The sequence below is a fragment of the Limanda limanda genome, chromosome 1, assembly GCF_963576545.1.
Source record: "Limanda limanda chromosome 1, fLimLim1.1, whole genome shotgun sequence".
NCBI lineage: Eukaryota > Metazoa > Chordata > Actinopteri > Pleuronectiformes > Pleuronectidae > Limanda > Limanda limanda.
Genome location: NC_083636.1, coordinates 41,706,050 through 41,778,138, shown reverse-complemented (window position 1 = coordinate 41,778,138; position 72,089 = coordinate 41,706,050). Strand labels below are relative to the sequence as shown.

The following is a 72,089-nucleotide window of genomic DNA, read 5'->3' as shown; positions in this document are numbered from 1 at the left end:
ACCAATCGATCCGCAGGACCCAAATTAGTCCAGACGCAACCACTTTCCAAGTCTCTCCGACCTTCACAAAAAAAGTTATTCAAGAATATCTCCTCAGATTTGGGGGAATTTCGTCGGTCGACCCCTTCCGAAGGTCGTACAAGCTCGGGGATGGTACCAATCGATCCGCAGGACCCAAATTAGTCCAGACGCAACCACTTTCCAAGTCTCTCCGACCTTCACAGAAAAAGTTATTCAAGAATATCTCCTCAGATTTGGGGGAATTTCGTCGGTCGACCCCTTCCGAAGGTCGTACAAGCTCAGGGATGGTACCAATCGGTCCGCAGGACCCAAATTAGTCCAGACGCAACCACTTTCCAAGTCTCTCCGACCTTCACAAAAAAAGTTATTCAAGAATATCTCCTCAGATTTGGGGGAATTTCGTCGGTCGACCCCTTCCGAAGGTCGTACAAGCTCGGGGATGGTACCAATCGATCCGCAGGACCCAAATTAGTCCAGACGCAACCACTTTCCAAGTCTCTCCGACCTTCACAAAAAAAGTTATTCAAGAATATCTCCTTCTCCTATGTGCTTTTATCCCTAACCCCTAACCCTTCCGAAAGTCGGAGAAGCTCAAGGATGGTACTGATCGATGCGCATTACCCCATTTAGTGGGGGTAGAGCCTACTTGCAAGTCTCTCCGACCTTCACAAAAAAAGTTATTCAAGAATATCTCCTCAGATTTAGGGGAATTTCGTCGGTCGACCTCTTCCGAAGGTCGTACAAGCTCGGGGATGGTACCAATCGATCCGCAGGACCCAAATTAGTCCAGACGCAACCACTTTCCAAGTCTCTCCGACCTTCACAAAAAAAGTTATTCAAGAATATCTCCTTCTCCTATGTGCTTTTATCCCTAACCCTAACCCTTCCGAAAGTCGGAGAAGCTCAAGGATGGTACCGATCGATGCGCATTACCCCATTTAGTGGGGGTAGAGCCTACTTGCAAGTCTCTCCGACCTTCACAAAAAAAGTTATTCAAGAATATCTCCTCAGATTTGGGGGAATTTCGTCGGTCGACCCCTTCCGAAGGTCGTACAAGCTCGGGGATGGTACCAATCGATCCGCAGGACCCAAATTAGTCCAGACGCAACCACTTTTCAAGTCTCTCCGATCTTCACAAAAAAAGTTATTCAAGAATATCTCCTCAGATTTGGGAGAATTTCGTCGGTCGACCCCTTCCGAAGGTCGTACAAGCTCGGTGATGGTACCAATCGGTCCGCAGGACCCAAATTAGTCCAGACGCAACCACTTTCCAAGTCTCTCCGACCTTCACAAAAAAAGTTATTCAAGAATATCTCCTTCTCCTATGTGCTTTTATCCCTAACCCTAACCCTTCCGAAAGTCGGAGAAGCTCAAGGATGGTACCGATCGATGCGCATTACCCCATTTAGTGGGGGTAGAGCCTACTTGCAAGTCTCTCCGACCTTCACAAAAAAAGTTATTCAAGAATATCTCCTCAGATTTGGGGGAATTTCGTCGGTCGACCCCTTCCGAAGGTCGTACAAGCTCGGGGATGGTACCAATCGATCCGCAGGACCCAAATTAGTCCAGACGCAACCACTTTTCAAGTCTCTCCGATCTTCACAAAAAAAGTTATTCAAGAATATCTCCTCAGATTTGGGAGAATTTCGTCGGTCGACCCCTTCCGAAGGTCGTACAAGCTCGGTGATGGTACCAATCGGTCCGCAGGACCCAAATTAGTCCAGACGCAACCACTTTCCAAGTCTCTCCGACCTTCACAAAAAAAGTAATTCAAGAATATCTCCTTCTCCTATGTGCTTTTATCCCTAACCCTAACCCTAACCCTTCCGAAAGTCGGAGAAGCTCAAGGATGGTACCGATCGATGCGCATTACCCCATTTAGTGGGGGTAGAGCCTACTTGCAAGTCTCTCCGACCTTCACAAAAAAAGTTATTCAAGAATATCTCCTCAGATTTGGGGGAATTTCGTCGGTCGACCCCTTCCGAAGGTCGTACAAGCTCGGGGATGGTACCAATCGATCCGCAGGACCCAAATTAGTCCAGACGCAACCACTTTTCAAGTCTCTCCGATCTTCACAAAAAAAGTTATTGAAGAATATCTCCTCAGATTTGGGAGAATTTCGTCGGTCGACCCCTTCCGAAGGTCGTACAAGCTCGGGGATGGTACCAATCGGTCCGCAGGACCCAAATTAGTCCAGACGCAACCACTTTCCAAGTCTCTCCGACCTTCACAAAAAAAGTTATTCAAGAATATCTCCTTCTCCTATGTGCTTTTATCCCTAACCCTAACCCTAACCCTTCCGAAAGTCGGAGAAGCTCAAGGATGGTACCGATCGATGGGCATTACCCCATTTAGTGGGGGTAGAGCCTACTTGCAAGTCTCTCCGACCTTCACAAAAAAAGTTATTCAAGAATATCTCCTCAGATTTGGGGGAATTTCGTCGGTCGACCCCTTCCGAAGGTCGTACAAGCTCGGGGATGGTACCAATCGATCCGCAGGACCCAAATTAGTCCAGACGCAACCACTTTTCAAGTCTCTCCAATCTTCACAAAAAAAGTTATTCAAGAATATCTCCTCAGATTTGGGGGAATTTCGTCGGTCGACCCCTTCCGAAGGTCGTACAAGCTCGGGGATGGTACCAATCGATCCGCAGGACCCAAATTAGTCCAGACGCAACCACTTTTCAAGTCTCTCCGATCTTCACAAAAAAAGTTATTCAAGAATATCTCCTCAGATTTGGGAGAATTTCGTCGGTCGACCCCTTCCGAAGGTCGTACAAGCTCGGTGATGGTACCAATCGGTCCGCAGGACCCAAATTAGTCCAGACGCAACCACTTTCCAAGTCTCTCCGACCTTCACAAAAAAAGTAATTCAAGAATATCTCCTTCTCCTATGTGCTTTTATCCCTAACCCTAACCCTAACCCTTCCGAAAGTCGGAGAAGCTCAAGGATGGTACCGATCGATGCGCATTACCCCATTTAGTGGGGGTAGAGCCTACTTGCAAGTCTCTCCGACCTTCACAAAAAAAGTTATTCAAGAATATCTCCTCAGATTTGGGGGAATTTCGTCGGTCGACCCCTTCCGAAGGTCGTACAAGCTCGGGGATGGCACCAATCGATCCGCAGGACCCAAATTAGTCCAGACGCAACCACTTTTCAAGTCTCTCCGATCTTCACAAAAAAAGTTATTCAAGAATATCTCCTCAGATTTGGGAGAATTTCGTCGGTCGACCCCTTCCGAAGGTCGTACAAGCTCGGTGATGGTACCAATCGGTCCGCAGGACCCAAATTAGTCCAGACGCAACCACTTTCCAAGTCTCTCCGACCTTCACAAAAAAAGTAATTCAAGAATATCTCCTTCTCCTATGTGCTTTTATCCCTAACCCTAACCCTAACCCTTCCGAAAGTCGGAGAAGCTCAAGGATGGTACCGATCGATGCGCATTACCCCATTTAGTGGGGGTAGAGCCTACTTGCAAGTCTCTCCGACCTTCACAAAAAAAGTTATTCAAGAATATCTCCTCAGATTTGGGGGAATTTCGTCGGTCGACCCCTTCCGAAGGTCGTACAAGCTCGGGGATGGTACCAATCGATCCGCAGGACCCAAATTAGTCCAGACGCAACCACTTTTCAAGTCTCTCCGATCTTCACAAAAAAAGTTATTGAAGAATATCTCCTCAGATTTGGGAGAATTTCGTCGGTCGACCCCTTCCGAAGGTCGTACAAGCTCGGGGATGGTACCAATCGGTCCGCAGGACCCAAATTAGTCCAGACGCAACCACTTTCCAAGTCTCTCCGACCTTCACAAAAAAAGTTATTCAAGAATATCTCCTTCTCCTATGTGCTTTTATCCCTAACCCTAACCCTAACCCTTCCGAAAGTCGGAGAAGCTCAAGGATGGTACCGATCGATGGGCATTACCCCATTTAGTGGGGGTAGAGCCTACTTGCAAGTCTCTCCGACCTTCACAAAAAAAGTTATTCAAGAATATCTCCTCAGATTTAGGGGAATTTCGTCGGTCGACCTCTTCCGAAGGTCGTACAAGCTCGGGGATGGTACCAATCGATCCGCAGGACCCAAATTAGTCCAGACGCAACCACTTTCCAAGTCTCTCCGACCTTCACAAAAAAAGTTATTCAAGAATATCTCCTTCTCCTATGTGCTTTTATCCCTAACCCTAACTCTTCCGAAAGTTGGAGAAGCTCAAGGATGGTACCGATCGATGCGCATTACCCCATTTAGTGGGGGTAGAGCCTACTTGCAAGTCTCTCCGACCTTCACAAAAAAAGTTATTCAAGAATATCTCCTCAGATTTGGGGGAATTTCGTCGGTCGACCCCTTCCGAAGGTCGTACAAGCTCGGGGATGGTACCAATCGATCCGCAGGACCCAAATTAGTCCAGACGCAACCACTTTTCAAGTCTCTCCGATCTTCACAAAAAAAGTTATTCAAGAATATCTCCTCAGATTTGGGAGAATTTCGTCGGTCGACCCCTTCCGAAGGTCGTACAAGCTCGGGGATGGTACCAATCGGTCCGCAGGACCCAAATTAGTCCAGACGCAACCACTTTCCAAGTCGCTCCGACCTTCACAAAAAAAGTTATTCAAGATTATCTCCTTCTCCTATGTGCTTTTATCCCTAACCCTAACCCTAACCCTTCCGAAAGTCGGAGAAGCTCAAGGATGGTACCGATCGATGCGCATTACCCCATTTAGTGGGGGTAGAGCCTACTTGCAAGTCTCTCCGACCTTCACAAAAAAAGTTATTCAAGAATATCTCCTCAGATTTGGGGGAATTTCGTCGGTCGACCCCTTCCGAAGGTCGTACAAGCTCGGGGATGGTACCAATCGATCCGCAGGACCCAAATTAGTCCAGACGCAACCACTTTCCAAGTCTCTCCGACCTTCACAAAAAAAGTTATTCAAGAATATCTCCTCAGATTTGGGGGAATTTCGTCGGTCGACCCCTTCCGAAGGTCGTACAAGCTCGGGGATGGTACCAATCGATCCGCAGGACCCAAATTAGTCCAGACGCAACCACTTTTCAAGTCTCTCCAATCTTCACAAAAAAAGTTATTCAAGAATATCTCCTCAGATTTGGGGGAATTTCGTCGGTCGACCCCTTCCGAAGGTCGTACAAGCTCGGGGATGGTACCAATCGATCCGCAGGACCCAAATTAGTCCAGACGCAACCACTTTCCAAGTCTCTCCGACCTTCACAAAAAAAGTTATTCAAGAATATCTCCTTCTCCTATGTGCTTTTATCCCTAACCCCTAACCCTTCCGAAAGTCGGAGAAGCTCAAGGATGGTACCGATCGATGCGCATTACCCCATTTAGTGGGGGTAGAGCCTACTTGCAAGTCTATCCGACCTTCACAAAAAAAGTTATTCAAGAATATCTCCTCAGATTTAGGGGAATTTCGTCGGTCGACCTCTTCCGAAGGTCGTACAAGCTCGGGGATGGTACCAATCGATCCGCAGGACCCAAACTAGTCCAGACGCAACCACTTTTCAAGTCTCTCCGATCTTCACAAAAAAAGTTATTCAAGAATATCTCCTCAGATTTGGGAGAATTTCGTCGGTCGACCCCTTCCGAAGGTCGTACAAGCTCGGGGATGGTACCAATCGGTCCGCAGGACCCAAATTAGTCCAGACGCAACCACTTTCCAAGTCTCTCCGACCTTCACAAAAAAAGTTATTCAAGAATATCTCCTTCTCCTATGTGCTTTTATCCCTAACCCTAACCCTAACCCTTCCGAAAGTCGGAGAAGCTCAAGGATGGTACCGATCGATGGGCATTACCCCATTTAGTGGGGGTAGAGCCTACTTGCAAGTCTCTCCGACCTTCACAAAAAAAGTTATTCAAGAATATCTCCTCAGATTTGGGGGAATTTCGTCGGTCGACCCCTTCCGAAGGTCGTACAAGCTCGGGGATGGTACCAATCGATCCGCAGGACCCAAATTAGTCCAGACGCAACCACTTTTCAAGTCTCTCCGATCTTCACAAAAAAAGTTATTCAAGAATATCTCCTCAGATTTGGGAGAATTTCGTCGGTCGACCCCTTCCGAAGGTCGTACAAGCTCGGTGATGGTACCAATCGGTCCGCAGGACCCAAATTAGTCCAGACGCAACCACTTTCCAAGTCTCTCCGACCTTCACAAAAAAAGTAATTCAAGAATATCTCCTTCTCCTATGTGCTTTTATCCCTAACCCTAACCCTAACCCTTCCGAAAGTCATAGAAGCTCAAGGATGGTACCGATCGATGCGCATTACCTTATTTAGTGGGGGTAGAGCCTACTTGCAAGTCTCTCCGACCTTCACAAAAAAAGTTATTCAAGAATATCTCCTCAGATTTGGGGGAATTTCGTCGTTCGACCCCTTCCGAAGGTCGTACAAGCTCGGGGATGGTACCAATCGATCCGCAGGACCCAAATTAGTCCAGACGCAACCACTTTTCAAGTCTCTCCGATCTTCACAAAAAAAGTTATTCAAGAATATCTCCTCAGATTTGGGAGAATTTCGTCGGTCGACCCCTTCCGAAGGTCGTACAAGCTCGGGGATGGTACCAATCGGTCCGCAGGACCCAAATTAGTCCAGACGCAACCACTTTCCAAGTCTCTCCGACCTTCACAAAAAAAGTTATTCAAGAATATCTCCTTCTCCTATGTGCTTTTATCCCTAACCCTAACCCTTCCGAAAGTCGGAGAAGCTCAAGGATGGTACCGATCGATGGGCATTACCCCATTTAGTGGGGGTAGAGCCTACTTGCAAGTCTCTCCGACCTTCACAAAAAAAGTTATTCAAGAATATCTCCTCAGATTTGGGGGAATTTCGTCGGTCGACCCCTTCCGAAGGTCGTACAAGCTCGGGGATGGTACCAATCGATCCGCAGGACCCAAATTAGTCCAGACGCAACCACTTTTCAAGTCTCTCCAATCTTCACAAAAAAAGTTATTCAAGAATATCTCCTCAGATTTGGGAGAATTTCGTCGGTCGACCCCTTCCGAAGGTCGTACAAGCTCGGGGATGGTACCAATCGGTCCGCAGGACCCAAATTAGTCCAGACGCAACCACTTTCCAAGTCTCTCCGACCTTCACAAAAAAAGTTATTCAAGAATATCTCCTTCTCCTATGTGCTTTTATCCCTAACCCTAACCCTAACCCTTCCGAAAGTCGGAGAAGCTCAAGCATGGTACCGATCGATGGGCATTACCCCATTTAGTGGGGGTAGAGCCTACTTGCAAGTCTCTCCGACCTTCACAAAAAAAGTTATTCAAGAATATCTCCTCAGATTTGGGGGAATTTCGTCGGTCGACCTCTTCCAAAGGTCGTACAAGCTCGGGGATGGTACCAATCGATCCGCAGGACCCAAATTAGTCCAGACGCAACCACTTTCCAAGTCTCTCCGACCTTCACAAAAAAAGTTATTCAAGAATATCTCCTCAGATTTGGGGGAATTTCGTCGGTCGACCCCTTCCGAAGGTCGTACAAGCTCAGGGATGGTACCAATCGGTCCGCAGGACCCAAATTAGTCCAGACGCAACCACTTTCCAAGTCTCTCCGACCTTCACAAAAAAAGTTATTCAAGAATATCTCCTCAGATTTGGGGGAATTTCGTCGGTCGACCCCTTCCGAAGGTCGTACAAGCTCGGGGATGGTACCAATCGATCCGCAGGACCCAAATTAGTCCAGACGCAACCACTTTCCAAGTCTCTCCGACCTTCACAAAAAAAGTTATTCAAGAATATCTCCTTCTCCTATGTGCTTTTATCCCTAACCCCTAACCCTTCCGAAAGTCGGAGAAGCTCAAGGATGGTACTGATCGATGCGCATTACCCCATTTAGTGGGGGTAGAGCCTACTTGCAAGTCTCTCCGACCTTCACAAAAAAAGTTATTCAAGAATATCTCCTCAGATTTAGGGGAATTTCGTCGGTCGACCTCTTCCGAAGGTCGTACAAGCTCGGGGATGGTACCAATCGATCCGCAGGACCCAAATTAGTCCAGACGCAACCACTTTCCAAGTCTCTCCGACCTTCACAAAAAAAGTTATTCAAGAATATCTCCTTCTCCTATGTGCTTTTATCCCTAACCCTAACCCTTCCGAAAGTCGGAGAAGCTCAAGGATGGTACCGATCGATGGGCATTACCCCATTTAGTGGGGGTAGAGCCTACTTGCAAGTCTCTCCGACCTTCACAAAAAAAGTTATTCAAGAATATCTCCTCAGATTTGGGGGAATTTCGTCGGTCGACCCCTTCCGAAGGTCGTACAAGCTCGGGGATGGTACCAATCGGTCCGCAGGACCCAAATTAGTCCAGACGCAACCACTTTTCAAGTCTCTCCGATCTTCACAAAAAAAGTTATTCAAGAATATCTCCTCAGATTTAGGGGAATTTCGTCGGTCGACCCCTTCCGAAGGTCGTACAAGCTCGGTGATGGTACCAATCGGTCCGCAGGACCCAAATTAGTCCAGACGCAACCACTTTCCAAGTCTCTCCGACCTTCACAAAAAAAGTAATTCAAGAATATCTCCTTCTCCTATGTGCTTTTATCCCTAACCCTAACCCTAACCCTTCCGAAAGTCGGAGAAGCTCAAGGATGGTACCGATCGATGGGCATTACCCCATTTAGTGGGGGTAGAGCCTACTTGCAAGTCTCTCCGACCTTCACAAAAAAAGTTATTCAAGAATATCTCCTCAGATTTGGGGGAATTTCGTCGGTCGACCCCTTCCGAAGGTCGTACAAGCTCGGGGATGGTACCAATCGATCCGCAGGACCCAAATTAGTCCAGACGCAACCACTTTTCAAGTCTCTCCAATCTTCACAAAAAAAGTTATTCAAGAATATCTCCTCAGATTTGGGAGAATTTCGTCGGTCGACCCCTTCCGAAGGTCGTACAAGCTCGGGGATGGTACCAATCGGTCCGCAGGACCCAAATTAGTCCAGACGCAACCACTTTCCAAGTCTCTCCGACCTTCACAAAAAAAGTTATTCAAGAATATCTCCTTCTCCTATGTGCTTTTATCCCTAACCCTAACCCTAACCCTTCCGAAAGTCGGAGAAGCTCAAGCATGGTACCGATCGATGGGCATTACCCCATTTAGTGGGGGTAGAGCCTACTTGCAAGTCTCTCCGACCTTCACAAAAAAAGTTATTCAAGAATATCTCCTCAGATTTGGGGGAATTTCGTCGGTCGACCTCTTCCAAAGGTCGTACAAGCTCGGGGATGGTACCAATCGATCCGCAGGACCCAAATTAGTCCAGACGCAACCACTTTCCAAGTCTCTCCGACCTTCACGAAAAAAGTTATTCAAGAATATCTCCTCAGATTTGGGGGAATTTCGTCGGTCGACCCCTTCCGAAGGTCGTACAAGCTCAGGGATGGTACCAATCGGTCCGCAGGACCCAAATTAGTCCAGACGCAACCACTTTCCAAGTCTCTCCGACCTTCACAAAAAAAGTTATTCAAGAATATCTCCTCAGATTTGGGGGAATTTCGTCGGTCGACCCCTTCCGAAGGTCGTACAAGCTCGGGGATGGTACCAATCGATCCGCAGGACCCAAATTAGTCCAGACACAACCACTTTCCAAGTCTCTCCGACCTTCACAAAAAAAGTTATTCAAGAATATCTCCTTCTCCTATGTGTTTTTATCCCTAACCCCTAACCCTTCCGAAAGTCGGAGAAGCTCAAGGATGGTACTGATCGATGCGCATTACCCCATTTAGTGGGGGTAGAGCCTACTTGCAAGTCTCTCCGACCTTCACAAAAAAAGTTATTCAAGAATATCTCCTCAGATTTAGGGGAATTTCGTCGGTCGACCTCTTCCGAAGGTCGTACAAGCTCGGGGATGGTACCAATCGATCCGCAGGACCCAAATTAGTCCAGACGCAACCACTTTCCAAGTCTCTCCGACCTTCACAAAAAAAGTTATTCAAGAATATCTCCTTCTCCTATGTGCTTTTATCCCTAACCCTAACCCTAACCCTTCCGAAAGTCGGAGAAGCTCAAGGATGGTACCGATCGATGGGCATTACCCCATTTAGTGGGGGTAGAGCCTACTTGCAAGTCTCTCCGACCTTCACAAAAAAAGTTATTCAAGAATATCTCCTCAGATTTGGGGGAATTTCGTCGGTCGACCCCTTCCGAAGGTCGTACAAGCTCGGGGATGGTACCAATCGATCCGCAGGACCCAAATTAGTCCAGACGCAACCACTTTTCAAGTCTCTCCAATCTTCACAAAAAAAGTTATTCAAGAATATCTCCTCAGATTTGGGAGAATTTCGTCGGTCGACCCCTTCCGAAGGTCGTACAAGCTCGGGGATGGTACCAATCGGTCCGCAGGACCCAAATTAGTCCAGACGCAACCACTTTCCAAGTCTCTCCGACCTTCACAAAAAAAGTTATTCAAGAATATCTCCTTCTCCTATGTGCTTTTATCCCTAACCCTAACCCTAACCCTTCCGAAAGTCGGAGAAGCTCAAGCATGGTACCGATCGATGGGCATTACCCCATTTAGTGGGGGTAGAGCCTACTTGCAAGTCTCTCCGACCTTCACAAAAAAAGTTATTCAAGAATATCTCCTCAGATTTGGGGGAATTTCGTCGGTCGACCTCTTCCAAAGGTCGTACAAGCTCGGGGATGGTACCAATCGATCCGCAGGACCCAAATTAGTCCAGACGCAACCACTTTCCAAGTCTCTCCGACCTTCACGAAAAAAGTTATTCAAGAATATCTCCTCAGATTTGGGGGAATTTCGTCGGTCGACCCCTTCCGAAGGTCGTACAAGCTCAGGGATGGTACCAATCGGTCCGCAGGACCCAAATTAGTCCAGACGCAACCACTTTCCAAGTCTCTCCGACCTTCACAAAAAAAGTTATTCAAGAATATCTCCTCAGATTTGGGGGAATTTCGTCGGTCGACCCCTTCCGAAGGTCGTACAAGCTCGGGGATGGTACCAATCGATCCGCAGGACCCAAATTAGTCCAGACACAACCACTTTCCAAGTCTCTCCGACCTTCACAAAAAAAGTTATTCAAGAATATCTCCTTCTCCTATGTGTTTTTATCCCTAACCCCTAACCCTTCCGAAAGTCGGAGAAGCTCAAGGATGGTACTGATCGATGCGCATTACCCCATTTAGTGGGGGTAGAGCCTACTTGCAAGTCTCTCCGACCTTCACAAAAAAAGTTATTCAAGAATATCTCCTCAGATTTAGGGGAATTTCGTCGGTCGACCTCTTCCGAAGGTCGTACAAGCTCGGGGATGGTACCAATCGATCCGCAGGACCCAAATTAGTCCAGACGCAACCACTTTCCAAGTCTCTCCGACCTTCACAAAAAAAGTTATTCAAGAATATCTCCTTCTCCTATGTGCTTTTATCCCTAACCCTAACCCTTCCGAAAGTCGGAGAAGCTCAAGGATGGTACCGATCGATGGGCATTACCCCATTTAGTGGGGGTAGAGCCTACTTGCAAGTCTCTCCGACCTTCACAAAAAAAGTTATTCAAGAATATCTCCTCAGATTTGGGGGAATTTCGTCGGTCGACCCCTTCCGAAGGTCGTACAAGCTCGGGGATGGTACCAATCGATCCGCAGGACCCAAATTAGTCCAGACGCAACCACTTTTCAAGTCTCTCCGATCTTCACAAAAAAAGTTATTCAAGAATATCTCCTCAGATTTAGGGGAATTTCGTCGGTCGACCCCTTCCGAAGGTCGTACAAGCTCGGTGATGGTACCAATCGGTCCGCAGGACCCAAATTAGTCCAGACGCAACCACTTTCCAAGTCTCTCCGACCTTCACAAAAAAAGTAATTCAAGAATATCTCCTTCTCCTATGTGCTTTTATCCCTAACCCTAACCCTTTTGAAAGTCGGAGAAGCTCAAGGATGGTACCGATCGATGCGCATTACCCCATTTAGTGGGGGTAGAGCCTACTTGCAAGTCTCTCCGACCTTCACAAAAAAAGTTATTCAAGAATATCTCCTCAGATTTGGGGGAATTTCGTCGGTCGACCCCTTCCGAAGGTCGTACAAGCTCGGGGATGGTACCAATCGATCAGCAGGACCCAAATTAGTCCAGACGCAACCACTTTTCAAGTCTCTCCGATCTTCACAAAAAAAGTTATTCAAGAATATCTCCTCAGATTTGGGAGAATTTCGTCGGTCGACCCCTTCCGAAGGTCGTACAAGCTCGGTGATGGTACCAATCGGTCCGCAGGACCCAAATTAGTCCAGACGCAACCACTTTCCAAGTCTCTCCGACCTTCACAAAAAAAGTAATTCAAGAATATCTCCTTCTCCTATGTGCTTTTATCCCTAACCCTAACCCTAACCCTTCCGAAAGTCGGAGAAGCTCAAGGATGGTACCGATCGATGCGCATTACCCCATTTAGTGGGGGTAGAGCCTACTTGCAAGTCTCTCCGACCTTCACAAAAAAAGTTATTCAAGAATATCTCCTCAGATTTGGGGGAATTTCGTCGTTCGACCCCTTCCGAAGGTCGTACAAGCTCGGGGATGGTACCAATCGATCCGCAGGACCCAAATTAGTCCAGACGCAACCACTTTTCAAGTCTCTCCGATCTTCACAAAAAAAGTTATTCAAGAATATCTCCTCAGATTTGGGAGAATTTCGTCGGTCGACCCCTTCCGAAGGTCGTACAAGCTCGGGGATGGTACCAATCGGTCCGCAGGACCCAAATTAGTCCAGACGCAACCACTTTCCAAGTCTCTCCGACCTTCACAAAAAAAGTTATTCAAGAATATCTCCTTCTCCTATGTGCTTTTATCCCTAACCCTAACCCTAACCCTTCCGAAAGTCGGAGAAGCTCAAGGATGGTACCGATCGATGGGCATTACCCCATTTAGTGGGGGTAGAGCCTACTTGCAAGTCTCTCCGACCTTCACAAAAAAAGTTATTCAAGAATATCTCCTCAGATTTGGGGGAATTTCGTCGGTCGACCCCTTCCGAAGGTCGTACAAGCTCGGGGATGGTACCAATCGATCCGCAGGACCCAAATTAGTCCAGACGCAACCACTTTTCAAGTCTCTCCAATCTTCACAAAAAAAGTTATTCAAGAATATCTCCTCAGATTTGGGAGAATTTCGTCGGTCGACCCCTTCCGAAGGTCGTACAAGCTCGGGGATGGTACCAATCGGTCCGCAGGACCCAAATTAGTCCAGACGCAACCACTTTCCAAGTCTCTCCGACCTTCACAAAAAAAGTTATTCAAGAATATCTCCTTCTCCTATGTGCTTTTATCCCTAACCCTAACCCTAACCCTTCCGAAAGTCGGAGAAGCTCAAGCATGGTACCGATCGATGGGCATTACCCCATTTAGTGGGGGTAGAGCCTACTTGCAAGTCTCTCCGACCTTCACAAAAAAAGTTATTCAAGAATATCTCCTCAGATTTGGGGGAATTTCGTCGGTCGACCTCTTCCAAAGGTCGTACAAGCTCGGGGATGGTACCAATCGATCCGCAGGACCCAAATTAGTCCAGACGCAACCACTTTCCAAGTCTCTCCGACCTTCACGAAAAAAGTTATTCAAGAATATCTCCTCAGATTTGGGGGAATTTCGTCGGTCGACCCCTTCCGAAGGTCGTACAAGCTCAGGGATGGTACCAATCGGTCCGCAGGACCCAAATTAGTCCAGACGCAACCACTTTCCAAGTCTCTCCGACCTTCACAAAAAAAGTTATTCAAGAATATCTCCTCAGATTTGGGGGAATTTCGTCGGTCGACCCCTTCCGAAGGTCGTACAAGCTCGGGGATGGTACCAATCGATCCGCAGGACCCAAATTAGTCCAGACACAACCACTTTCCAAGTCTCTCCGACCTTCACAAAAAAAGTTATTCAAGAATATCTCCTTCTCCTATGTGTTTTTATCCCTAACCCCTAACCCTTCCGAAAGTCGGAGAAGCTCAAGGATGGTACTGATCGATGCGCATTACCCCATTTAGTGGGGGTAGAGCCTACTTGCAAGTCTCTCCGACCTTCACAAAAAAAGTTATTCAAGAATATCTCCTCAGATTTAGGGGAATTTCGTCGGTCGACCTCTTCCGAAGGTCGTACAAGCTCGGGGATGGTACCAATCGATCCGCAGGACCCAAATTAGTCCAGACGCAACCACTTTCCAAGTCTCTCCGACCTTCACAAAAAAAGTTATTCAAGAATATCTCCTTCTCCTATGTGCTTTTATCCCTAACCCTAACCCTTCCGAAAGTCGGAGAAGCTCAAGGATGGTACCGATCGATGGGCATTACCCCATTTAGTGGGGGTAGAGCCTACTTGCAAGTCTCTCCGACCTTCACAAAAAAAGTTATTCAAGAATATCTCCTCAGATTTGGGGGAATTTCGTCGGTCGACCCCTTCCGAAGGTCGTACAAGCTCGGGGATGGTACCAATCGATCCGCAGGACCCAAATTAGTCCAGACGCAACCACTTTTCAAGTCTCTCCGATCTTCACAAAAAAAGTTATTCAAGAATATCTCCTCAGATTTAGGGGAATTTCGTCGGTCGACCCCTTCCGAAGGTCGTACAAGCTCGGTGATGGTACCAATCGGTCCGCAGGACCCAAATTAGTCCAGACGCAACCACTTTCCAAGTCTCTCCGACCTTCACAAAAAAAGTAATTCAAGAATATCTCCTTCTCCTATGTGCTTTTATCCCTAACCCTAACCCTTTTGAAAGTCGGAGAAGCTCAAGGATGGTACCGATCGATGCGCATTACCCCATTTAGTGGGGGTAGAGCCTACTTGCAAGTCTCTCCGACCTTCACAAAAAAAGTTATTCAAGAATATCTCCTCAGATTTGGGGGAATTTCGTCGGTCGACCCCTTCCGAAGGTCGTACAAGCTCGGGGATGGTACCAATCGATCAGCAGGACCCAAATTAGTCCAGACGCAACCACTTTTCAAGTCTCTCCGATCTTCACAAAAAAAGTTATTCAAGAATATCTCCTCAGATTTGGGAGAATTTCGTCGGTCGACCCCTTCCGAAGGTCGTACAAGCTCGGTGATGGTACCAATCGGTCCGCAGGACCCAAATTAGTCCAGACGCAACCACTTTCCAAGTCTCTCCGACCTTCACAAAAAAAGTAATTCAAGAATATCTCCTTCTCCTATGTGCTTTTATCCCTAACCCTAACCCTAACCCTTCCGAAAGTCGGAGAAGCTCAAGGATGGTACCGATCGATGCGCATTACCCCATTTAGTGGGGGTAGAGCCTACTTGCAAGTCTCTCCGACCTTCACAAAAAAAGTTATTCAAGAATATCTCCTCAGATTTGGGGGAATTTCGTCGTTCGACCCCTTCCGAAGGTCGTACAAGCTCGGGGATGGTACCAATCGATCCGCAGGACCCAAATTAGTCCAGACGCAACCACTTTTCAAGTCTCTCCGATCTTCACAAAAAAAGTTATTCAAGAATATCTCCTCAGATTTGGGAGAATTTCGTCTGTCGACCCCTTCCGAAGGTCGTACAAGCTCGGGGATGGTACCAATCGGTCCGCAGGACCCAAATTAGTCCAGACGCAACCACTTTCCAAGTCTCTCCGACCTTCACAAAAAAAGTTATTCAAGAATATCTCCTTCTCCTATGTGCTTTTATCCCTAACCCTAACCCTAACCCTTCCGAAAGTCGGAGAAGCTCAAGGATGGTACCGATCGATGGGCATTACCCCATTTAGTGGGGGTAGAGCCTACTTGCAAGTCTCTCCGACCTTCACAAAAAAAGTTATTCAAGAATATCTCCTCAGATTTGGGGGAATTTCGTCGGTCGACCCCTTCCGAAGGTCGTACAAGCTCGGGGATGGTACCAATCGATCCGCAGGACCCAAATTAGTCCAGACGCAACCACTTTTCAAGTCTCTCCAATCTTCACAAAAAAAGTTATTCAAGAATATCTCCTCAGATTTGGGAGAATTTCGTCGGTCGACCCCTTCCGAAGGTCGTACAAGCTCGGGGATGGTACCAATCGGTCCGCAGGACCCAAATTAGTCCAGACGCAACCACTTTCCAAGTCTCTCCGACCTTCACAAAAAAAGTTATTCAAGAATATCTCCTCAGATTTGGGGGAATTTCGTCGGTCGACCCCTTCCGAAGGTCGTACAAGCTCAGGGATGGTACCAATCAGTCCGCAGGACCCAAATTAGTCCAGACGCAACCACTTTCCAAGTCTCTCCGACCTTCACAAAAAAAGTTATTCAAGAATATCTCCTCAGATTTGGGGGAATTTCGTCGGTCGACCCCTTCCGAAGGTCGTACAAGCTCGGGGATGGTACCAATCGATCCGCAGGACCCAAATTAGTCCAGACGCAACCACTTTCCAAGTCTCTCCGACCTTCACAAAAAAAGTTATTCAAGAATATCTCCTTCTCCTATGTGCTTTTATCCCTAACCCTAACCCTAACCCTTCCGAAAGTCGGAGAAGCTCAAGCATGGTACCGATCGATGGGCATTACCCCATTTAGTGGGGGTAGAGCCTACTTGCAAGTCTCTCCGACCTTCACAAAAAAAGTTATTCAAGAATATCTCCTCAGATTTGGGGGAATTTCGTCGGTCGACCTCTTCCAAAGGTCGTACAAGCTCGGGGATGGTACCAATCGATCCGCAGGACCCAAATTAGTCCAGACGCAACCACTTTCCAAGTCTCTCCGACCTTCACAAAAAAAGTTATTCAAGAATATCTCCTCAGATTTGGGGGAATTTCGTCGGTCGACCCCTTCCGAAGGTCGTACAAGCTCAGGGATGGTACCAATCGGTCCGCAGGACCCAAATTAGTCCAGACGCAACCACTTTCCAAGTCTCTCCGACCTTCACAAAAAAAGTTATTCAAGAATATCTCCTCAGATTTGGGGGAATTTCGTCGGTCGACCCCTTCCGAAGGTCGTACAAGCTCGGGGATGGTACCAATCGATCCGCAGGACCCAAATTAGTCCAGACGCAACCACTTTCCAAGTCTCTCCGACCTTCACAAAAAAAGTTATTCAAGAATATCTCCTTCTCCTATGTGTTTTTATCCCTAACCCCTAACCCTTCCGAAAGTCGGAGAAGCTCAAGGATGGTACTGATCGATGCGCATTACCCCATTTAGTGGGGGTAGAGCCTACTTGCAAGTCTCTCCGACCTTCACAAAAAAAGTTATTCAAGAATATCTCCTCAGATTTAGGGGAATTTCGTCGGTCGACCTCTTCCGAAGGTCGTACAAGCTCGGGGATGGTACCAATCGATCCGCAGGACCCAAATTAGTCCAGACGCAACCACTTTCCAAGTCTCTCCGACCTTCACAAAAAAAGTTATTCAAGAATATCTCCTTCTCCTATGTGCTTTTATCCCTAACCCTAACCCTTCCGAAAGTCGGAGAAGCTCAAGGATGGTACCGATCGATGGGCATTACCCCATTTAGTGGGGGTAGAGCCTACTTGCAAGTCTCTCCGACCTTCACAAAAAAAGTTATTCAAGAATATCTCCTCAGATTTGGGGGAATTTCGTCGGTCGACCCCTTCCGAAGGTCGTACAAGCTCGGGGATGGTACCAATCGATCCGCAGGACCCAAATTAGTCCAGACGCAACCACTTTTCAAGTCTCTCCGATCTTCACAAAAAAAGTTATTCAAGAATATCTCCTCAGATTTAGGGGAATTTCGTCGGTCGACCCCTTCCGAAGGTCGTACAAGCTCGGTGATGGTACCAATCGGTCCGCAGGACCCAAATTAGTCCAGACGCAACCACTTTCCAAGTCTCTCCGACCTTCACAAAAAAAGTAATTCAAGAATATCTCCTTCTCCTATGTGCTTTTATCCCTAACCCTAACCCTTTTGAAAGTCGGAGAAGCTCAAGGATGGTACCGATCGATGCGCATTACCCCATTTAGTGGGGGTAGAGCCTACTTGCAAGTCTCTCCGACCTTCACAAAAAAAGTTATTCAAGAATATCTCCTCAGATTTGGGGGAATTTCGTCGGTCGACCCCTTCCGAAGGTCGTACAAGCTCGGGGATGGTACCAATCGATCCGCAGGACCCAAATTAGTCCAGACGCAACCACTTTTCAAGTCTCTCCGATCTTCACAAAAAAAGTTATTCAAGAATATCTCCTCAGATTTGGGAGAATTTCGTCGGTCGACCCCTTCCGAAGGTCGTACAAGCTCGGTGATGGTACCAATCGGTCCGCAGGACCCAAATTAGTCCAGACGCAACCACTTTCCAAGTCTCTCCGACCTTCACAAAAAAAGTAATTCAAGAATATCTCCTTCTCCTATGTGCTTTTATCCCTAACCCTAACCCTAACCCTTCCGAAAGTCGGAGAAGCTCAAGGATGGTACCGATCGATGCGCATTACCCCATTTAGTGGGGGTAGAGCCTACTTGCAAGTCTCTCCGACCTTCACAAAAAAAGTTATTCAAGAATATCTCCTCAGATTTGGGGGAATTTCGTCGTTCGACCCCTTCCGAAGGTCGTACAAGCTCGGGGATGGTACCAATCGATCCGCAGGACCCAAATTAGTCCAGACGCAACCACTTTTCAAGTCTCTCCGATCTTCACAAAAAAAGTTATTCAAGAATATCTCCTCAGATTTGGGAGAATTTCGTCGGTCGACCCCTTCCGAAGGTCGTACAAGCTCGGGGATGGTACCAATCGGTCCGCAGGACCCAAATTAGTCCAGACGCAACCACTTTCCAAGTCTCTCCGACCTTCACAAAAAAAGTTATTCAAGAATATCTCCTTCTCCTATGTGCTTTTATCCCTAACCCTAACCCTAACCCTTCCGAAAGTCGGAGAAGCTCAAGGATGGTACCGATCGATGGGCATTACCCCATTTAGTGGGGGTAGAGCCTACTTGCAAGTCTCTCCGACCTTCACAAAAAAAGTTATTCAAGAATATCTCCTCAGATTTGGGGGAATTTCGTCGGTCGACCCCTTCCGAAGGTCGTACAAGCTCGGGGATGGTACCAATCGATCCGCAGGACCCAAATTAGTCCAGACGCAACCACTTTTCAAGTCTCTCCAATCTTCACAAAAAAAGTTATTCAAGAATATCTCCTCAGATTTGGGAGAATTTCGTCGGTCGACCCCTTCCGAAGGTCGTACAAGCTCGGGGATGGTACCAATCGGTCCGCAGGACCCAAATTAGTCCAGACGCAACCACTTTCCAAGTCTCTCCGACCTTCACAAAAAAAGTTATTCAAGAATATCTCCTTCTCCTATGTGCTTTTATCCCTAACCCTAACCCTAACCCTTCCGAAAGTCGGAGAAGCTCAAGCATGGTACCGATCGATGGGCATTACCCCATTTAGTGGGGGTAGAGCCTACTTGCAAGTCTCTCCGACCTTCACAAAAAAAGTTATTCAAGAATATCTCCTCAGATTTGGGGGAATTTCGTCGGTCGACCTCTTCCAAAGGTCGTACAAGCTCGGGGATGGTACCAATCGATCCGCAGGACCCAAATTAGTCCAGACGCAACCACTTTCCAAGTCTCTCCGACCTTCACAAAAAAAGTTATTCAAGAATATCTCCTCAGATTTGGGGGAATTTCGTCGGTCGACCCCTTCCGAAGGTCGTACAAGCTCAGGGATGGTACCAATCAGTCCGCAGGACCCAAATTAGTCCAGACGCAACCACTTTCCAAGTCTCTCCGACCTTCACAAAAAAAGTTATTCAAGAATATCTCCTCAGATTTGGGGGAATTTCGTCGGTCGACCCCTTCCGAAGGTCGTACAAGCTCGGGGATGGTACCAATCGATCCGCAGGACCCAAATTAGTCCAGACGCAACCACTTTCCAAGTCTCTCCGACCTTCACAAAAAAAGTTATTCAAGAATATCTCCTTCTCCTATGTGCTTTTATCCCTAACCCCTAACCCTTCCGAAAGTCGGAGAAGCTCAAGGATGGTACTGATCGATGCGCATTACCCCATTTAGTGGGGGTAGAGCCTACTTGCAAGTCTCTCCGACCTTCACAAAAAAAGTTATTCAAGAATATCTCCTCAGATTTAGGGGAATTTCGTCGGTCGACCTCTTCCGAAGGTCGTACAAGCTCGGGGATGGTACCAATCGATCCGCAGGACCCAAATTAGTCCAGACGCAACCACTTTCCAAGTCTCTCCGACCTTCACAAAAAAAGTTATTCAAGAATATCTCCTTCTCCTATGTGCTTTTATCCCTAACCCTAACCCTTCCGAAAGTCGGAGAAGCTCAAGGATGGTACCGATCGATGGGCATTACCCCATTTAGTGGGGGTAGAGCCTACTTGCAAGTCTCTCCGACCTTCACAAAAAAAGTTATTCAAGAATATCTCCTCAGATTTGGGGGAATTTCGTCGGTAGACCCCTTCCGAAGGTCGTACAAGCTCGGGGATGGTACCAATCGATCCGCAGGACCCAAATTAGTCCAGACGCAACCACTTTTCAAGTCTCTCCAATCTTCACAAAAAAAGTTATTCAAGAATATCTCCTCAGATTTGGGAGAATTTCGTCGGTCGACCCCTTCCGAAGGTCGTACAAGCTCGGGGATGGTACCAATCGGTCCGCAGGACCCAAATTAGTCCAGACGCAACCACTTTCCAAGTCTCTCCGACCTTCACAAAAAAAGTTATTCAAGAATATCTCCTTCTCCTATGTGCTTTTATCCCTAACCCTAACCCTAACCCTTCCGAAAGTCGGAGAAGCTCAAGCATGGTACCGATCGATGGGCATTACCCCATTTAGTGGGGGTAGAGCCTACTTGCAAGTCTCTCCGACCTTCACAAAAAAAGTTATTCAAGAATATCTCCTCAGATTTGGGGGAATTTCGTCGGTCGACCCCTTCCGAAGGTCGTACAAGCTCGGGGATGGTACCAATCGATCCGCAGGACCCAAATTAGTCCAGACGCAACCACTTTCCAAGTCTCTCCGACCTTCACAAAAAAAGTTATTCAAGAATATCTCCTCAGATTTGGGGGAATTTCGTCGGTCGACCCCTTCCGAAGGTCGTACAAGCTCAGGGATGGTACCAATCGGTCCGCAGGACCCAAATTAGTCCAGACGCAACCACTTTCCAAGTCTCTCCGACCTTCACAAAAAAAGTTATTCAAGAATATCTCCTCAGATTTGGGGGAATTTCGTCGGTCGACCCCTTCCGAAGGTCGTACAAGCTCGGGGATGGTACCAATCGATCCGCAGGACCCAAATTAGTCCAGACGCAACCACTTTCCAAGTCTCTCCGACCTTCAAAAAAAAGTTATTCAAGAATATCTCCTTCTCCTATGTGCTTTTATCCCTAACCCCTAACCCTTCCGAAAGTCGGAGAAGCTCAAGGATGGTACTGATTGATGCGCATTACCCCATTTAGTGGGGGTAGAGCCTACTTGCAAGTCTCTCCGACCTTCACAAAAAAAGTTATTCAAGAATATCTCCTCAGATTTAGGGGAATTTCGTCGGTCGACCTCTTCCGAAGGTCGTACAAGCTCGGGGATGGTACTAATCGATCCGCAGGACCCAAATTAGTCCAGACGCAACCACTTTCCAAGTCTCTCCGACCTTCACAAAAAAAGTTATTCAAGAATATCTCCTTCTCCTATGTGCTTTTATCCCTAACCCTAACCCTTCCGAAAGTCGGAGAAGCTCAAGGATGGTACCGATCGATGCGCATTACCCCATTTAGTGGGGGTAGAGCCTACTTGCAAGTCTCTCCGACCTTCACAAAAAAAGTTATTCAAGTATATCTCCTCAGATTTGGGGGAATTTCGTCGGTCGACCCCTTCCGAAGGTCGTACAAGCTCGGGGATGGTACCAATCGATCTGCAGGACCCAAATTAGTCGAGACGCAACCACTTTTCAAGTCTCTCCAATCTTCACAAAAAAAGTTATTCAAGAATATCTCCTCAGATTTGGGAGAATTTCGTCGGTCGACCCCTTCCGAAGGTCATACAAGCTCGGGGATGGTACCAATCGGTCCGCAGGACCCAAATTAGTCCAGACGCAACCACTTTCCAAGTCTCTCCGACCTTCACAAAAAAAGTTATTCAAGAATATCTCCTCAGATTTGGGGGAATTTCGTCGGTCGACCCCTTCCGAAGGTCGTACAAGCTCGGGGATGGTACCAATCGATCCGCAGGACCCAAATTAGTCCAGACGCAACCACTTTCCAAGTCTCTCCGACCTTCACAAAAAAAGTTATTCAAGAATATCTCCTTCTCCTATGTGCTTTTATCCCTAACCCCTAACCCTTCCGAAAGTCGGAGAAGCTCAAGGATGGTACCGATCGATGCGCATTACCCCATTTAGTGGGGGTAGAGCCTACTTGCAAGTCTCTCCGACCTTCACAAAAAAAGTTATTCAAGAATATCTCCTCAGATTTGGGGGAATTTCGTCGGTCGACCTCTTCCGAAGGTCGTACAAGCTCGGGGAAGGTACCAATCGATCCGCAGGACCCAAATTAGTCCAGACGCAACCACTTTCCAAGTCTCTCCGACCTTCACAAAAAAAGTTATTCAAGAATATCTCCTTCTCCTATGTGCTTTTATCCCTAACCCTAACCCTTACGAAAGTCGGAGAAGCTCAAGGATGGTACAGATCGATGCGCATTACCCCATTTAGTGGGGGTAGAGCCTACTTGCAAGTCTCTCCGACCTTCACAAAAAAAGTTATTCAAGAATATCTCCTCAGATTTGGGAGAATTTCGTCGGTCGACCCCTTCCGGAGGTCGTACAAGCTCGGGGATGGTACCAATCGGTCCGCAGGACTCAAATTAGTCCAGACGCAACCACTTTCCAAGTCTCTCCGACCTTCACAAAAAAAGTTATTCAAGAATATCTCCTTCTCCTATGTGCTTTTATCCCTAACCCTAACCCTAACCCTTCCGAAAGTCGGAGAAGCTCAAGGATGGTACCGATCGATGCGCATTACCCCATTTAGTGGGGGTAGAGCCTACTTGCAAGTCTCTCCGACCTTCACAAAAAAAGTTATTCAAGAATATCTCCTCAGATTTGGGGGAATTTCGTCGGTCGACCCCTTCCGAAGGTCGTACAAGCTCGGGGATGGTACCAATCGATCCGCAGGACCCAAATTAGTCCAGACGCAACCACTTTCCAAGTCTCTCCGACCTTCACAAAAAAAGTTATTCAAGAATATCTCCTCAGATTTGGGGGAATTTCGTCGGTCGACCCCTTCCGAAGGTCGTACAAGCTCGGGGATGGTACCAATCGATCCGCAGGACCCAAATTAGTCCAGACGCAACCACTTTCCAAGTCTCTCCGACCTTCACAAAAAAAGTTATTCAAGAATATCTCCTCAGATTTGGGGGAATTTCGTCGGTCGACCCCTTCCGAAGGTCGTACAAGCTCGGGGATGGTACCAATCGATCCGCAGGACCCAAATTAGTCCAGACGCAACCACTTTCCAAGTCTCTCCGACCTTCACAAAAAAAGTTATTCAAGAATATCTCCTTCTCCTATGTGCTTTTAGCCCGAACCCTAACCGTGCGGTGTATGGGGCACAGGAGTTGCCCGGGGGGGCCAAGGAAGCAGTGCTTTGGATACATCATACCAGGCTCCACTTCCTTCAACATGACAGGTAAGAGTGCAGAGAGATGCCTAACCCTGACCTGAATCCATACACTAACCCTAACCAACCCTTCCCCAGGCCTAAACCTAACCAGTATTTCTCCGTCCGTCAGCACGTGTGTTGACATTCCCCAAATCAGTCAATTTTACCATTTGCTCGTTCGACCCCTTCCGAAAGTCGGAGAAGCTCAAGGATGGTACCGATCGAAGCGCATTACCCCATTTAGTGGGGGTAGAGCCTACTTGCAAGTCTCTCCGACCTTCACCAAAGAAAGTTATTCAAGAATATCTCCTCAGATTTGGGGGAATTTCGTCGGTCGACCCCTTCCGAAGGTCGTACAAGCTCGGGGATGGTACCAATCGATCCGCAGGACCCAAATTAGTCCAGACGCAACCACTTTCCAAGTCTGTCCGACCTTCACAAAAAAAGTTATTCAAGAATATCTCCTCAGATTTTGGGGAATTTCGTCGGTCGACCCCTTCCGAAGGTCGTACAAGCTCGGGGATGGTACCAATCGATCCGCAGGACCCAAATTAGTCCAGACGCAACCACTTTCCAAGTCTCTCCGACCTTCACAAAAAAAGTTATTCAAGAATATCTCCTTCTCCTATGTGCTTTTAGCCCTAACCCTAACCGTGCGGTGTATGGGGCACAGGAGTTGCCCGGGGGGGCCAAGGAAGCAGTGCTTTGGATACATCATACCAGGCTCCACTTCCTTCAACATGACAGGTAAGAGTGCAGAGAGATGCCTAACCCTGACCTGAATCCATACACTAACCCTAACCAACCCTTCCCCATGCCTAAACCTAACCAGTATTTCTCCGTCCGTCAGCACGTGTGTTGACATTCCCCAAATCAGTCAATTTTACCATTTGCTCGTTCGACCCCTTCCGAAAGTCGGAGAAGCTCAAGGATGGTACCGATCGATGCGCATTACCCCATTTAGTGGGGGTAGAGCCTACTTGCAAGTCTCTCCGACCTTCACCAAAGAAAGTTATACAAGAATATCTCCTCAGATTTGGGGGAATTTCGTCGGTCGACCCCTTCCGAAGGTCGTACAAGCTCGGGGATGGTACCAATCGATCCGCAGGACCCAAATTAGTCCAGACGCAACCACTTTCCAAGTCTCTCCGACCTTCACAAAAAAAGTTATTCAAGAATATCTCCTTCTCCTATGTGCTTTTAGCCCTAACCCTAACCCTAACCTAACCCTAACCCTAACCCTAACCATTCAGAACTCTACACCTAAACCTAACCACTTAAAATTCCAAACCTAACCCTAACCATTTAAAAACCTAGGCCTAGACATGACCTTAAAACTAACCCTAACCATTTGTTCCCTATGCCTAAACTTAACCACTTAACCCTATGCCTAGACCTGATCCTAAATCCTAACCCTAACCATTCAGAACTCTACACCTAAACCTAACCCCTAAAAATCCTAAACCTAACCCTAACCATTTAAAACCTAGGACTAGACATGACCTTAATCCTAACCCTAACCATTTGTTCCCTATGCCTAAACTTAACCACTTAACCCTATGCCTAGACCTGATCCTAAATCCTAACCCTAACCATTCAGAACTCTACACCTAAACCTAACCACTTAAAATCCTAAACCTAACCCTAACCATTTAAAACCTAGGCCTAAACATGACCTTAATCCTAAACCTAACCATTTCTTCTCCTATGCCTAAAACCTAACCACTTAACCCGATGCCAAGATCTAAAAAACTTAAAACCTAACACCCAACCTTAACACTTAACCCTAAACCTTTAAACCCGATACCTAAAACCTAAAAACAAACTCTAAAAATTCTTAAAAAAACAAAACCAAGAATCTGTTGTAAAATTATCTTAGAATTAGATTATTATAAACTTAGCGGGACACACCCCGGGGTTTGATCAACCTTGGCTGGGCCTTCCTCGGGAGAGGGTGTCTGGTGGTAATGGCCGAAACACCCAATGATCCTGAGGTGCACTACTGATGATGTGTCACCTTTTTATATAGGACTAGAAAAACAAATTAGCCATAAAAAATAGTCCAAATTATTTTTGCAAAAACAAACAAACAAAAAAAACAAATATACTAAAATACAATCCTTAGACTTCAATTTAGGACAAAACAAAAACAGAAAAAACCAAGGCATGCCAAATAAATAATTACTTTTATTCAAAAAACCACCTAAAACTTACAAAAAACCTAAAAATTAAAAATTAAAAATACATAAGGAACAATATTCAAACTACTGTTTAAACCAATTCGAAAAAAAGGGGATATGTGAGAATGGAGAGTATTAATGACGAGCGTCGGCCAGTGCATTGCCTTTGGCTCCCTATTCCAAACTGCCCAGTCGTTGGATGAAGCAGGGGGGGTCATCGAGATATCTTTTCAAAACCTAACCCAGCCCGAGCCATCGGACGAGCGATCTCTCTTTGAAAAACGATTTGCATATCCCTACCAAAACAATTCTCCTATTTCTTCAAATGACAAATAGGAAATAAGTACACAGAACAAGAGAACCAACTAATAACCAAAACATCTCAAAAACCTATAATTTACAATAAACCAAATATAAAAGCAATAATATGAATACAACTGTTTTTTAAAAAAATTATTAAAAAAACAAAAGTATAAACAAATAAAAAACAAAGGTAAAACTCTCCCTCAAAATAAATACAGGATAATGTAATAAAACTCAAGAAAAAATAGACACTACAAATAGATCCCTTTTCATCTCCTCTCTTCTCTCATGAAAATGAGAGAGTAGTGGGAGGCAGAGTATACAGCCCGAACAGGCGGGGGAGGGCTTAGCCCGGACAGGCTTCTCTCCCTGACTCTGCTTCCCTTAAAATATGACTAATTATATCCAAAAAAAATATATATATTTTCAGAAAATATAGAGGGTCCAACCAGGAAGTAACATAGCTATATCACTAAAAATATACACTTCTAATTTTATAAAAAACAATAAATAATGTTATCTAAAACCTAACCCTTACAAACAAAGTCTCTTTGAAAACAATTTTTACCCTTACAAAACCATTCTCCTTTCCTCTTTTATTTTTTCAACAGGAAAGAAACATGTCGACCCCTAAAAAGTACAATGACTTCCAGCTCCTGACCAGAGCCTTCAATCATCTGATCAAAGCTCATCACCACCTGGAACATGTTGATTCCTCGCCAGGCTCCACCCCCCCAAAGGGGCTACTAAAAATGCAGAACGAACTAACAAGCAAGATCCGCCCATCTTGCCCCAGCAAAGCAACAGAATTCAAGAAGTTCTACAATGCTAAGAACTGGTCCTATACCACGCTGCAGATTCTGGAAGAGCAGTACCAGACAGTAATCATAGATTGCCAAAACCAAATCCAACTCCTGCCCAAAACGGATTGGGAAAGAGCACTAACAATAGCCATGAAATGGATAAAAAAAGACCTGCGCAACATCAAAACAACCACCTTGGAACAAGCAAAAAACGCCATAGAGAACTTATGCAAAGAACCGACTCCAAATACCGAAATGGGTACAACCCCGATCATTCAACAGACCCAAACCAACACAGAAAATCCACAACAAATTAACCCAGAACCAGTCAACATAAAACAAGAAAAACCTGACAAACCTGTAAGCCTGAGACCATTAAACCAGAGACCATCAAACAAGAGACCCTCAAGCCTGAGTGCTTTAACTCTGATACCTAGAATCAAGGCATTAATAATTGACCTGACCAGCGATGAGGAGGAAAACGCAGCAGAAACACCCCAACAAAACGAGACAAACCATGACCTAGAACCAGCAAAGAAAAAACAAAAACATAACCCGGAGGAAAACCCGTCATCAAAACCATCAAACCCATCAAAACCACCAACACAGAGAACCGATCAAGACAACAACCCTGTCTACCACAACCACGATAGTTTTGGTAGCAATATACTCCATTGGAACTTAACACCAAGCCGACCGATCATTATCATGGGAGACTCCAACCTTGCCAGACTCCCACTGATCCAAGATTCTAGAATCCAGGTGGATTGTTACCCAGGGGCTAACATTAGCCACGCCGTAAACATACTCAGACACCAAACACCTCTAACACAGAGCGTAACCAAAATCATACTTTCATCCGGCCTCAACAATAGGCAGCAGGGGAACCCTCTCATCCTGAGGAAGGATTTACATGCTATGATTATAGCAGCAGCTCTTAAATTCCCTCAGTCGGAAATCTTTATCCCACTAATTAATGGTTCAGCTGACTTACCAGGAAAGATTGGAGGCAACATCAGATCTCTAAATTTTCTCATAAAAGAAACAGGACACCAAATCCCACGGTTAAACAAGGAACAATTTGACACAGAGCCCGATAAAATACACTGGACACCCGCAACAGGACAAAATATGTGGGAAACATGGAAAGCTTTTTTAGATTGAACCAACCCCAGAAGGGGTTGGAACAACCAGATAAGGAAGTAATCAACCTATCAACACAACATGACTTAACACCATACCAACGACAAGTTTTAAGGAAAGGCCTCTCATTTATACCATCGGTAAAAACCACAGAGGGTCAAAGAGTCTCCTTACAGACCGACCTTACTGAATACCACAGACGACTAAAATTATGTGCCTACTTTGGGCCAACAAAAGCCCCCCCCAAAAAAACCCTTTATTGCGAAATCCCAGTGGGAACCAACACCGGACAAACTACCGCCAGAAATACTCACCCTAATTAAAACGGATCAGACAACATTGAAATCAACAAAACAGGACAAAAACCCGACAAACCTCACGCCAGAAGAGGAACAAGCACTAGAACAACTAAGGAACAAAACCGACATAATAATTAAACCAGCAGATAAGGGCAGTGCCACAGTAATTATGGACAGAACCAATTATATCCATGAGGCCCTACGCCAACTAAATGACAGCACCTATTACATGACCCTAAAAGAACCAATTTACCCAGAAACAGCCATCAAAATCGCAGAGATCCTGGAGACTCTATATGACAAAAAAACTTTAAACAGGAAACAGATTTCCTACCTAAAAGGTGACGGCCCTCCAAGGCCTAGATACTTCTACCTCCTCCCTAAAATCCACAAACCACAAGAAAAATGGACAATCCCACACAAGATCCCACCGGGGCGCCCCATCGTATCGGACTGCGGTAGTGAAAGCTATGGTGTGGCAGAATACATAGACTCGTTCCTAACCCCATTATCTATAAAACACCCAAGCTACCTAAAAAACACTCAGGATTTTGTGCATCGCATTCGTGACATGCAAACGCAGGAACCCTGCATGCTTTTTACAATGGACGTCAACAGCTTATATACCAACATCGACACGGCCTTAGGCCTGTTAGCAATTAAAAAATGGATGGGAAAATACCCAGAGGAAGGGCGACCAGACCAAGAAATTTTACAGCTTCCCCATCTAAGTCTAACAAAAAATGACTTCCAGTTCAATGGTCAAACATACCTCCAAATTAAGGGCACAGCCATGGGAAAGAAATTCGCACCAGCATACGCCAATATTTATATGGCAGATTGGGAAGAGACTGCCCTCAAAAAATGCGAAAAAATTCCAGCTCAATATTTTAGATACCTCAACGACATCTGGGGTATCTGGACCCACCCAAAAGAGGATTTTGAAAAATTCGTAACCACTCTCAACAGTCACCACACCTTCATCAAGGTAGAACCGGAGACAAGCGACACGCAAGTTAACTTCTTAGACACCACGGTCTTTAAAGGTACAGACTTTGGGGAAAACGGTAAACTACAAACAAAGGTTTTCTTTAAACCAACAGACACACATGCTCTACTGCATAAAAAGAGCTTCCATCCAAAACACGTATTCCCGGGAATCGTTAAGTCCCAATTACTAAGGTTCGAAAGAATATGCTCCAGGCAGGAGGATAAATATGAGGCCAAAACAACACTTTTCCAAACACTCAAACAAAGGGGTTACTCCAGGTCCCTTCTCCGCAAAATAGAAAAACAGATCCAACAGGATAAAGAGACCCCAAGGACCCTAGGAGAAGAGGAGAAACAAATGATCCCATTTATCTCAACTTATTCAAAATACACCAGACAGGCCAACCAGATGATTAAAAATAACTTTAGAGAGCTGCTGGTAAACACCACACTCGATGAAGACTTTAAAATCATCTCAGCCTACAGGAAAAATCCCAACCTGAAGGACCTTCTAGTTAGGGCCAAACTCAAACCACCGGGGACACGCCCAGAAAGACCAAGAGGCCCGAAAGTGGCCAAAAACTCGACAACAGGGGCAATTTACAAACTGCCTCAAAACATCCCAATGACAACATCCAACTGTGTCTATATCATCCAGTGCAAAAAATGCCCCATGAACTATATAGGGGAAACACGCAATTCCCTGAGGACCCGCCTTTCCCACCATAAATACAACGTTACAAACAACCACAAAAAAGACACTTACCTGGTCCAGCACTTCCAGAAACATGGATTCGTGAACTTGCGCTTGAGGGCACTCCAGCACAACCCACAGTGGACAACCTACCAGAGGAAAAGAACAGAGAGATACTGGACCACCAGACTGGACACGAAATTCCCAAATGGACTAAATGAGAAAGATGCCTCATAACAAATCAAACTCATCAGAGGTCTTTTGAAACAAATGTACATAATTCTCCTTTAAAACAAACAATTGTTGTTTTGTGCAAGTGATAGATATGGTTGACAATGTTAAAATAAAACCTATAACCTATAATGCCGTTACCTTTTCTAAAAATGTTTTACAAAATGTCTTATCAAACCCCACACCCTGTTCAGAAAGTATTATGTATTGTATAAAGTTCAAACACCTTTTATAAATAAAAAAAGAGGGAGAAAAATGATGACAAAATGGGACAAGTTCAAAGCCGAAGGCCACTGAATAGAACCACCAGGTTCTCTTTCATGACCACAGCCAGAACAAACCCAGATCTGAGTCCCTCCTAAAAAACAAGACAATGTAATAAAAATCACACAAACAGAAAAATAAGACACTAGAAATAGATCCCTTTTCCTCTCCTCTCTTCTCTCATGAAAATGAGAGAGTAGGGGGAGGTAGAGTGTACAGCCCGAAAGATACATTTTTTCTATCTTTCCAAAAAATATTTATAGTATAGGCACCCTCTACTTTGTATACAGTTATTTTTTTAGAATTTTTCTATCTTTCCAAAAAATAAAAAAACCTTACCTCTACCTCATAAAGGAAGGTAAGGGTTCAACCAGGAAGTAACACAATATAATCACTAAAAACACACATTTGTATTTTTAGAAAAAAATCAGAAAATAATTTTAACCTAGCAACCCCCTATTTTTTATACAGAAAATTATTTAGAATTTTTCTATCTTTCAAAAAAACAAAACAACCTTACCCCTAGCTCATTAACTAAGATAAGGAGTCCAACCCGGAAGTAACATTAAAACCTTCTATAATAATTTTTTCTACTGTAACAATACAGTTGCCTGATATAGTAGGAGCCAAAAGTTCCAAAAAAATGTAAACTTACAAATAAAAAAATAAAAATTTGAAAAATACTTTTCTTTATGCCAATAAAACAAGTTTTTGCGCTAAAAAAGTAATCTACCATTTTGATTGGTCAAACAACGACTGGGGATTGTGGGGGACTCCTCCCATGTAGGAAAAATCCGAGACCATGAGTGAAACGGGTGGAAAGAAGAGTGACCTCCCCCCAAAAACCTCTTCATTTTCAAGACTGTTTGCAAGGCCATGCTATGGTGAGTCTTCCAGAAATAGCGTTTCTATTGTCTGTCTTGTATTGAGATTTCTGTAGTTGTGCGGTGTATATGGAACACAGAAATCTCAAATAGAATCCAGGGTGTCTGGAGGAGTCAAGTGGGCAGAGCTCTGGCGCAAAAAAACTTGATTTCTTCCAGCCCTCAGAGTGACTAGGAAGGCAATGCTTGTCATGGCTGGTTCTGGTTGTCTCTGGGGGTGACTTCTCAATGGAAGTTATGGAGAGTCAAGGAGGCAGAGCTCTGGCGAAAAAATCCTTGTTTCCTCCAAACCCTCATGATAACTGGGAAGGCAATGCTTGTCATGGCTGGTTCTGGTTGTTTTGTGGGAGCTTCTTATGGTATTCTATTGCTTGAATCCAGGGTGTCTGGAAGAGTCAAGTGGGCGGAGCTCTGGCGTAAAAAAACTTGATTTCTTCCAGCCCTCAGAGCGACTAGGAAGGCAATGCTTGTCATGGCTGGTTCTGGTTGTCTCTGTGGGAAGCTATGGAGAGTCAAGGAGGCAGAGCTCTGGCGAAAAAATCCTTGTTTCCTCCAAACCCTCATGATGACTAGGAACGCATGCTTGTCATGCTTGATTCTGGTTGTTTTGTGGGAGCTTCTCATGGTATTCAAGCCCTGTAAAAACTAAAACCTGTAAAAACAAAAAAAACCTCTTTCCAGAGAAAAGGAGCCCGATTCTCAACCCTGACTGGCCAGACTAGGGATACCTTGCGGTGATAACGAATAGTCTGTGCTGAGCAGGGGGTAAGTATGCGGCCCCCCCAGGTCCGACTCTAGGACAGCACGTGGGGTGTGGTGGTCTAGGGCATCAAGACCTTAAACGTTGCCCAGTCTTCTATGAGGTATAGCCTCACCCATACAACGATACATTTTTGCACTACACACGTTTTATCAGAAACTTTTCCCCAAAAAAAAGAACAAAATTGGACTCCTTCAAATTGTCACTCTCCTCCAAAATTTCCATCCCCTGGTTCAGCTTAGTGACCAGGCCGTGGATGTAACGGGACCTAAGAGCTCCTCTCACCACCTCCGGATCCACCAAAGACAACTTACCATTTGACTCTGAATAGAACACCACTAAGAAAAAAATATAATTCCCTTTTCTTTAAAAAAAACTTTAGAGGAATTTTTACTTAAATTATGACTTATAGAATTTGACTTAAAAAATTCTAAAAAAACAAAATCACCTAAATTTGTTTAAAAATTTTAATTAAATTAGGATCTACTCCTAAAAAATCTAACCCTAGCTACTTAAACCTAACCAATCAAATTCTACACCTAAAACCTAATCAGATAAATCCTAAAAACTAAAAACTTAACCAGTTTTACCCTATGCCTAGACCTGATCCTAATCCTAACCCTAACCATTCAGAACTCTACACCTAAACCTAACCACTTAAAATTCCAAACCTAACCCTAACCATTTAAAAACCTAGGACTAGACATGACCTTAATCCTAACCCTAACCATTTGTTCCCTATGCCTAAACTTAACCACTTAACCCTATGCCTAGACCTGATCCTAAATCCTAACCCTAACCATTCAGAACTCTACACCTAAACCTAACCACTTAAAATCCTAAACCTAACCCTAACCATTTAAAACCTAGGCCTAGACATGACCTTAATCCTAAACCTAACCATTTCTTCTCCTATGCCTAAAACCTAACCACTTAACCCGATGCCAAGATCTAAAAAACTTAAAACCTAACACCCAACCTTAACACTTAACCCTAAACCTTAAAACGCGATACCTAAAACCTAAAAACAAACTCTAAAAATTCTTAAAAAAACAAAACCAAGAATCTGTTGTAAAATTATCTTAGAATTAGATTATTATAAACTTAGCGGGACACACCCCGGGGTTTGATCAACCTTGGCTGGGCCTTCCTCGGGAGAGGGTGTCTGGTGGTAATGGCCGAAACACCCAATGATCCTGAGGTGCACTACTGATGATGTGTCACCTTTTTATATAGGACTAGAAAAACAAATTAGCCATAAAAAATAGTCCAAATTATTTTTGCAAAAACAAACAAACAAAAAAAACAAATATACTAAAATACAATCCTTAGACTTCAATTTAGGACAAAACAAAAAAAAGAAAAAACCAAGGCATGCCAAATAAATAATTACTTTTATTCAAAAAACCACCTAAAACTTACAAAAAACCTAAAAATTAAAAATTAAAAATACATAAGGAACAATATTCAAACTACTACTAACCCTAACCCTTCGAAAAAAAGGGGATATGTGAGAATGGAGAGTATTAATGACGAGCGTCGGCCAGTGCATTGCCTTTGGCTCCATATTCCAAACTGCCCAGTCGTTGGATGAAGCAGGGGGGGTCATCGAGATATCTTTTCAAAACCTAACCCTAACTCGTTCGACCCCTTTCCCAAGGTCGGAGAAGCTCAAGGATGGTACCAATCAATGCGCAGTACCCGAATTAGTGGGGGTAGAGACTACTTGCAAGTCTCTTCGACCTTCACAAAAAAAGTTATTTCAAGAAAATCTCCGTCAACACATGTGTTGACATTCCCCAAATCAGTCAATTTTACCATTTGCTCGTTCGACCACTTCCCAAAATCGGAGAAGCTCAAGGATGGTACCAATCGATGCGCAGTATCCGAATTAGTGGGGGTAGAGCCTATTTGCAAGTCTCTCCGACCTTGACCAAAAAAGTTATTCAAAAATATCTCCGTCAGCACATGTGTTGACGTTCCCCAAATCAGTCAATTTTACCATTTGCTCGTTCGACCACTTCCCAAGGTCGGAGAAGCTCAAGGATGTTACCAATCGATGCGCAGTATCCGAATTAGTGGGGGTAGAGCCTATTTGCAAGTCTCTCCGACCTTGACCAAAAAAGTTATTCAAAAATATCTCCGTCAGCACATGTGTTGACGTTCCCCAAATCAGTCAATTTTACCATTTGCTCGTTCGACCCCTTCCGAAGGTCGGAGAAGCTCAAGGATGGTACCGATCGATGCGCAGTACCCAAATTAGTGGGGGTACAGCCTACTTGCAAGTCTCTCCAACCTTCACAAAAAAAGTGATTCAAGAATATCTCCTCAGATTTGGGGGAATTTCGTCGTTCGACCCCTTCCGAAGGTCGTACAAGCTCGGGGATGGTACCAATCGATCCGCAGGACCCAAATTAGTCCAGACGCAACCACTTTCCAAGTCTGGGACCGGAACTCATAGCCAGAGCCCTCAAACCTCAATCAGAATTTTAACCACGACCTTAACCCTAACCAATACCTTAACCCTAACCCTAACCAGTTAATCTCTTGCCTAACCCTAAAGATATTAACCCTAACTCTAAACCTAAGATATTAAACTGTTGCCTGAATCTAACCGGCTAAACCTAGCCTTAACTCTAACCCTAAAACAAAACCATGAATCCTTTTCTAAATTACCTTAGAATTACATTACAATAAACTTAGTGGGACACACACTGGGGTTTGATCAACCCCAGATGGGCCTCCCTCAGTTGAGGATGTCTAGTCGTAATGGCCGAAACATCCAGTGATACTGAGGTCAACTACTGATGATGTGTTCCATCAAATCAAAATAGTGCATATAGAATAACATAGTCCAACCGTTTAAATTAAACAAACAACCACCTCGTTTAAAAAAACAATTTGGCAAAGGGAATATGTAAGAATGGGGGGTCTTAATGACGAGCGTCGGCCAGTGCACTGCCTTTGGCGCCCTAATCCAAACTGCCCAGTCGTTGGACAAAGCAGGGGGTGTCATCGAGATATCTTTTCAAAACCTAACCCTAACCCTAACTAACGGACCCTTCTTTCTAACCCTAACCCAGAGACCTCTTGCCCTAACCCTAACCCCAAGACCCCTTGCCCTAACCCTAACCCCAGGACTCCTTGCCCTAAACCTAACCCCCAACCCATTTGGTTCAGGGAACGATACGATTGGAAAATAAGAATATGATGAAAAGCATGGTTGTAGCTGAAAATTAAGAGTAAAACCACTCAGGATTACATTAAATCTAACCAGAAATAATACAAACAACACCAGTGGGTTAAAAAGGCTTTATTTCCACAAAATAATCTTGTTTGCTAAACTTGCAAAACAACAACATATTTTCACTAAAGCAGTGATCACAGGAACTCCTGTTTAAATATCTTCAGTTCACTCGTCACAAATTAAAAATTAAAAATTTGTGACTACCACCGGTTAAACATATTACAAGCCCAAGCCTGAAGAAGATATAATTATATATCGAAACGTCGCGGCGGGCTTTACAATCTACTACAATGTACGACTGGACATTAGTGCGATATGGCAAAGTCAGAGATAGACCACGCCAACGCATTAATTATCCTTATGACCACTCACCTGACAGAACAGGACAAAGAAAACACCATTACACTCACTATTACATTGGTAATAGTAGAGAACAACGACCAAACGCACAAAAGGGACGTGAGTTCAATAGAAACCTTCCCACACGCACAGACAACACTCGCTATTACAATAGTAATAACAGAGACCAACAACCAAACGCACAAAAGGGACGTGAGTTTAAAAGAAACCTGCCCAAACGCACAGACCATACTCGCTATTACAATAGTAATAGTAGAGAACAAAGACCAAACGTACAAAAGGGACAGGATTTCAGTAGAAACCAACCCCCAAGTACAGACAAGACTCTCAAACAAGATGACACTTCCCAAAAAAGCACAGATCTGGGTAAACAAATCCGCAATATGTACACACTGATCAGACAGGTACATCATCTGAACAACGTGAAAGTCAGTGAGGAGGCGGAAAATACAAGACAACCTTTCCCTTTCAGGAGACTGACGGAATATTTAAATGACATTATAAAACCAGTCTCCATGACAAACAACACCAGGGAGTTGTTAAATGACAATGCCCGCAATTGGGCTCATACAACTCAATTAATCCTGGTGGACCATTATCTTGAGGGTATACAGGATACATTATCCGAACTAGAAACCCTACTCACCACAGACTGGCCTTTAGCATTTGGGATTGCTACCAAATGGGCCAAAAAGAAATTTCAAAACCGAATGAGGCAACAGACAATTGACCAGACCGAGGCACATATAGTCGCCATAACCCAACAGTATGAACAACTGATAGCTAAACAGCATGAACAACTGCAAAGACCAGAAAACACAGAGGAAACCTACCCAAAACGGGAAACGGTCACAAATAAACCACCCATAACACATACTAGGCCCACCAAGACACACAGTCCCAAAACACAGCGGAGACAAATGACCTCCACTCCATGTGTAACATCCACAAAGGTTCACCAACCCATTGAGGGCGACCACACTCCCCGTGAGGAAAATCTCTCCGTAGAGAGCTGCAATTTGGCTGTGGATGAGAGTGGGTTTTCATCTATGGGTTATCTTCCAACATTTCCAGACACTTACCTGGAGGAAGCGGCTAACTCAGACCTAGACATGGCTGACACTGACCTTGAGGAAATGGCTTACTCAGACCTAGACATGGCTGACATTGACCTTGAGGAAACAGCTTACTCAGACCTAGACATGGCTGACATTGACCTTGAGGAAACAGCTTACTCAGACCTACACATGGCCGAACCAGTAGAAAACACAAACAACAGTGACCTGGCAGAGACCACCTCTGTGCAAAGACCTCGCCTTCATCCTACCATCCTTAACCTGCAATTCTATTTAGAAACAAAGCGTCCTTATGGCTTCAATGCCGAGTGAGAAGCACCTATGTCTCAGGATGGCCAGTGCACTACATTGGACCTGACATTGTCGGGTCCATGGATGTTACCGTTTTCACCTAACCCTAACCCTAGGACTACTGATCGGGCTGTTCACTCTGTCCCCCCCTTTAACTCTCTCACTTATTGAAGTGAGGGAAAGAAGGGAGAAGAGGGATTTTTTAAGAAAGAATGAAATACTTCAGTTTTCAATATACTAATTTTAATTATTTCGTGGGTTAGGGTCAGGATAAGGGATGAAAGCACATAGGGTTAGGGTTAGGGATAGGTGAAGACGGTAATATCCATGGACCCGACAATGTCAGGTCCAATGTAGTGCACGGGCCATCCTGGGGCATAAGGTGCTCCTCACTGGGTATTTAAACCATATGGATGCTTGGATCCTAGTGTACTAATCCAATGTCTCTCTTGGTTTTCTCCTTAGGAAGTCTGTCCATAAGGGTCCAGTTTCTAATATTGTGATTTTAAGTGAACCAATTTTATGTAAAAAAAAGTGTTTTACTAAATGTGTGTCAATTTTTTGGCTGTGTTTGATGTTATATCTATGTTGGGACAGTCTCTTTCTGACTGATTTCTTGGTCTCTCCAACATATTTCATATTACACTTTGGCAATAAATCATATATATATATGAGAGTGACCTCGTGGTGAAACTCATCACTGGCAGGCTAAAAGGAGTGTATGTCTCCAGCCCTCCCTAGGTCAATAGTAAAAAAGTGGCAGTTTGATCTGGAAAACTTCACACATCCATACTTTTATTTATTCATTTGATTTAATTAAGTGCTCTCTTGTTTTCTCCTTAGGAAGTCTGTCCATAAGGGTCCAGTTTCTAATATTGTGATTTTAAGTGAACCAATTTTATGTAAAAAAAAGTGTTTTACTAAATGTGTGTCAATTTTTTGGCTGTGTTTGATGTTATATCTATGTTGGGCCAGTCTCTTTCTGACTGATTTCTTGGTCTCTCCAACATATTTCATATTACACTTTGGCAATAAATCATATATATACAAGTTTTTGTTTTGGGATCAATCGGAGATCCGAGTTTTATAACTCTCTTGGATTGAAGATTGGTCACAAAATGTACATGTTTGTACTCCAAACATGGAAACTTTGCAATGTCTGTTAGTGGTTTTATTTTACTTTTCACTAGCCAGTCCTTCAAATTTGGATTCCTGCGATATGCTGTAATTACTTTGTGATTTTGGAGGTTTCTGGTGTTTCCCAAGAATTTAACAAAATTCTGGTGTGCAATGTGATTCAACCCCAGGCTCTGTTGGGAGTATGTTGTAATGAGGGGATCATCTTTTGTTGGTTTACCTCCATAATCTGTTTGGTTATCAGAAAGGTCTTGCGGATGTTTCTCAAAAAACAGTGTGAATAACCTCCGTGTCCTAAGGCTTGAAACAAGGTCGTCCTGGCCTCTTCAAAGTATTGTTGCTGACTGCAAATTCTGTGGAAGCGAAGTAGTTGGGATTTAATTATTCCCATGTAAGGAATGTCGTGGGTGATAGCTGTTCTTCCAGAGTAGGGCGTGTGTATCTGTCTCTGAAATAACCTCTGAAATCCAATTGTCCTGTTGGTAAATTTTTTGGATGTCACAACATTAAAAGGTGAAAAATTCACCAAGTTGTTCTCTATTTCATACTTCACTCTGATTGAAGGATGGTGGTGATTTAATAATTAGATAAATTGGTCAAATTCCATCCTCGAATATGTCCAAATTCCCCAGATATCGTCCAGAAATCTGTAGTAGTGAAGTGGTTTGAGTGGAGATTTAGCTAATGCTGATTCCTCCCAGTGAGCCATGAAAATGTTTGCATACGAGGGTTATGAGGGTGAGCCAATTATCAGACTATGTCCCGATCACCTTAAAGATACGTACAAGTAAACGGTTTAAATGTTGGAGATGTTTTTTACTTATTTTTAAATCATCAAGCAACATGAAATTGATAAAAACTCAACTCACGATCTTATCTCAAACTTGAAAAAAATGACAGCCATCTGCCATCATGGCTAACCAGATGTCTAAAACCCAATCTAACAGTTAGAAGATCAAATGTCCAGATAATAATCAGATGTTAACTTGTTCAAATGTAATTTATTACAGAAGGTTTCATAAAGAAGATGAATCATATAATCATGTAAAGATTGCATGAAATCCTATAACCTACAACATCATATGTCTAAACCTTGACTTCAATTCGTGCAAATAGAATCTGGGAAATGTCAATAATAATCTGAAGTCAGATCCAACAGTTTGTGATGATAGCCAACAGCAAACTGTCAGAAGAGCCCTAAACGTGCAATCAATAGTGTGCAGGCCACAACCAAAAGTTACCAACATCCAATACGGGGGGCCATTCAGGGTTCAGCATCTTGCCCAAGGACACTTTGGCGACTGGGGATCGAACCACCGACTTTCAGGTTGGAGGACGACCACTCTAAACCTCAGCCACAGCCGCCCCGAAGCTTCCCTTAGCCCCCTTGTTCTTACACGCCGGAGGCTGTTCACCTTGGAGACCTGCTGCGTATTCAGTTTCAGGTACTAAACTGAACACAACTGCTTTATATCATATCCACCATGGGAAAATTATCTCCTTCCTCAATCTGAGTGGAATCATATCAAAAGCAGGCCTTGTGGTGTCCTGGCAGTTACTCCTGTGTTGTTGGCCACAATGAAGAGCACGCTCGCCACATGCACGTGAAACTCTTCCTCCTCTCTGCACAGCGCTGTGCTCAGTGAGGCCGACTGCTGGACTCCATGTTTGGTTGACTCTTCGTTGTTCCGTAACCATTAAACCACCCGTTCAGCCGCTTGGTCAAACCATCATTTAGAATATCCTGGATGTGTTCCACTATGAGATTTATAGCAACATTATTATCAGCTCCTCTCGGTATGATAACATCTGCGTATTTCTTTGTAGGCAGACAGAACTCGAACGCGGGCTTGACAAAGTTGATGTACTTTGCAAGAACACTCTCCAGGTCCCGACCACGTTCACTAATATCTCGCAGCACTCTGCGAGACAAACGTGTGTCTGCATCAGTGTCCACAAACAGCTTCATTTGGAATAGGTCTTGAATCTCCTGCGAGTAGAACATCAGGATACCCCCTCAGTGCGCCCCCCACGCCCAACAGTATTATGTATTGAGACAGAAATTTATCAAAAAAAAATTTGAATGCTCACAGGCGCTTACAGTCAACCAGCTGCAATTTTTATTATCTTATTAAATTATGTTTGACATTTTATTACAGGCTTTTGGTCTAAGGATGTTGTAACAGCACCCCATATTACCCAGCCACCACTGCTGAAAACCCTGATAGTGAACCAATAATGGGAGTCTATACCATGGCTCCATAACCTTCAGTAGGTGATAAAAACCATGCCAATGACACAGAAATTCTCTTTTAAGAGTGTAATTGAGATGGTTCCACTGAGACTTGAACTCGGATTACTGGATTCAAAGGATATCTGCCAGATTGGTTTTCATTGGAATGTTCGGGTTAAGGAGGATCACCTGATTAATTCCTTGAATGATCAACAATCATGCTTGCAGACGACGGGATGGATTTCTGGCAGCTCAGAAAGTCTAGTCAGCTTTTTCCAGTTTGAACAATTTGACTGCCTGATTTCCCAGCAGTACTGTTTAGTATTTTGTGACTGAAAACTGGTCTTCACTGAGGCTGCTGCAGAACAGACTGTCTGTATTCTGTAGCTCTGGATCTCTGAGGACAGAGTGACCTCGTGGTGAAACTCATCACTGGCAGGCTAAAAGGAGTGTATGTCTCCAGCCCTCCCTAGGTCAATAGTAAAAAAGTGGCAGTTTGATCTGGAAAACTTCACACATCCATACTTTTATTTATTCATTTGATTTAATTAAGTGCCATTAGAGAACTTAACCGACTGCAATACTATGCTAACTGTGCAATATTACCATGTGCAATAAAACTGAGTACATTTACTCATCAGCTTTAATAGCTTGCTAATTTCCTTTATACTATTCATTCTTTGTTTTTATATTAATTTATTAGATTGTAAATGTCCACTAGTCTGCGAGTTATTTTACTATTTGTACCACTGGGACACTTCATTTTTGTACACTGTTCATCGACAGTAGAAGACATTAAATTAAAATCCAAGTCATCTGTTCTGGTACAGGTCAAAATCCTAGGTACTAGTTTAAAAATAATAGAAATAAGAAAGAAAACTCTGTAGCAGTGGTGTACTGAGAAGAATTTGTAGAATTTGTACATGATGACGTCAAGTGTACCTTTGAGGTGACACTCAGTGGGTGTCTAAGATAGATGAGAATGTGTAATGGTTTGAGGGCTGAAGGAGTGGATAAAGAGGAAGAGGTGGGGAATAGATCTGTAAGAGTGATGAGGAGAGCTGGTGTGGTCTTATATAACCAGACCTCTCTCTGCTCCGTGGTCAACATTTGTATAATATGATGCCCTTCTTGCAAGAACACAGGCTGATTAAAACATGCAGGCAGCGATTGTATAGAAATTGGTGACTTCAAGTGTATCTTTAATTTGGTTTATTTATGAGAAAGTATATGCAGCAATGTTTCAATTCTGAAAGAAAAAACCTTCTATAGCTTCTATAATGTGACGGTTTTATTCTTTTTTTCTGTTTTATGTGATTGTTATCTACATATGTTTGGGTTTTACAACATTGGTCAAACAAAACAAACAAAGCGGTTTAAATATATTATTGATCATATTGGAATTATTAAAAACCATCTGATAGTGGTGGTGAGCCATGATCAAGCTGATGGTTGATCCTGATGGCGGCAATGGATCATGATTGTGGACTATGGTGGCATCCGATCGTGATGGTGGATCCTGATCATGGTGGCTGCTGATCGTGGACTTGATATACAATTTTTCTACTCAGATACTTTACTATTACTGAAAATAATCCATCACGTCATTAAAATCAATCAACTCATCTTCCATTATGCAACAAATTATTTCTTCTAATCAGATTAGATAGATTTAAACGTATGCTTGCTTTGTTGTGCAACCAAGCCCTTTAACTGTATTTAAATTATTTATATCTTTGTTAATATATTTAAAGTGTTTTCTCAATGCATTTAGAGCATGTGTCCCCTCTGAATCTAGATGATTTTTTTTAAGTACAGAGATTCCTTTCATAAACAGTTTGCCTGCCCTGAGGGCTTTGTGCTTAGCAACAAAATGGAGGCTGGATGTTGATCAAGGGCACATCTTTCACAGGTCAGCCCAAGACTGGGCAACAAGTATGGGGAAGTCTGTGCCAGATGGTCCCCACCCTGGAGCATTCTGGAACCACAATGTTTTAAAACCTCAGTGTGCTGATGTGTCTGTCTCTTTGTCTCAGTCTCCTTTCTTGAATTATACATCAGAGACAGACCATATACTCTTTGTCTCAGGGCTAATCACATCATCTCAGTTCAGGCGGAGGAAGCTGTCTGTGGGCATGAGCTTGTCTGTCAGATCCCCTTGGCTTCAGCTCAGCCTATGAGGTAACACGGAGGACATGCACCCCAAAATGAAAGCCCTGTATTTAAAGGGGGGGGCAGTGGCAGTGGAAGATAAAGCTCCAGAAGGTATGCAAGCTCTGTTTTGTGGAGGCTGTGATGCTTCTAACTACATCTCGAGCAAGGTCGTAATGAAAGGGATCATCTGAAATAGAGATTCCAAAGTGGTCAGCCAGATAAAATACCCCAGAATTAATCTTTGCTGAAGACAAAGTTTGAAAAGCTTCCAGAGGTTAAAGAATAACTCCAGTTTATCACTCCCACTGTGATCGAGTGAGGTTAGAAATGTTAGTCGCACCTGTAATTAAATTCATCAGTTATTTCATGGGGTTCTAGAATACACATATATGTATGTTCTGTACATGCCCATATTCAACTACTAAATGGTTAATGCAAAGCAATTAATGACTATTAAATTACCTGGGTGACAATAGATTTATATGATGAATCACTGCATCAAGCCATGAAGAGAAATGCAACCTTTCTGACTTTGAGGTGAGAGCAGTGTAGGTGAAGAACGAAAGATTGTGTGCACGGCACTGATATCAATCAATTAATCAAATTTTATTTGTATAGCCCATTTTCACAAATCCCAATTTATATCATACGGCTTAACAAGGTGCGACATTCGGAAAAAACGTAGAAACCTCAGAAAGAGCCACAGGTGACGGATCCCTTTCCCAGGACAGACAGAAATGCAATAGATGCCACGTGTAACAGAACAACTAAATAACAACATATACAACATGTATAAGAATAAACAATTTGTAACATAATGGAGATGTGTGTCAATGTTTATTTAATGTTGGTCAAGTATTTATACGTTAGAAAATGTCTGATAGAGATGAAGGGAGCATCAATGACAAATGAATGAGTTGTTGTCAATAATGGTCAAAATATGTGAGAAGGTGTATTTCAAGCAGTATTGATACAGATAAAGTCTACAATCAGATGCCACCACGATCCTCCACCACTATCAGGATCCACCAACACGATCCACTTTCAGCCGCCAAAATGATTATGATCCATGATCCGCCATCATGATCTCTGATTCGCGATCCACCATGTTGATCTATGGTCCATTATCACAATCTACAATCTAAAATGTGGCAGCATCAGCAATTTTACTCAGACTCAGTTAACACATGTGTCCTGTTGTCAACCCTGTGTGTGTGTGTGTGTGTGTGTGTGAGAGAGAGAGAGAGGGAGAGAGAGAGAGAGAGAGAGAAAAAAAAGAGAGCAGGGTGGCTGATGAATGCGCTGCTCTGAATAAAGATTTGACAAATTAATTAAAGTATTAATGATGATGTGATGATCAGTGTTGATATTGCGGAAACAAATAAATCAACTATTAAACTGTAGCGAGTCTTGAGACTTCAGCTGAGAGAGAGACACACACAGAGCGGCGGAGTCTGTGTGTATCTGAGCGCTGCCCCACCCTAACCCGCTATCTTTGAGTGAAAGGTTTGAGTCGAAGTGGTTCAGGCCTCGTCCAGGTCCAGGCCACGAAAATTAAAACCTTTCCGAAACAAGTCTTGATGATTGTTCAAGTAGGAATAAAAAAAATCCTGGCCTTTCATTTTGCCACAATCACAAAAATCCGTATACTACTGTCTCCTGCTAACAATGTTAGAAACACCACACTTCTAAAGGATGTATATTGAGATTTCCATTGCAAATCTCTAAAGAGTCTGACTTATTTTGATTGAGATTTTTCTGTGACTCTTTAACCATTGGGCTATAAATCATTGATTTCTAGTCCTAAGTCAATTAAGTGTACCTTAGATGGACAGTCCATCTTCAGGAACACTTTGGAGTGTATGTGGCAAAGGGCTCGTCCGGCATCTGAACACCGGAACTCTCGCACCCGAAGCGAGAATCACACCCCCAGCAATCTATTTTGGATATTGACCAAGTTGGAGTAAGATATCCTGGCCTTTAATTTCTGTACAATCACTAAAATAGGTATACTATAAAAAAGTTACACTATACCTAGAGTCTCCTGCTCACAATGTAAGTAACACTAAACCTCTAAAGTCTGTATATTAATATCTCCATTTTACATCTCTAAAGAGTCTGATTTATTTTGATTGAGATTTATCGGTCACCCTCTTTTCAGAGATAACCATTGGGGAGTCTATATTGATCTATAGAATTTCGCCAAATTCTAGTCCTAGGTCAATTAAGTATAACTTACTTGGATAGTCCATCTTCAGGGACAGATTGGAGACAATGCGAGAAAGGGCTCGTCTGAGATTTGAACCTGAGACCTCTTACACCCGAAGCGAGAATCATCATTGAGGGCGGCTGTGGCTGAGGGGTAGAGTGGTCGTCCTCCAACCTGAAGGTCGGCGGTTCGATCCCCAGTCTGAACCATCTGCATGCCGAAGTGTCCTTGGGCAAGATGCTGAATCCTGAATGGCCCCCCATAGAATAACTAAGTGCTGCAAATAGATGCACTGTATGAATGTGTGTATGAATGGGTGAATGTGAAACTGTACTGTAAAGCGCTTTGAGTGGTCTTCAAAGCGCTATATAAATACAAATCCATTTACCATTTACACCTAGACCAGGGGTTTTCAACCGGGGCTCCGCGGCCCCTTGGTGGTCCGCGACGGCATTGCAGGGGGTCCGCAAAATTTGCCTTGATATTTCCACACATTTCCAGATTACTCTTTAATACCGTGAAAAATATCTAAAATAAGAAAAATATGTCTAAAATAATATAAAGGTGATAAGGGGAACCTTGTAACCGGCTTGGGGCTAGAAACTGCCAGTAGTTTTCCCCTGTGTATGCCTGTTAAAGATAGATGTAGAAGAGTGGTTGAGCTGGGTATGATGGGAATTTTTATTTTCCCAAAAAGAAGGCCCAAAAGGGCAGAATTAATAATGCAAATATTAAATAAAACAAAAGAGTGTAAAACAAATACTCTGGCCTCCAAAGATCTCAGTGTTGAGCTCAATTATGTGTTTGGTGTCGTGGTCAAGACTGTTAACTTCATTAAACGTAATGCATTGAATACACACCTGTTTTCATCCCTATGTCAAGACTTGGGAAGTGAACACAGCTCTCTCCTTTATCACTCAGAGGTGCGATGGCTGAGTCGAGGCGCGGTGCTCGCCCGTGTGTTTGAACTACGTGGCGCTATCTATGATTTATTGTGCCAGAAGAATTGTACTGATCTGGCCTCTAAGTTCAATGATAGCCACTGGTTAACTAAGCTGGCGTACCTCACAGATGTTTTTGTGGAGCTTAACAAGTTGAACGGCTCCATGCAAGGGAGAGATGCAAATGTCATGCAGCTCTACGAAAAGCTTGAGGCATTCGTCAAAAAGATTTCAAGGTAGATAGAACGAGTGGAGAGTGGTAACTTGGCGATGTTGTCTTCAGTTGAAGAATACTCTGACAGCACTGACATCAACGACACTATATGTGATCATTTGAGGAAACTTGTGCGTCAATTCCAAAAGTACTTCACTGATTCTGATGAGTGGCCCTGTGACAGCAAGTGGATCCTGCTCCCATTCAGTGAAGATGCAGCAGTAGGGTCAAGTCTGATGGCTGTGGAACAGGATCAGCTGATTGAGATGTCCACAGACTCTGTCAGGAGGAATATGTATGACACACAGCCCTTGTTAAGTTCTGGATAAGTTGCCAGACAGATTTTCCAAAGCTTGCTGCAAAAGTAATGAGGTGTCTTTTGCCCTTTCCAACAATTTACCTGTGTGTTTTTATACACTGGCGTACTTGAAGAATAAATACAGGGCAAGGCTTGAACCAGAGAATGACATGAGACTGTCGCTGTCTTTCGCCACGAATATGCCCAGATATCACACTGATAGGTCTTTCCCTCTCTCCACACACACACACACACACACACACACACACACACACACACACACACACACACACACAAAGTACTACTAAGTACTACTCACCCACCACCCTCCCCCCAACACTAGCAGTAGGTGGGATTTGCTGCTGGTGATCATGAGGTTAAACTTAAGTAGGCCTCAATTGTTTGTGTGATATTGTATGATTATCATTTGTGACATATTCTGCATTACTTTGTCATCTTCCCTCTTCAGTTGTAGCCCCAGTTTATGTTGATTGTTATTGATCACCGTTACTTTAACGTTCTCTCAACATGTCAGCTACAAGTCTGTACATTTAAGTCATGAACTTTATATATTGATGTACATTTGGTTCTGAGATGCAGTAGAACTACAAACTGCATTTAAATTTTGTTTTCAATTATTAATCAATGAAAATCAACCGTTTTTGTTGTTTTTTTACACAGATTTTTTTAGATTTGTTTGAGGTTTTTAAGTAGATATATCTAGATTTGTTTGAGGTTTTTAAATAAACCAACATGGAAAACCAAATGTTAAAGCTTCCTTCTATCCACATACACGCACGCACACACACACACGTAGGCACGCGCGAACCCATGACCTAGACCAAAGAACCACAAAAACGAATTCTTTGCGTTAGCGGAAATTTCGGGAAATATTGTTGGATGTTGATTTAGTTGTAATGAAACATCCTGGCCCTTAATTTCTATACAATCACTAAAATAGGTATACTATACCTACTGTCTCCTGCTCAAAATGTAAGCGAATTAAGTATAGCTTAGTTGGACAGTCCAATTTCGCCCAATTTGAGTCCTAGGTCAATTAAGTATAGCTTAGATGGACAGTCCATGTGAAAGGAACCTTTCCGAAAGCATCGAGTTCGGCAATCGCTGTTGGATGTTGACCAAGTTGGAGTGAGATATCCTGGCCTTTCATTTTTGTACGATCACTAAAGTAGGTATACTATAAAATAGGTATACGTTACCTAAAGTCTCCTGCTCGCAATGGTGGCAACATTAAACGCTGTATATTGATATTTGCATTGTATATATCTAAAGAGGTTGACTTAGTTTGATTGAGATTTTTCAATAACTCTTTTTACAGAGATAACCATTGGGAAGTCAACATTGATATTTAGAATGTAGCCCAATTCTAGTCCTACGTCAATTAATTATAGTTTAGATCGACAGACGACCTTCAGGGACAGTTTGGAGGCGGCTTGGCAAAGGGCTCGTCCAGGATTTTAACCCGGGACCTCTCGCACCCAAAGCGAGAATCATACCTCTAGACCAACGAGCCACGTAAACAGAACCTTTTCGAAAGCATCGAGTTCGGCAATCGCTGTTGGATGTTGATCAAGTTGGAGTAAGACATCCTGGCCTTTCATTTTTGTACAATCACTAAAGTAGGTATATATAAAATAGGTATACTATAGCTAAAGTCTCCTGCTGACAATGTTGGCAACATTAAACACTGTATATTGATATTTGAATTGTGTTTCTCTAAAGAGGTTGACTTAGTTTGATTGATTTAAGGTTTTTTCTGTCATTCTCTTTTCAGTCCTAGGTCAATTAAGTATAGCTTAGATGGACAGTCCACGTGAAAGGAACCTTTCCGAAAGCATCGAGTTCGGCAATCGCTGTTGGATGTTGACCAAGTTGGAGTGAGATATCCTGGCCTTTCATTTTTGTACGATCACTAAAGTAGGTATACTATAAAATAGGTATACGTTACCTAAAGTCTCCTGCTCGCAATGGTGGCAACATTAAACGCTGTATATTGATATTTGCATTGTATATATCTAAAGAGGTTGACTTAGTTTGATTGAGATTTTTCAATAACTCTTTTTACAGAGATAACCATTGGGAAGTCAACATTGATATTTAGAATGTAGCCCAATTCTAGTCCTACGTCAATTAATTATAGTTTAGATCGACAGACGACCTTCAGGGACAGTTTGGAGGCGGCTTGGCAAAGGGCTCGTCCGGGATTTTAACCCGGGACCTCTCGCACCCAAAGCGAGAATCATACCCCTAGACCAACGAGCCACGTAAACAGAACCTTTTCGAAAGCATCGAGTTCGGCAATCGCTGTTGGATGTTGATCAAGTTGGAGTAAGACATCCTGGCCTTTCATTTTTGTACAATCACTAAAGTAGGTATATATAAAATAGGTATACTATAGCTAAAGTCTCCTGCTGACAATGTTGGCAACATTAAACGCTGTATATTGATATTTGCATTGTGTATCTCTAAAGAGGTTGACTTTGATTTGAGATTTTTCTGTCATTCTCTTTTCAGAGATAACCATTGGGGAGTCTACATTGATCTTTAGAATGTAGACCCATTCTAGTCCTAGGTCAAAAACATAGCTTGGACAGACAACCTTCAGGGACAGTTTGGAGGCGACTTGGCAAAGGGCTCGTCCGGGATTTGAACCCGGGACCTCTCGCACCCGAAGCGAGAATCATACCCCTAGACCAACGAGCCACTTACACCATACTTTTCCGCAGGCACTGCCAAGACTCTTATGGCCACTCGGAACAGTGAAGGAAGAGTCTTCCTGTTCAATGCCCAGAACAAAAGCGTGTTCTGTCCTTCGGCTATCTCAAGGTAGTGACTTAGCTGTAGTGCAGGAGTGGTCCCAACATCCTTCTTCTGCCTCTTATGGTATGCAGCAAACAGCCCTTCTCCTTCTCTAAGGTCCTCTTGCTCTTCTTCCTCAACAAGAGGCACAGGTTGCTCAGTCTCTGCAGCATCATGCAAGATCAATTCTGGCAAAACATGTAAAAACAATAGCATAAACAAAAGAGCCCTTATTACCATTTGTGTTGGTGATGCAGTGTGTTAGACTGAAATACTTAATTATTGTTGCAGTCAATTATATCAGATTATGTGGGGAAAAAGTTACACTAGACTCAGTAACATTTACCTTTAACACGTTGTGCCACCTATGTCTTGGCGTCACGACTGACCAGGACATGGGGCTCCACCCACAACAGAGAAAAGGCTGGATCCAAGGCAGCTGCTTTGAGGTAGACTGGATCTGAAAAGGGGGCAGTGATCCCATCTTGTGTCCTGGCCATTTTCATGTTGATGAAGATTCCAAGAAATCTTTTGTTCAGTGATGCCTGGAGACTTCTGACCAGGCCACTCAGGAAACAGACTTGAGGCTTCAGCTTCTCAAGGTGGTGGTTGAGGGACAAGATGGAGGGAACAACAGCACTGATTGTGATGACCTTCTCCCCCTGTGTCAAATCAGTCGCTTCTCCAAATGGCTTCAAGATGTCCACCAACTCCTTCAGCAGATTCCACTCCCGTGCTGTGAATGACAACTCCCTGTGCCCAGCCTTTTCTAGAACAGCACCAAGCTTTAGATGATTGCACTGGAGAACTGCCTTCACTTTCCTCAGTGTTGAGTTCCATCTTGTGTTGACTGCAGCAGGGATGCCTTTCTGTTCCCCAAATTCAGCATCAAACACATCTTTGAATGTTGTGCTTGTGTGCAGCAGTGAGCTGAGTTTTGATAACTTTGAAAGAGAAGGAGATACCACTTTTGTTTCTTTCAAACCATCTCCCACCACCAGCTGAAGAGTGTGCGCAAAACACTGCAAGCGCTGTTTCTTCGCCATAGCAACATCTACTGTTTCCTGATCTTCCAGGGTTAAGTCACACCAGAGCTCAGGGTCATCAAGATGATCTCCGTCATCGTCCTCCTCTTGTTCACTGGGGAAGCACACAGTGAATGCTTTTTGCATGTTAGCAGCATTGTCACTAATAATGTAGTCCACTTTATCTTTAATGTTGTATTCATCACATATTGCCTCAAATTGGTCAGAGATTCTTTCAGCTGTGTGGGAGCCTTTGAAGCGCTCACAGGCCAAGAGATTGGACTTTAGCTGTATCCTCTCTGCCTCTTTTTATATCCAGTGTACAGTGACACCAAGGAATCCCCTCATCTTTCGGTCAGACCAAATGTCCACAGTGACTGAAACATGGTCAGTGTTGCTCAATTGAGTTTTTAGTTTTGAACGTTTCTCTGCAGCGAGGTCCTCTGTTTTTGATGTCAGTGTTCTGCGACATACTGGGCTATACTTGCTGTCAAGCACTGTCAGAAAGTGCCGAAAACTTTTGTTTTCCACAATAGACAGGGGCAAGTTGCAATCAATAATCAATTTTATTCTCATTATATATGCTTCCACTAGGAAACATTATCAGGACACACTCGGTAAATTTTCACTGTTATGCGGATGACACCCAGTTATATTTGTCAATAAAACCTGATCAAATTAATCAATTAACTAAACTTCGAGCATGTCTCAAGGACATAAAAACCTGGATGACCCGCAATTTTCTCTTATTAAACTCAGATAAAACTGAGGTTATAATACTCGGCCCTAAACACCTTAGAGAAACATTATCTATTGATATAGCTGCGCTAGATGACATTGCCCTTGCTTCCAATGACACAGTCAGGAACTTGGGAGTGATCTTCGATCCTGATTTGTCCTTTAATAGTCACTTAAAACAAATTTCTAGGACCGCCTTTTTCCACTTGCGTAATATCTCAAAAATCAGACATGTCCTTTCGCAAAAAGATGCAGAAAAACTAGTCCACGCCTTTGTTACATCGAGACTGGACTACTGTAATTCACTATTATCAGGCTCCAGCAGTAAGTCGTTAAAGACTCTGCAGCTGGTCCAAAATGCCGCAGCACGTGTCCTGACAAGAACTAAGAAAAGAGAGCACATTTCTCCAGTATTAGCATCGCTACACTGGCTTCCTGTTAAATCAACAATAGAATTTAAAATTCTCCTCCTCACCTTCAAGGCCCTTAATGATATGGCACCTTTTTACCTTAAAGAGATGTTAATACCATATCAACCTACTAGAGCACTCCGATCCCAGAATTCAGGTTTACTTGTCGTCCCTAAAGTCTCTAAAAGTAGAGTAGGAGCCAGAGCTTTTAGCCATCAAGCCCCACTGCTGTGGAATAATCTCTCACTTTCAGTTAGGGAAGCAGACACGCTCTGTTCGTTTAAAAGTAGACTCAAAACCTTCCTTTTTGATAAAGCTTATAGTTAGAGCTAATTAGTGCGGCAGAAAGTAACTCGCCTTATGTTCCAAAATTGATTAAAAGGCAAAAAACCCTGATGATGCTAAGACGCACAGGGATTTATGACACAAGACACACGGAGCTTCTCTTTCCTGCTTCTCCTGCTTCTCCTTCCTTTTCTCCATCCCTAACACATCAAGGTAATTCTTATCTCATCAGTACATGTTACTAACTTGACCCCTTTCCCGGAGTTTCTGTGCCTTAGCGCCCGCGGATGCAGGGCCACAGCTGTGGCCGCACCATGGATATGATTGTGGATCAAGTTCTGTGGATTCTGTATCGTGCCTGCTGATCGTAGTGGTAATGGAGGATCCTTTGTCGTGCTGGCATCGGATGATGGTGGACCACGACCGAGGCAGCAGCTGATAATGGATTCTAACTGGCGGCAGTGGACAATAACTGTGGACTATAGTGGATCCCATCCTGATGCTGGAACGTGATCTTGCTGGCTGCTGACCAGAGACTATGCTTGCAGCAGGACTGCTTCACATATAGTATTGAAAAATGTTTACCCTCATCGATGCTGCTAAAAACTTTAATCCTGATGATGTTTTCTTAAATCTATTGCACTTGTGTCCGTCCTGGGAGAGCGATCCCTCACATGTGGCTCTCTCTGAGTTTTCTACATATTTTTACCTGTTAAAAAGGTTTTTAGTAGTTTTTCCTTACTCTTGTTGAGGGTTAAGGACAGAGGATGTCACACCATGTTAAAGCCCTATGAGACTAATTGTGATTTGTGAATGTGGGCTATACAAATAAAACTTGATTGATTGATTGATTGATTTAGTTGGAATGAAACATCCTGGCCTTTCATTTCTGTACAATCACTAAAATAAATATAATACTGTCTCCTGCAAAGAATGTTAGCGACACTTAACCTCTAAAGGCTGTGTATTGATATTTCCATTGTATATCTCTTAACAGGCTTACCTACTTTGATTGAGATAACACGATTCCAAATAAACAGGAGTTCCAGCTTCTCATGAGATATGGGCATGCACAGTGAGATTAAGAGAAATATTGTTTGATATTTATGTCTAGATACACCTTTTTGCCCAGACAAATATTCCTGTATTCCTTACCACAGAACTCCATAACAATTGACATGCCCAATTTGTCAGAAGACACAGCTCGTCCGCCTTGTCAAGCACCTACAGGAGACCCACAGAATTACTTCAGCAGAGGTAAGCAAATTCAATTCTTTTTAATTTGACAAAAAAACTTTTGCAATATCTATTGTAACTGTAATGTTTTTTCCATTTAAAGCTAGTAAGGGCCCGGGCACCGAACAGTAGGAGACCGTGGGATGCCCTATTGAAATTTTACGGATTGCTTTTTATTTTAACATGCTCAAATTCTTACAAAACTTTGCTGAAAATTTGAAAGTGGTGAAAATGTACGTATTCTGGAGTAATTTAAATTGGGCTTGGCAAAATGGCTCAACAGAGCCCCCTTGAATGCAGCTCCTGAGTTCACCGATCTTCACGAAAAATAGACACACTGTTGTATCCTGTTCAGATGCACAAAAAAGTCTTAAGGAGTATTATGGAAAAACTCCACTCCTGCAGTGACATTGGTCATAGATCAAAGGAATCTTTGATGTCTTGTTTGATGTTGAATCCTTTGATTCAACAACAATTACATTGATGTACAGCGAAGGTTCATCCTTCGCCAAAGGAGACGATGTTGTCATAACTCCACCGTGCATTGTCCTATCACCACCTAACTTCTGTCTCATGATCAGAGTCCAAGCCTGTACTACAGTGCTGCTCTACTTTGGCTCGGACATCAGTCCGAATGTGATGTTTTACAAACAGATGAGCAGATAAACCAGCCTGTGACTCAACCTGCTGATGAAACAAAATGTCGAGTACCGTGCTGGAGGTAGGGACGGGAGTTTTCGTCGTCGCTTTGATTTGGATAGCGGCTCTTGTGTTTGGGATGGTACTGCTGAGAGCATCCGAATCAGCCAAGTGAGTGATTGGACAAACACAGGCGCACACGTACACACACAGGCACACACACACACAGCCACAAACACACACTGCATTTGAATAAATGTACAGAAGTTAGAGAAGAAGAGCCCACATGTAGTCCACCTCACACAGGAGTCCGTCAATGCCACATCCTGTTAACATTTCCTCCAAATGAATGTTGGTTTGCTTGTCAGGAACATGACACACTTTAACTGCATTGGTCTGGTAAATTCGGCAAGTTCAGGTTAAACAAGTGGCATTTTATTACAATAAAAACATAAACTGGCTCACATACAGTATTTGAGGGAGGAACATGTGCATGAATGTCAAGACACTATGGAATAAGACTGGAGGCAAAGTCGTTAAACATTGTGTAAACCATTGTTTCAATACAAGAGAGAAAATCTCTCAGACAAAGATTGCAGCTGTCATATCATTTCTTGGCACTTAAACATTTAAGAGTCTACCCAAGAGAGACTAGCACAATATTTTACTTATTCTTAAATTATTCTTATTATTAGGGCCTGAGCACTGAACATTGGGAGGCCCTATTGAAATTGTAAGAATTTTTATTATTATTAGGGCCCGAGCACCGAACGGTGGGAGACAGATCAACTTCAAATTGAGATGAGTGACATCTAAACAAGATGGAGATACAAAATAACCCAAAGATCGATTTTTCGTCACACCGTTGCGTGGCGTCAAGGTTTGATTAAACGCCATCAAAACACAAGTTTCTGTATCTCTGACATACATGGTCCAATCGAGTACAAACTAGACATGTAAGACAAGGGTCCCGGCCTGATGACATCTACACAGAAATCATGACTTAAAGTCACAGCGCCACCTGCTGGCTACAGGAAGTGACATGTGTCATACTTTGATTAACTGCTCCTGGCTGCTTTACAATATACAGCTCAAAAGAGTTCAGTCAAGTCCTTGGATCATGGTCAGAATTGTGACATTTCCTCAAACCGGATCATCCTTCGTCAAAGGACACGATGTTGTCATAACTCCACTGTGCATTGTCCTATCACTACCAAACTTCTGTCACATGATTAGAGTGTGTGTCAATATTTCCTCAGTGTCATAGCGCTACCTACTGATTCGCAATGAAACAGGAAGTACTTAGTTAATCCACTCTTCATGATCACAATCCTGACCTGAACACATTCATATGTTAATATTAGTTCAGGGTCAAAGCGCCACCTACTGATCAGTGTGAAAATGAAGGTGTGGTAACATTGTCCAATCTACACAAAATTGCTCACGCTACATCAGAGCGCCTACTTGAACAGATCTATATATCTGTGTGTAATAATAGTGATGGCGCCACCTCCTTGTAACAGGAAGTAAGCTTTGTTTTACAACTATCATTCGATTTACATATAATTCACAATGTGATGTGCAATTGATAGCCTGCACCGTAATGAGTATAAGCAAGCAAGGATCGACATCGCGTGACGGACGCAGGAAGTGAAGCGTTTATCCTTTCCGCAGTGCGCAAAACGTAGGCAACGCGTAGACGTGCGCTTGGTCATCGATTGCTCTCTCCACTGACCGCAGCAGGCTTCAATGTGCGTGTGCTCAGACCCATCAGTGCAACAACATAGCCTTAGTTATTATTAGTGTTACTATTATTATTATATATTATTATATATTATCATTAGTGCTGTCAGTTAAACGCGTTATTAACAGTATTAACGCAAACCCATTTTAACGCCGTCAATTTTTTTAACGCAAGATTAACGCAGAGCTGCAGCTTCAGTATCTGTGTTCGCATCCAGTCTGACCTGCTCCCGCTTTTTGTTTTAATATTTCGCCAACTAAAATATATATTTTTAAGCTATTGTAGCGTCCCCGCTTACACAGGACACGGAACTTCTTCGTGGTTTAGTAACTTTTATTATCCTCTACACGAACATGTGCACTTCTCGCTCTTACTCCGTCACTCGCACACATCAACAACCCTTCACTTCCTCATTGACCCCCGATCCCCAACAAAACCAGCCAATGAGGACCTGGCATCCCCACAAACCCCATCCTCTTGGTCCAAACAGTCACATGTCCCACCCGACCCCTTCACTGACCCTCAGGATATCAGAACGCTCCTTCAACACATTGTTTTACTGAACATACGTCAAAACCAAACATCAAATCAATCAAATTTTATTTGTATAGCCCACATTCACAAATAGCAATTCGTCTCATAGGGCTTTAACATTGTGTGACATCCTCTGTCCTTAACCCTCAACAAGAGTAAGCATAAACATAAACCCAGTCCGTTACACTATTAGGCTGAGGCTATATGTTTTCATTTATTTCAAAATAGGGTACTTCTTATTTCATACATTTTCCACAAATATGGGGAGGACTCAAATAGCCCTACAAAGTTCTGTGTTTAATTTATTTCAAAGTAGGCCAACACTTGGCTGTGTATTTTGTTCGTTTGTTATTTTTTTGCTTGTCTGTTTGAGTAGCTAGCTGAAAGCAAATAAGTAGTAGGCTAACCTTTTATTGGTAACCTAACTGTTAAGGTTCATTGTTCTTGAAATAAGAGGCCTGACTGCTATGTTCACAGCAAACTTGAAAAAAATAAAATATTAAGCCATGGTTTAACTGCACTATAGGCGGAGTCCTTGTTTACCTGAAATGTGCACTTTATAATTTTATTTTGTACTGCCCTGTTTGGCAATGTTGTTTTTCAATAAAATAAAACATTTGCATGAAGCAAGCCAATCCACTTTTCCATGTTGATAAGAGCATTAAAACGAAAAAAAAGTTATGGAAAAAAAATAAATGAAGGGACATTTAGAATAGATACAAATTTGCGATTAATCGCGATTAAATATTTTAATCGTTTGACAGCACTAATTATCATTATTATTATAATTAAATTATGGAACTGATTGCTGGAACCATATACCAAATCCCTGTGTATCCCTGTGTGAGGTGCACAGCGAACACTGTGCACCTCTGCTAGATGCAGTTATAGTAAAGTTATAATAGGTGGAAACTTGGTGCATGGTCAGTAAGTTACTTGTGTGTGTGCGTGTGTGTGTGTTTTCTCTCGCCAGGTTAGGAGTGATCCCTGTTTTTCTTCTGGCTCTCATCATCACTCTGGCCCTGGTGTGTTTCCCTCGCAGCCGAGAGACAACTCCCCCTTTCAAAGAAGTCCAGGTGAACTCTGCTCACTAATCTCTCACACGCACACACACACACACACACACACACACACACACACACACACACACACACACACACACACACACACACACACACACACACACACACTCTCATCCACAGTCCCTGTGAAATCACTCTTTAGTCCGCATTTGGGCTGCTGCTCTTCTGGTGATATCTACGTAGCTTAAGGGCGTTTTAGCAGTTTGTATTCACAAATTCATGGGTGGCTCATGATCTAAATATTAACACAGACCGAGAGCTGTCAGTGAAGTGTTGCTTAAAGCTATCAGTGGAAACACTACAAACCCAACATCTCTGCTAACCTAAGGGACGACAGTGCCAACGTAAAGGGGCAGTTTTCTTTCAATGTCCCGTGCCTTGTTTCCTTTAGATCTGTTAATTAATGTAATACTCAGGTGAGCTGCAGTGCAGTGCCCACACTGATCAGGCTTCTAGATAAAAAACTGCAGCATCTGAAAATAAAGAGAAGCCGAAAATCCGAATTTTCTTTCTGCACTAATGAGAGAACAGTATAATAACAAACTTGCCATATCTTTAAATACATTGTTGTACATTAAGTTATTCACTGAAAATATTCCAACCCGAATCAATAAGCACCACTTGACTTCATATTGTAGCTTTTAGCCATGATTGAATGCAGGACTGACTTAAAAGGATAGTTCACCCAAAAGTCACTCATTAGTTTTTCTGTGTTAGATAACAAGAGGCTCTTCACCATTACCTCTTAACTTTAAGTGGTGGTGTTCATACTCCAACTTGATTAATATACTTTTGGGAATTGAATTACAAATCCAATGTTAATAACGTTAGCAACAGACCAAAAACAGTATTTAATACGGATTTGGTTGATGTTCTAAACGACAGGTCTGATGAAAGCAGCCAAGCCTTTTGGGATTTATTATTTGCAGGTAATTACAAATTAAATCTAGCTGTGCGCACATTTGCACAAGCTCTTCTCTCATAAATACGGTAGCTAAAGCACAACCTTAAGCAAAGTTGTCCATCAGTGGTGCTGTATGTCCCAACCACTCGTGCTGCAGATAGGCTAAATCAAATCAAAATCAAAGTTTATTGTCACATGCACCAATGACAGCATCATTGGAGCAGTGAAATTCTTGGGACATGGCAGTCAGCATCTACACAGTAGACGGGCTTTACAAAAATTAAAAAAATTGACATACTATATAACATATACAGATAACATATTAAAATGAAGCAGCAGTTTACAGGGTGAAAGAGTGGGGGATATTAAATTAAATAATATGAATATATGTGAGGTAAGTACCTATTAAGTGTGACCTGTGATCTTGTGACCTGGCAGACAAAATCTACTTTGTTCAAAAGCAGCAGTTTACCGGGTGAAGGAGTGGGGAATATTAAATAAAAAAATAAAAAAGAATATATATGTAGTAAGTACGTAGTAAGTGGGACCTCTGATCTTGTGACCTGGCAGGCAAGGGCTTTACAAAATAAAAATAAAATAACATACCATATAACATATAACATATTACATAGAAAAATGAAGCAGCAGTTTACCAACAGTTTGAAGCGGGGGGAATATTAAATTAAATAATATGAATATATGTGTAGAAAGTGTATTTGTATAGGTGGTGGAGCATTGTATGGGTGGTGGGCTGTTCACAAACATACATTCAAGGCTGCTGCTTGCTATTGAACAGAGCCTATGAGGATCCCTTTATGCTGCTAGTGTTCACTCTTATATTTAGCTCACCTGGTGGTGAGGAACAGATATTATGCCTTTGTCAAATGTAGATTGCAATATTAGGTATCAATTCGATTTGTAATTGTTTTAAATCAGATTTTCTTCACTAATGGGTAAAGACGTGAAAAAACAAATATGTTTTTTCCACATATACTGTAAACTCATCAGTTTAAAAAAAATCTTGATTTGTCATCTACTCTCCCTTATAGATGGACCCATACTCGACACATAGCCACAAGTGGTCCTCTACTTCATTGAAAGTTGCAAATCACACAACCACAGTTGACACAGTTATGTTAAAAAATCTGTGTTAATGTGAGCCTGGCATAGCATTCCCTTTCAGCAGATTCATGTGATTAGTTTTGTTGTCAATGTGAACTCAGCATTTAATGCTGATACTCTCACATGACATCATTCTGCAAAGTGAAGCTCAAACATCCAACTGAAGCAGCAGGAAGCGAAACTAAATTAAAGTAGATTAGCTTTTCAAGGCAACAAGTAATTGTTTAGTTTTCTTTGTGTGTATCAGTCTGTCTGTCTGTCTGTCTTTGTAGCGAGTGCCCGTTCATTGCTTCACATAATCCCACAAAATCTATCTGTTTCTACACAATGGCTTTATAAAAGCTCTCTTATGACATCTTGTGGTTCATAGAAGAAATTATGAATTTATTAACAGACGTGTTTCCAGTGCAATAGATACTGTTTACTAGATATGCTCTCATGTTATGATGAACTCAAAATACTGAAGTGATCATGTCTTTCTTCACTCTACAGATAGTGGACAATTTGTTCATCGTCCGCTACGTGCTGCTGGCAGTGGTGAGCGTAGTCTTTCTGATGATGTTCTTCATGCTGCTTCCCTTTCATTTCCTGGAGCCGGTCTATGCCAAGGCCTTAGGAACACATTAGAGCCGTCAGGGTCAGAGTTTGCAGCAGGATCACATCACTGATTGTATACAACTTAAGACAAACAGGGCCTGGTGAGAGCCCCCACCCCTTCATGTGGAGACGGACCATACAATGCATCCCAAACAGAAACACCAGGAGAGCCAGTGTCTTCTACATGACCCAGTGTTGGCTGGTTGTTGGCTGTTTATGCAAAACCAACAGTAACGGTGTTTCAATGAGGAGAGACTTGGTTTTTACTTTACAATATTTATTTTGTAAACACACAAGATATGAATGTTTACGGTCTGTGGCATTTAGACCCCTGTGAGATGTCAGGGTTAGAAGGGGGCGGAGCAGGACATCGAACAGGAACACCCCCCCGGGGTCTAGACACTGGTGGTGGTTCATCAGTCAAGCGATAGTTTTGGATGGCCCATTTCCGTGAGAATTGTCTTATTGGACTTCGCCAATTGTGACATCCTCTGCCCTTAACCCTCACAAGAGTAAGGAAAAACTACAAAACCTTCTTAAAAGGAAAAACGTAGAAACCTCAGGAAGAGCCGCATGCGAGGGATCCCTCTTCCAGGACGGACAGAAGTGCAATGGATGCCACGAGTACTAGGTATATTGTCGGCAGGTTGTTGCCTTTTTAGTCCGCGATCAGCTCCCACCGTGATCGGGTGCCGCCGTAATCACGATCCGCTGACAGTCTTGGGATCCGTCATCAAGGTCCATGATCTCTGCCAGCATGATGTGAGATTAGGCATGTAGTCGGTTGAGGTCGATGAATATCCTACTGGGGACTGGAGGAGATTGGGGTGGAGGAGGGGTTATGCGCGTCGCTGAAGGACGCCTGACTGTGGAAGAGAACAGAAGGGATTTTTAAAGTTTGCCAGGTCCTGAATGATTGGCTGAAAAGCCCGCGCCAGACTTGATTGGGCATTTAGAAACGCCCACGATCAGCTGATCACTTTGCAGGTTAGGTGCTCCGTAGATCAGCTGACCGTGTGCAGCTTAAGTCTTCCTCACTGAACTTGCGCTGAGCTTCATTTGATATTTTATATCATTTCATTCATCATTTTAGCACTAAAGGGATTTTAAGACAACACTGAAATACCACATTATTTTACAAAGATGTTAAATATTTACATATATAAAATATGTTGGTTCCTTTAATCCTGTGTTAGAGACAGTACCTTAAACACAAAATGACCCATTGCACTCAGTGATAAAACATTTAAACTCTGAACGTGATATCCCATTTACATCGAAGAAGAATGAGTGAAGAATGCAGATTGCATACGTGTTTTCGTCCACTGGATAGACTGATAAACAGTGTTAATAAAGAAATGTTTTAAACTTTGGCTATTGTGAATTACTTATTATTGTTTAGCATCATATCTTGTAGCTAAACATGACATACTATATTCAGAGACAGTAGAACAACCAAAATACAGTATTTTATTAATATCAATATTAATGCATTAATAAATCAATGTACCAAATGTTACAAATGGGAGATTGTGCCTCCCATTTTCTTTTTATGGTTCTCCACATTGTGCTGAAGTGCTAAAACAGACTGATTTGTGCTGGCTGTCAACAGACACTTTAATCACTCCTCACTTTGATCTTGTGTCTTCTAACCTCTAGCCTTCTGCCAATTTATTTTATGTGGCTCACATGGGTTTGCCATACACATTCATTTGATATCATGAATTCATGGGATTGTGATGTTGATATTTTTTGTATGGTTGCAATAAATGAAATCCACGTAACATGTCGCCTGTACACAGGCACGTGCACAGACATTTTTGGGGGCAGGTGCTCAAACCTCTCTTTTCTTGGCATTATGCTGCAAATTTTGTAAATGAGATAAAACAATGTTCTGCATAATAATCGAGTGACTTACATAATCTCTATAAAGCTGACAACACAGTACACACACATTTTTGTTCTACTTTTTTCTGAGAGAGTTGAAGCACAAGCAGCATTACACTAATAATATACCACAATATGCCTCACCAGACTGTCATGTAGCTCAACTTAAGACCTACCTTTCATTTCTATAATTACGATTTTAAATGAAACAAAACTAGTGAACTTGTCTAATTTGTAGAACAGTAAAACTGCATTTAAATTCTCTGCCTGCCTGCCTGCCGCCACGGAGCATGTCGGGGCGAAATTCTCACAAGAACTCAAATAAATGCCCCGTCAGATATCAAAACACATTGGGGGAATTGATGACAGAGAGAGTAATTTGTATTCTTAAATATTGACAAATGAAGAAAATATTGGGCTCCAGCAGAAGGTGCACTTTTCTCATCCCGGGCAAAAGGGCATGTGCTTGAGCACCACTAGGGGTCTATCTGTGCACGTTCCTGCCTGTACATCCTTTATTAGCAATGAAGATATAGTTAAATATCAAACAAAGATTGATGTTGGAAAGTAACTGTTACTTGGGGATGTCATTTAATGTTATAATCCAAAGTCATTTATTTTAATAGGAACGTGACCCAATTATGAAGGAGGCCAAGAGAAATGCCATCGTTCTGGAGCTCACTGATCTGCAATTTGAATATTTTACACTTTATTGTAGATGACGATCATGAGCCTGTTGATGAGTTCCAGGAGAAAGAGGAGGATGCTCTCCACCTCAGGATCTTAGAGAGCGAAAGCTCATCCTCAAATGATCATCCGTTCACGACGATCAGTTCCACCCCTGTTCCTCAGTCACAAATGTTGTCTTCTAGTCACTCACCCGTGACAAAGAGTAACCCACTCCCTTACACTCCTGCGCATGGGTCCATGAGTCTCCTTGAGTCTCTCTTCCTCTAACCTGCCGGGGCACTTTAGTGGCCAGCCGAGTGAATTCTTGAGTGGTGCAATGCCAAGGCCCGCTGACTTCCTGCATATGGCAATGGCATGGGTGAATGCTGGAATGAAGGGCAACATTGATTTTACCAAGATAAGGAGCAGCATCTCGACACAAGTAAGAACTTGATATTACCCTAAAATAGAAATTTCAAGATGTGAACTCACTTACACAGGGACTTAAATTACTGGATTTAGATTCCGGAAAGGTGAAAATTAGACCATGGAACCACCACATACAACAATTTATGTGTTGCACAGGTGTAATATACAGAACATATGATGCAGACTACAAAAAGAGGCACAGTGCAGTTTTCAGATTATGACCTGCTTTCTAGCAGATGGTGTTGCGTGTTAGTGTCAAGGCGGGAAAAAGTTGACATCTGTCTGATTCTATCCAAAAGCCTTGAGACCCTGGATAGTTCTGGTGCAAGGTTCAACATGTGGGCAAAGCATCTTATAAGAGTGAGACTGTGCCAATTTGAGAGAGAGAGAGACAGATCCAAACCCTTGGCAGACAATCCAAACAGCCAGCAAAACAACACACAAAAAATAGTAATGACCATGTGGCCCGCCCAGTAGTCATCCTCTTGAATCGTAACATTTAACCCATCAAAGGAATCTTTCCTGGCTAAACACACTGGAAAAGATAAAGCTACACTCCAGCCAATCCCTATAACAACGTCGATTATTCAAAATCGATAAATCTTATCAAAAAAATGTCAAAAAATGCAACCGTTGGAGCGATTTAGAAAAGTCTTCAAATTTAATTGTACAGAATAGTAATGTATGGCCAATGCATTGCCACACATAATTTGCAGGTTCTACCCAGGTTTGAACTTAGATCACTGGATTCAAAGACCAAAGTTGTTCTTAAGTAAGTAAGTGTGCTATAATGAATTACATTGTATACCACAATCCTAAATCTCAACTACTGTACAGAGTGGCATGATTAGTCACTTTTTCAATTCGGCTGGTTAAATGCACAGAGGATTTGTTAACCACACATCTACCAGCAATCCGCTCAACAGGAAGAAATGATGCTGCGTATGATGTGTCTGTGCCCTGTAAGCTCCAAACTTCTACCGGCTTTCCATAAAAATATCTGTCCTCCCAAAATACTGGCAAATATAGCACCATATTCACATGTCAATGGCAAACTAAGCTGTTTTCAATGAATTATAAATGCTTGGTTTTCACCACTACTTTCAAAATTGCTACGAAACATTCATTGACTTACTGATTTATTTTTTCAGTGTAATATTTAATCCCCGATGGACTGCACAGTGACAAAACACTGCTGCTGCCTGTTTGGCTACAACATACATCTCTGCTCAGTTTGATTATTATTTTAAATATAAAGAAGAAACAATATAGAGCTGAAATTCCTTCATAATTTGAACTTCAATTGTCTTATTGTTGTTATTAAACTTTCTCAGTATTCCATTAAACCACTCAACACTTTTATCCAAAGCATATGTAAATATACTTAACACCAGAAAGAATAAACTGGGCCTCAGTCACATACTCATCCCATATGAAGTTGCAATTTAAAAGCTGTTTTAACCGCTGCTTTAAGATGACAAGGACAGGTGAAGATTTAATGTGAAAACCTCACGTCACTCGCGTCATCACCTGATGGGCTCGTCCAATCACAGCCTCGTGAAGGCAGAGTCTGTATCCCGCAGACATGAAGCGGCTCTTGTTAGCATGGTCGGAACGAGTTACTCTGTTTTCGGGGTAAATAACTTGCTGAAGTCGACACGACGCTGTTTCCCTGGAGGAGAAGACAAGTGCGTGGGAAAGCAGAGCCGCGGGCCTGGTGTGGACGAGTCGAGGCGGAGAAGACGGGCGCACAGGCCCTAAGTTAAGGTATGAGCTACTAGCTACAGAGCAGCCATGCTAACTATTAAGCTAACTCGTAGATCTGAAAAGCATGCCTGCAACTTTGGGATAGCGAGAAAGTTGCTAAAATACGAATAGAGCATCGAATAGAGTGCTTGAGCAGAACTAGTGCATGTGTAAATATGTATGAATTACTGAAATATAACAGTTTGTTCTCGATAAGTTTTTTCATCAACGTGAATTTTTTCTCTGTATATTTTTAGGAAAGTCTCCGTCTCTGATGCAAATGGAGGTGCCACGAACCGGAGTGACGGTAAAATTAAAGAAGAGATGTGCTATGCTGTTTAAAATACATTCTCCAGGTTCACTTTATCTGATCCATTTCATCATTGTGTTTTCACAGCCTGAGCCCCCCCCCACACACACACACGAGGCGATCACTGCGCGTTAGGCCGAGACTCGCTGAAAGTCCGGATTTAAAGTGCGGAAAATGAAGCCATTGTATGTAAGTAACTGTTTAGGAATTGTTTGGATCTTCCAACGGTGATGCAGCAAGGCTTTTTCCGTTTATAATAATAAAATCATGTCACTTATGTTGTTTTCCAGCTGCCTGTACTATGACGTACAAAGACACACTATACCAACAACTATATATACATTTTTATTATTAATATTGTGTGGGAGGGGTTAACCCCATGTGTGCACTGCAATGACCCGGGGTGACCAATAGCGACACTTCTACCAGCCAATCATGAGTGATTTTTCGTTTCAAGGGACTGTGGTTTCCTCCAATGGTGAGTAGAGAGGGGCTCTTGCCAGCGGCTTGACTCCGATTCATATGCTAATTAGATCACACATTGCTCCGTGCGGCTTCGCGAGACCCCCCGCCGCTCTCCCCTTTGTTCTCCAGATCCCCCCACATGGTCTGTTTATGCCGCTTCCCTAAGGTTATTGTCACTGGCGAACGCGGATGTCGCGTCATGGAAACCGTAGGTAAATGGAGGGGATTAGATGTGTCCGTAGAGATTTCCTGTGACAGTAATTCTGCTTTTTATCTAGTGGGTCTAACTGTAAGTGGCAGCTTTCCTTGTGTAAAATGATGGAAAGGCCGGAGGAGGCTGAGAGATGAGAGACATTGAGTTACTTAAAGGCAGCTCTTCCAGAAAAATACTGCAGAGGCCTCAAGCACATGTTATGTGTCTCACTACCAAACACAGACATTTACCACTGCATGAAAAGAAGCGTTTGTGTCAATCTGTGTCGCAGAGAAGTGTTGGCACATCCTTCGGTTAACGACTTTCACACGTATCTGCAGGCAGCAAAGGAAACGCTCAGGGTTCCTGCAGTTGTCAAGCCTGTGAGCTGTTGAGATTTGCCCCCCCTGCTCCAACTCCTAGAGGACGCTTTCACATGCAAATGACAATGCTCTGAGCTTTACAAATGCAAATCAGTTTCCCTGAGAGCAGATAACACCAATGTGTAAGAGGCACCAACAAACTATCTGGCTGAGTAAACCAGGCTTAAAATAAATATTAAACCTGAAATTTTAAATTGTTCTTGAGTAAGTAAGTGTGCTATAATGAATTATATTGTATACCACGAACAAAGGTCAATGCAGTCAAAAGAAATGAAACAATGCACTTTATTTCAAATTTTTATTGTCATCCAAAACAATCCTAAATCTCAACAACTGTACAGAGTGGCATGATTACAGTCACGTTTTCAATTGTGCTGGTTAAATGCACAGAGGATTTGTTAACCACACCTCTACCAGCAAAGAAATGGTGCTGGGTATGATCATCTGTGTCCTGTAAGCTCCAAACTTCTACTGGCTTTCCATAAAAATATCTGTCCTCCCAAAATACTGGCATTAAATTCACATGTCAATGGCAAACTAAGCTGTTCCATGAATTATAAATGGTACCTTTTCACCACTACTTTCAAAATTGCTATGAAACATTCATTGATTTAATGATTTATTTTTTCAGTGTAATATTTAATCCCCCATGGACTGCACAGTGACAAAACACAGCAGCCGGCTGTTTGGCTACAACATACATCTCCACTGGGCACGTGGGCGGCTGTGGCTGAGGGGTAGAGTGGTCGTCCTCCAACCTGAAGGTCGGCGGTTCGATTCCCAGTCTGAACCATCTGCATGCCAAAGTGTCCTTGGGCAAGATGCTGAACCCTGAACGGCCCACCATAGAATAACTAAGTGCTGCAAGTAGATGCACTGTATGAATGTGTGTATGAATGGGTGAATGTGAAACTGTACTGTAAAGCGCTTTGAGTGGTCTTCATCAGACTAGAAAAGCGCTATATAAATACAAATCCATTACAAATCCAGTCACTCAGTTTGATTATTATTTTAAATATAAAGAAGACACAGTATAGAGCTTAAATTCCTTCATAATTTGAACTTCAATTGTCTAATTGTTGTTATTAAACTTTCTCAGTATTCCATTAAAACAGTCAACACTTTTATCCAAAGCGACTTAAGTGCATTCAACTATAAGGTTACGAACACAGAACAGCATGAATCATGTGTGTAAATGTACTAAACACCACAAAAAATAAACCTGGCCTCAATCACATGCTCATCCCATATGAAGTAACCGCTGCTCATGTCACCCGCTCGCGTCATCAGCTGATGGACTCGTCCAATCACAGCCTCGTAAACACAGTGCAGCAGCGTCGAGTGTCCCGCAGACAGGAAGCGGGTCGTGTTTAGCTTGTCCCGTACGAGTGACTCTGTCTTCGGGGTAAATAACTTGCTGAAGTCGACACGACGCTTTTCCCTGGAGGAGAAGATGAGTGCGTGTGGAGGCAGAGCCGCGGGGCCGGTGTGGACGAGTCGAGGCGGAGAAGACGGGCGCACAGTCCCTGAGTTAAGGTGAGAGCTAAGCTAGAGACGCCATGCTAACCACTAAGCTAACCCTACATCTGAAAGCATGTCCGCCACTCTTTGGGATAGCGAGAAAGTTGCTAAAATACGAATACAGCATCGAGTGCTGGAGCAGATCTAGTGCATGTGTAAATATGTATGAATTACTTAGATGTAACAGTTTGTTCTCGTTAAGTTTTTTCATCAACGTGACTTTTTTCTGTATGTTTTCACAGCCTCAGCCCCCCCCCCACACACACACAAACAAAGAGGCGTTAGGCTGAAACGCTGAAAGTCCGGATTTAAAGTGCAGAAAATTAAGCCATTGAATGTAAGTAACTGTTTATGAATTGTTTTGGTGTTTTTTTGCTGTGGATCTTCCAACGGTGATGCAGCGCGGCTATTTCCGTTTATTAATAATAAAGTCATGTTACATGTGTTGTTTTCCAGCTGCCTGTCCATGACGTACAAAGACACACTATGAGCCAGTATGATCAGACCAGACCTTACATCAGCATTGAGGAGTTGTCGGAGAAGAAAGAGGGTAAGGTTATATTCATTAAATAATTTTCCAGTTACATGTAAAGGTGTATGTTGTCATTGAACTGTGCTAATTTTACTGAATGTGTTTACAGCTGATTGAAGCGGGACAGATGACATGGATCCATCCTTCCACAGCCAGGAGCCCACCGACCTGTGTCCCACACTTCATATAAGACTGGAAGCTACACTGATCTCACAGCTACACACCACAGACGTCTACACACTGGAGAAGATTCAGACAGAGTCCCACAAAGAAGTCATGACCCAGAGGCTGCAGAGAAACATTTCAAGCCTCATCTGAGTTTTTGTACAATATTTTTGCTGTATGTAAATAAAGCTTTCACTCCACATATACCTTGTTCACATTTGTTCCCTGTACAATATGTTCACCTATAGCATCACATGAATGTTTAGTTTTAATTAACTGCAGTGCTTTTGGTAAAGGCTTATTTATAAATAATAATAAATATTAATATATACATTTTTATTATAAATATTGTGTGGGAGGGGCTTACCCCACGTGCGGAATGCTGTGACCCCACGTGTGCACTGCAATGACCCATAAGGTGACCAATAGCAACACTTCTACCAGCCAATCACGAGTGACATTAGTTTCAAGGGTCTGTGGTATCCTCCAATGGTGAGTAGAGAGTGGTTCTAGCCAGCGGCTGGACTCCGATTCATATGCTAATTAGATCACACGTCGCGATCGGTCCGCGAGGCTCAGCGAGCCCCCCCGCGGCTCTCTCCTTTGTTCTCCAAATCCCCCTTAAGGTCCGCAAACGCCGATAGACCCACCTTGTCTTCACTGGCGAACGCCGAGGTAACATCATGGAAACAGTTGGTTACAGCAGGGGATTAGGCCTGTCCGTAGAGGTTCACTGTGACAATAATACTGCTTTTCGTCTAGTGTACCTGGTCATTTAAAAATGTTCTTGTACTAGATTTGTCATCCATGGTTTAAGCCATTGAGTAATGCTGTCCCCATAAAAAATGCTTTACCTGATTTGATACCAATATCAATGCGGTTTTAATAGGGTCTACCAGTTAAATGGATGGTACAACTTAGGTGCTGCCAGGGGATATAAGTCTACATTTGAGATTTCGTGGCTTTTCTAGCCCTTACAATTGCTCAAAATGCTTTCAACTAAATATAAAGCATTGCAGTAGCAAAATGAACATTTGCTAAAGAGGAAAAAGTGATTCTGCAAATGTTACTGCCATGATGGAGATCAATGCCTGGCAGTCAGATATGGTGAAATGAAAATAATCAAATTATCATATTGATCTGGTTGGCCCAATATTATTGCCAGCAGGCCAGTTTTTAGCAATGGGCTGTCATTTGCCGACCAATTGTGTAATTTATTCAAAGAACGTAAAGATGCCATGATCAACTCGGCCTGCAGACTGCGTGTGAACCCCGCTGGCTGCAAGTTTTTTTTTGCCTGTGTAGTCACATTTTATGAATATTGAAATTACATCAGGCCAAAATGAATACACGTCCCTTGTGTGAAGCCAACAAGACGAATGATTTGTGACATGTGAATTCCACATACAGGCAGGCAGACAAGAGATAGATTTCAGGAATTTGATGAGATGTTTTAAAAAGAACAGGCCCTTTCATGTCTTTTAGAAAACAGGCTCACATGATTCTGAGAAAACCAAAATAATACAAAAAAAAGATGAGGAGGTGAAGCTTTCTTTCAGGTTCAAATTGGACTTTGATTATGATATTCAACAGTGTTAATGGTGTGGATCACAGAGGCATTTGATCATGTCTTTGAGTGAACACGGGTCAGAGAGCTGAGCCTCTGCCTGGCAGGGCTGTGGACAGTCCAGCAAGACAGAAAGACACACAGAATCAAGATAAGGCTGAAAGTGTCCAAAGTGAATACAAATCTGACAAGAGAATGAATACAGCTTTCTGAGTCAGCAAGCAGAGCAGAGAGATTCGGCTGGAATGAAGGGGATGATCAGATAGACGGTAACAAGAGCGGCAGAGTCTGTTTTATATGATGTAGAAGATACTGTGAGATTGATGACAATTCAAAGTTATCTGTTGAAAGAATGATCCCAGAAAGTAAAAGTAACAACCTGGAAGGTAAGGTTTCACAGAGAGCGTGTCTTTCTTCTCAGCTAGGTATCTAAAGACAGGCTGGTGGATCAGGGCTGTGGGTTCTTCTTGATGATTAGAACGTCTCTTCAGGAAACAGTTTCATTAATCAGAATGGTCATGAAGAACACAGACAGCAACCAACCTTCACTAAGCAGGACATTTTCTTTTGAACAATGTTGAATCGAAGACATTTCTGATGATTAATAATAATAATCATTTTCTTTTGTCATTTTTATTCTTAATGTATGTATGTGGCATAAGGCGGAGATCTTTACACGTTAATGTTGAAAGTGAGGATGTGAAAGCAGCTTCCCTCTTTAGTTTGACTGATGCATAAAACATTAAATGTAACTTTTCTTCAGGAAACTCACAGAAGCCAACCACTGATAATGAAAGTGAATGGAAGCATGGTTGACAAACTATTTTGTATTTGGATAGTAAGTGTTTGCAGCCTTGTCAAGAGACCTTTATGACTTGTATTAACATACACCAAATGTTTTAGGACTTGAGCTGTTTTATGGTCGGAACACTTTATGACGTTAATACGGTGATACCTTTGCGACAAAGGATGGAGTGTATGTCTTCTTATCATCTTAGGAAACACATGTGAATCAGCTGTTATGTTTAGATGCCTCTCCTTCCCCCACCTATGGAACCAGTCTGGATTGGTTCAGAGAGACAGCTCTAAGTTCTCCTATATAAGATCTGTGCATTTCACTGTTCTCCATCTTCACTCTGAGATCCTTGTGGTTTCCCTGTGTTGATCCTTTCTGCAGAAAGCCCCTTATTAAATACACGTTGATAACTTTGTTGTTTCCAGCCTCTTGTATCTCCAGATTTCCATCACATACTTTACCGCCTCTCATTGGTAAAGACATGTTAGGTATTCTCTAAGACTGTCTGAGCAAGTGGTGGTGCCCCTGAACAGCAGGAGGTTAATCCTACCCGTTTCCCCCAAAAAAGGGGATCTGGAGGAAATGTATAACATATTTTGTAGGAAAAAATGGACAACTTTAGTATTTAGATCCTGGTTTGATTAGATACAACTTTTAAAGGAGACATATTATGCCCATTTTACCACAGTTGATATGGTTCCTTAGGGTCTTAATGAAATGTCTGTAACATATTTTGGTCAAAATACCACAAGGATCATTTAAAACAGCAACCTTTTTACCCTGTCTAAAACAGCCCTCCTCAGATTGACCTGTTTTGAGTGACTGGGTTTGTAAAGCTCTCAACATGTTATAAAGTTCAGCATCAGTCATGGTGCTGTAGTATCCTGTCACAGTTAGGTTACATCCATGCTACGTTTTCGTCTGAAGTCCATCCAGACCTGTGCTTTGAATCTGTATCAATTTTTATTCCCGTCCATACTAGCATGCCTGAAAATGCATATCGTGTGACTCATGTACACAGTGTATCCGGGTGGTGTGAACAGGAAATCATGACAATCAGGCTGAACACAATAATTGTTGCAGATTTCTCGAATAATAACTTGTCATGGAATATTCTCCATCTACTCAATAAATCAATCATTTAAATTGTATTATTTGCATAGCCCATTGTCCTAATTTCTAAAATATATGAGCAGTTGTAACATTGCAAATTGCAGAATTTCACCGCTCAACATAATAGTGCCAGAAACACTTTAAAAATGTTCTATGTTGTGCTCTATAATGGTAGCTGAGGATACTGCCAGTCGTTTTCTTATGCAATTAAGGAGGTCATGTGTGTGAGTGTCTAGGTCAGGGGTGCCCAATACGTCGATCGCAATTGACCGGTCGATCGTTAAGGCAGTGTGGGGCGATCGCACAACTGAACAAGAGGCAGTCACGTGGACACTCCGGCGAACGTACCGGGGCGGACTGCTCGTCACGCCGGGTTCAAACCGGACGCGGAAGCGACGCCGAAGCGACGCGCCGCACTAATCCCTAGAGCGCCGGCGCTTGGCTGTTCACAACAGAGCTGAAGCGCCCCGCCAATAATATCACATACTTTTGCTGTTATCAGCCTGCAGTAAAAACAGCATTTAATCATTTTTTTCAAGCATATACTTACTTGTTGCTCCAACATTAACTGCAATAGCGTCCCAACATGTGTCTTTTTTGTCTCATATGTGCTGAGGATTATACAGCTCACTGTACTTCTCCACTTCAATTATTAATTTAATGTCATCCATCTTCAAGAACTTCTCCGTTGTTTGCTATGTCGGATGTGGAGGGTAAATTACGTATTCTCCACTCAAACCTATGTGGAGAAAAGGTAGCCCCCCCCCCTCTCTCTCTCTCTTTGTATCTATATGACTGCGTGTGGATGGGCAGAGGGGGACATTTAATAATATGTTTAATATGTGATTGGTAAAATTGATAAAATTAAATCTCCAGGACAGCAGAAGGGGAATACAAACTATGGGATGCATATTTCATCACTTATATCA

General features: G+C 43.1%; 1 protein-coding gene, 1 long non-coding RNA gene and 3 other non-coding genes across 5 annotated transcripts; 2 read left to right on the top strand and 3 right to left on the bottom strand.

Moving 5' to 3' along the window:
* Positions 1-47,710: 47,710 nt before the first annotated feature.
* Positions 47,711-47,782, bottom strand: trnap-ugg (transfer RNA proline (anticodon UGG)). The gene has a single exon. It is a non-coding gene; the product is annotated as a tRNA-Pro (tRNA).
* A 677-nt stretch (positions 47,783-48,459) lies between these two features.
* Positions 48,460-48,531, bottom strand: trnap-ugg (transfer RNA proline (anticodon UGG)). The gene has a single exon. It is a non-coding gene; the product is annotated as a tRNA-Pro (tRNA).
* Positions 48,532-48,900: 369 nt separating this feature from the next.
* Positions 48,901-48,972, bottom strand: trnap-cgg (transfer RNA proline (anticodon CGG)). The gene has a single exon. It is a non-coding gene; the product is annotated as a tRNA-Pro (tRNA).
* A 4,490-nt stretch (positions 48,973-53,462) lies between these two features.
* Positions 53,463-59,414, top strand: LOC133014387 (transmembrane protein 218-like). The gene is made up of 3 exons (XM_061081619.1): positions 53,463-53,572; positions 56,653-56,755; positions 59,280-59,414. Exons 1-3 carry the CDS (start codon positions 53,463-53,465, stop codon positions 59,412-59,414), a joined length of 348 nt encoding a protein of 115 aa, XP_060937602.1.
* A 7,378-nt stretch (positions 59,415-66,792) lies between these two features.
* On the top strand, positions 66,793-67,906 carry LOC133011594 (uncharacterized). The gene is made up of 3 exons (XR_009680758.1): positions 66,793-67,324; positions 67,444-67,537; positions 67,629-67,906. It is a non-coding gene; the product is annotated as an uncharacterized LOC133011594 (long non-coding RNA).
* The last annotated feature ends 4,183 nt before the right edge of the window (positions 67,907-72,089 follow it).

Bases quoted from the DNA above. Each gene is read 5' to 3' on its own strand.
- LOC133014387 (XM_061081619.1), top strand. From the start codon at position 53,463: ATGTCGAGTACCGTGCTGGAGGTAGGGACGGGAGTTTTCGTCGTCGCT. The intron at 53,573-56,652 runs GTGAGTGATTGG...TTCTCTCGCCAG, and splicing joins AGAGCATCCGAATCAGCCAA to GTTAGGAGTGATCCCTGTTT. The intron at 56,756-59,279 runs GTGAACTCTGCT...TTCACTCTACAG, and splicing joins CCCCTTTCAAAGAAGTCCAG to ATAGTGGACAATTTGTTCAT.